Source organism: Ictidomys tridecemlineatus, chromosome 1, assembly GCF_052094955.1.
Source record: "Ictidomys tridecemlineatus isolate mIctTri1 chromosome 1, mIctTri1.hap1, whole genome shotgun sequence".
NCBI lineage: Eukaryota > Metazoa > Chordata > Mammalia > Rodentia > Sciuridae > Ictidomys > Ictidomys tridecemlineatus.
Genome location: NC_135477.1, coordinates 189604479 through 189675472, shown reverse-complemented (window position 1 = coordinate 189675472; position 70994 = coordinate 189604479). Strand labels below are relative to the sequence as shown.

General features: G+C 48.2%; 1 protein-coding gene and 2 non-coding genes across 7 annotated transcripts; 2 read left to right on the top strand and 1 right to left on the bottom strand.

Moving 5' to 3' along the window:
• Nucleotides 1–21340: 21340 nt before the first annotated feature.
• Znf496 (zinc finger protein 496) lies at nt 21341–45384 on the bottom strand. Of its 5 annotated transcripts, none has more exons than XM_040272654.2 (9): nt 44945–45384; nt 43588–43707; nt 42829–43255; nt 42304–42487; nt 38865–38941; nt 30478–30610; nt 29846–29956; nt 29037–29150; nt 21341–23813 (listed from the first exon to the last, which is right to left on the bottom strand). In XM_040272654.2, exons 3-9 carry the CDS (start codon nt 43216–43218, stop codon nt 23071–23073), a joined length of 1752 nt encoding a protein of 583 aa, XP_040128588.2. In that variant the 5' UTR covers nt 43219–43255; nt 43588–43707; nt 44945–45384; the 3' UTR covers nt 21341–23070. The 5 variants fall into 5 exon arrangements, with proteins under 5 accessions (XP_040128588.2, XP_040128587.2, XP_040128589.2 ...); XM_040272653.2 differs by having other exon boundaries at nt 21341–23816; nt 44945–45383; XM_040272655.2 differs by having other exon boundaries at nt 21341–23816; nt 42829–43208; nt 44945–45383.
• Nucleotides 45385–54696: 9312 nt separating this feature from the next.
• Nucleotides 54697–54825, top strand: LOC144367823 (small nucleolar RNA SNORA70). The gene has a single exon (XR_013427317.1). It is a non-coding gene; the product is annotated as a small nucleolar RNA SNORA70 (small nucleolar RNA).
• Nucleotides 54826–59351: 4526 nt separating this feature from the next.
• On the top strand, nt 59352–59429 carry Trnas-cga (transfer RNA serine (anticodon CGA)). Its single transcript has one exon. It is a non-coding gene; the product is annotated as a tRNA-Ser (tRNA).
• Nucleotides 59430–70994: the final 11565 nt, after the last annotated feature.

The following is a 70994-nucleotide window of genomic DNA, read 5'->3' as shown; positions in this document are numbered from 1 at the left end:
TGTGGTTATATATAAAAGACACAAATTACCGTGTTATGGCTCTGCCTTGAAACAGCGCAATGAAGTGTATCCATATATTCTATGATTCTTATGAAACCTTCATAACTGTGTTGGTTTTGTATCTGCTGTTGCCTGTCTTTGGGGCCAGATATAGTACAGTTAAATGCAGTTACCATCTCATTAAATGCAGATACAGATAAACTGTCTTTTAGTGTTGTAACATTTTACCTGACTTCTAACTTTTTGTATTTTTTTTTTGTCTGTGTGTTATTTTCCAAAACTGTTCCTACCTCACCAGGAGGCTTTATGGATTGTTACATATTATAAATGTTCTATATGAGACAGACTACTGTGTATCTTCCCATTTATTAAAAGCTAAGTAGAAAATAAACTATATCTAAAAATAAATAGATAGATAGATAGATAGATAAATAGATAGAGGTGTTTTCTAATGTGACCATGATTGAACTTTAGTTTGAGAGAATGGAAATATTGATTGAATTTTCAAGAGAATTAGATTTAAGAAAGTAAAAGAGAAATTCTGTTGTCAATAACTTTCAGTGATTTTTTTTTAGTAAGAGATCAAATTCTAGTAAACCCATCTTTCCTTAGTGAAAATTTCCTAGTTTACAGTCTGTCTCTTGGTATGCAAACAACCTTGTGCTTGATAATGAACAGAGAGAGATTTTTAAATAAAGCTTCAAAATATGTTTTGTCATTTAATAACATATAGTTTTGTCACTTTTCAAGTACTTTCTGATTCCCACACAATAAATCACTTTTTATTCTGTTCCCATTTTTCACTGGCATAGGGTGGATACAGGGCACAGGATTACTTGTTTTAGGAGCTTTTATAGAACTTATCAATGCCTATTTTAAAACCTGTGTTCTCTACACATTGAAGCTATATTGTTAAATGTTTATCTTTGCTGTTTTGTTTATCAGTGTAAACCTGTCAAACCACAGTATGCCACACATCTGTATAAAGTAATTTTGCATATTTGGAAAAATCCATTCGTTTTCATCCTCATGTTTTTCATTGGCTCCAGAACTAATATTTCACTGTGGTCCCCTGGCAACTGGTCTCTGAAGTCTGAAGATTACCTATCTCTTTTTTAAATTTGTTTTTTAGTTTTAGGTGGACACAATATCTTTATTTTATTTTTTAATGTGGTGCTGAGGCTCAAACCCAGTGCCTCACATGTGCTAGGCAATCGCTCTGCTGCTGAGCCATAACCCCAGACCCAAGGTTACCTATCTCTTGACTGCAGTAGGTATTCCTTAACTCTACCCAAAATATCCAAAAGTTACTGGAGTTCTTATCCACTATAAGGAAATTTTGCTGCACTTTGTCAAAGGCTGCTGGGATTCTACCAACTAAACAAATTTTTGTATTGCCATTGATTTCTTGTGAGTCAGCTTGAAAGTCAACCGATTTGAGTATGCTGAAAGACTTACAGTACCTACAAGAATGGTTTTAGATTACCCAATAAAAATAAATGCTTTTCTTATAAAACAATTATATATCTAATATGCAGAGTAATTCCACAATTTAAAAAACCAAGCAGAAATTTTCTAAGCCAAATGCAGCCTTAGTGATGAGAAATTTAATTTTCTTTTTTTTTTTTTTTTAACTTTTAGCTTGTATGATTGTTTATTTTTTTTCTGGAATGTAACTACATTATAAAAGATAGATACATGGGCTGCGGATGTGGCTCAAGCGGTAGGGTGCTCGCCTGGCATGAGCGGGGCGCTGGGTTTGATCCTCAGCACCACACAAAAATAAAATAAAGATGTTGTGTCCACCGGAAAAAAAATTCTCTCTCTCTCTCTCTCTCTCTCTCTCTCTCTCTCTCTCTCTCTCTCTCTCTCTCTCAAAAAAAAGGTAGATACATTATAAAATGTATCTACAACTATATATAAAGGATGGACCTTTATATATATGTAGATACATTTTTTGCACTTTGTACATGCTCATCTCCTCCAGCGTGAGTATGGCCTGCACACTCGGGTGTACGTGCCCATGCAAGTGTGCTCCTCCCTCTCTCCCTCCCCCGCCCTGCAACGCCCTCTGGCTGGTCTTGGGAACCCCACTTCAGTCGTTTCCACCCAGCACATCTCCACGTGGAAAGAAGAAGCGGATCTGACCTCCTTTCCCAGTGCTGTCAGAGCGCTGCTGTCAGGTTCCGCACTGACCAGGGGCTAGGAAAGCTTATACTGAGATAAGAAGATATCTAAAGAATGTGATAAGGAGACCGGGCTGGGAGGAACCCGGACTTGGGGAGCACGAACTTAGGGGCAGCCGCTCGGAAACGTGGCCCCGGCGGCCTGCGCTGGGATACCAGCGAGAGGGGACGCTGTGGGCCAGCAGCGGGTGGCGCTCAGCAAATGGGACCTCGGTTGGGCCTCCACCCGTGCCGTGCCGCGCGCTGGGACCGCGCTGTGTCCCGCCTCGGCGGGACCACACGGAGGCACTGGGCGCGCAGTGCCCGCAGGAGCAGAAGCAGCGGCGGCGGTTGGATAGCGCAGCAGCCACAGCAGCTCAAGTACCTGGAGTCCTTCTACGAAAAACCTCCTCCTGGGCTTACGGGGAGGATGAGACTAGGCCAGAAGATGATTCCTGATATACCAGGCAACGAGCATGCAAGGGAATTTCTGGCTCACGGGCCAACTAAAGGACTTTGGATGCCATTGGGGAAAGAAGTCAAAGTTATGCAGTGTTGGCGTTGCAGGCGATATGGTCACCGAGAGGGTGACAAAGAATGCCCTTTATTTATCAAAGGCAACCAGAAGTTAAAAGTTCAGAGTACTACTGAAGATCCCATGTATGACATCATTCAGGAGAATAAAAGGAAACAACAATTAAAGCAGTTACTGAAGGATTCCACCTCAGATAAGGATGGGAGCAGCTCCACTTCCTCAGAATGTAAAGAGAAACATAAGGAAAAAAGAAAGAAGGGGACTGGGTTGTGGCTTAGTGGTAGTGTGCTTGCCTTGCACGTGCAGGGCTGGGTTTGATCCTCAGCGCCACATAAATAAATAAAATAATAAAATAAAGATATTGTGTCCATCTACAACTAAAAAAATTTTTAAAGAAAGAAGGAAAAGAAAAAGAAGAAAAAACAGAAGCATAAGTCTTCCAAGTCAAGTGAGAGTTCAGACTCAGACTGACAAGGATGAGTTGTTCAGCATTCTCTTCAGAAAAAAATGGGACACTGTGGCCAAAGAACAGAGGGAGGTGTGACCCAAGAGTAACAGGACACACACAGGACACCTGGTGGCACAGCTGTGGATTGTTACCACATTGCCATGATGAGTTGTCTCCACTCAGATCCTGGGTCTGGACAAAGCTGGTTCCCCCAGGAGAGCTCATTCATCGGCCCCTCCCTGCCCTTCACTTAAGTCTCTAATTCCCTAGAAAGGCCTCCTGCAGCATCACAGGACAGCTGGGTGTCTCTGGGGAGGTGCTTTGGGTGCTAGCATGGCTTTTGTCCTTTGTGAGCAACTCAGCTTCCACAGACTTTATGCTGGACTCTTCTATGTTGTTGAGTATAATAAAAGCTTCTGATTCATTTTAGAAAGAAAAAAAAAATGTTATAATGAGGAAGATGGAGAGGGAGCCACCCACTTCCCTCATCCTCAGTCCTTACAAAAGGATTTGAGCAGAGCCAGCTGGCTGTGAAGTAGATGCAATTCCTCATGAACATCCGAGGAGATCCACCTACTTCAAAGTGGGCAGCAACCTCTTCTACAAGTCCACCCCCTAACCCCCACTGTACCCCAGCTCACCACCACCAAGGTGTGAGCGAGTCAGAATGTCCAAAACCTCTGTGTTGTTCCTCCAGGGGATTGGAAAGCCGCCCTGGGGTTGAACAGCTGGTTACTTGCTCATCTCAGGCAGGCTGTGAAGGAGAGTATGTCCATGCTCACAGTGACATGAGGACTAGGGCCACTGCAGCTCCAACCACTGCACCATTGATACACATTCCAGGCAGGGCCCTGTCCAATGTGCAAGGGAACTTGGAATTACAGGGATTGGGTGAAAGAGTTATGGCCTTGTTCTAACACACAGACCAGGGACGCTGCCCTGTTATGGGCATTTAAAAAAAGAATGTGAGAGAACAGAAGGGTATTCCAGACACAAGTAGATCCAGGAATTTGAAAAAGAAGTTAGATGGGGGTGGTCCATGTGCGATCTGTGCCCACAGACCATAGAAGGCAGGGACCTATCTTCAAGTGTTCTCTGAAACAGGAGAGCCTTTCACAGCCTTCAGTTGCTCAGGTGGATATGTTCAGGGGTGGCAGGATTTGTTGTTGTTAGATTCTTGAGCTGTTAGACACTGTGGTAGAATCTTATTAAAGTTTTCAAGGACCAAGGTTGAGACCTGTTCCAGAAGTGGGCTTGAAGGAGCCAGACTCGAGTTTAGTGAAGATCTTTGTCTCTCACAGGACAGATGACAAGTACCCAATTTGTGCACACAGTAGCAGGAGCAGTTCCCTAGTTATAAATAGACACTCTTACAGAAAAGTGCCTTCTTTGAATTCAGTGGTACACAGGGAGTTCTAAGCTGCTTTGTTGCCACTTCTTCCTGTCTGGTTGCTAACCCCTCTACTCTGCCCTCAGGTGATGGTCAGCTCTTCGTCCACCATCCCAAGGGTCACATAATGAGGAGGAGCAGGAACTGAGTGTGGTGATGAAGCAGATGAGAAAACAGGCAAGAACCCAAAGCAAAGAGAAAGAGCCAGTGATGGGTGATGAGTTGACCTGAGGGGTGTGGATCCTGCCTATGCTGGTTGGAGCCCAGCCTCTTGTGAGTGGAGAGTGGTTGAGGCAGGAGGGAGGGAGTTCTTGAGAAGTTGGGGTGAGGGTTATAGAAGAAGCTAAGAAGGGAGTCCGATTTGAACACTTGAGCTTGCTGTAGCACCCCTGCCCACCCAGGCACCTGAGACCCACTCTCAATCTGCCTCATTCCAGCATTTACTTGTGGTAAACCTACTCCCCAAGTTCTACTGGAGGATTATGTGCAGGTGCATCTGAGCCAGAAGCTTTATTCCATTCTTTGTTCTTTTGTTCTTTATTTTATTGATGCGATGTATTACTGATTTGTGTGTTTTGAATTATCTTTCTATCTTTGGGATAAATCCTACCTGATCATGGTGAATTCAGTGTACCAGTATTGAGAATGTCTGCATCCAGATTCCTCAGGATTTGTTGTTTCTTTGCTTGTTGGTGTAAGGAGTCTTCTAAGAAGCAAGCACACAGCAGGAGCTGCTAACTTGGACACTCCGCTGTCTTATCCCTCTCTGGTTCTGTAAGTAGCAGAAGGTCCTAACAATAAGGATGGCAGCCAGGTAATGCAGACTTCCAGGGGGCCTGTGTAAGTCCTCACAGAAGCTCAGCACCCCAAGAGAGGCCCTCAGGGAGGCCAACACTCAGACTCCCTGACGCCTGTTACCATAGCAGAAGCACTCTCCCTTCCACGCGGTCTGCGCGGTCAGCCAGGTCGCAGAGAATCCCCCGAGCAGCGCTGCCCACCAGCTCCTCTGTTCTCGCAGCCCTCCGGGTCTCAGAGCACCGCCCCCCAGCTCCTCTGTCCCCACAGCCCTTCAGGACACAGATCACCCGCCCCCCAACGTCTCTGTCACGCAGCCCTCCGGGACACAGAACACCCGCCCCCCAGTCCCTCTGTCCTCCCAGCCCTCCGGGACACAAAGCAACGTCCCTCAGCTCCTCTATCCCCGCAGCCCTCAGGGACACAGAGCACCCGGCCTCCAGCGTCTCAGTCCCCGCAGCCCTCCAGGTCGCAGAGCACAGAGCACTCAGCACTCGCTCCCCAGAGCCTCTGTCCTTGCAGCCCTCTCGCCCCCCCCCCGCCCCCCCCCTGCCCCAGTCCCTCTGTCCTCACAGCAGAGCACCCGCCCCCCAGCTCCTCTGTCCTGGCAGCCCTCCGGGTTGCAGAGCACCTGCCCCTAGCACCTCTATCCCTGCAGCCGCCCCCCACCCCAGTGCGGCTGTCCCAGAGAGCTGGGGGGTGCTCTGTGACCTGTTCAACTTACTGTAAATGCTTAAGCCTATTTCTAGGTTTCTATTCTGTTGCACTGGTTCATACATCTGATTTTATGTTAGTACTATGCTGTCTTAGGTGCAGGGGCTTTATGATATATTTTGAAGTCAGGGAATTTGATGTCTCTAGCTTTGTTCTAAAAGCATTTACAGTGGGCTTAAGCATTTACAGTAAATTGAATTTTGAAAAGATATTAAGAAGATACAGTTGGGAAAGAACAGACTTCATTCATTGGTGCTGAGAAAAAAAAAAAAAACTCTTGTTGCAGAAAAACAAAATTAAACTCTCCATCACAACACACATAAAAATCAATAGGAAGCTAGGTGTGGTGGCACACTCCCGTAATTCCAGGGACTCAGGAGGCAGAGATAGGAGGATTGCAAGGTTTTTTGGAGGCCAGCCTCAACAATGTAGCAAGGTCCTAAGCAATTTAGTGAGGCCCTAAGCAACTTAACAATACTCTGTCTCAAAATAAAAAGGACTAGGGATTATCGATGTGGTTAAGTGCCTCTGGGTACAATGCAAAAAAAAAAAAATTAACTGGAAATGGATAGAAGATTTCCACATAAGACCTGCAACCCTATGCTACTAGAAAAACACACCTTGCCATTGCTGAGGCTGGCTTTGAATTTGAGATCCTCTTGTCTCAGGCACTCCAGCAGCTGAGATTATAGGTGTGCATATGGCCCAATAACAGAAATTCTTTATGTAAATATTTCTACCTAGGAATTGATGAGTTTGGCTGACACTTTCAATGCCACCTGCACCTCACATTTCTATGCAGGGTCCTTTGGCTCTAACATCAGTCTGTGGGAACCAACAGAATGGCTGCTGGGGACTTGGTCATGGGGGTGATATTCTTACCTCAGGTTATAGCTGCAAGTCCAGGAAGCCTCTGTCTGTTTTACCATTATCTCCTCTTGGGTGTCACTGGGTGCAGCCACAAGTCCACAGATGTGACTGCCGAGCACTGTAGCCAAGGCCTTTCCCCTCCTCAAAGCGGCTCTAGCGCAGACAGCTTTCAGGCTTAGACTCACTCCAGGGATCTGGGATGCAAACTTGTTTCTGCATCTAAAGGGTGGCACCAGCTGCCTCCAAGGTACTGCCATCAGTCCACAGTCTGCTAGGTACCTCAGCTTCTCCGTGTTCCTGCACTGCATCAACCAACTTCTGATAAACAGCATTTTTGTTATGGGGGCAGGGTAGAACTCAGCCACTGAGCCACATCCCCAGCCCTATCTTGTATTTTGTTTAGAGACAGTCTCACTGAGTTGCTTAGAGCTTAGATTTTGCTGAGGCTGGCTCTGAACTTGTGATCCTCCTGCCTCAGCCTCCCAGGCTTCTGGGATTATAGGCGTGCACCACCAAGCCTGGAAGACTATTGTTTTTCTTTCTATTGATTTATGTCACTGTGGTCACTGACGGTTTATATCTTTAAAAACATCCAACTGAATATAGTCAAATTATATTCTTAAAAGGAACAGTTTATTTTGTTGAAATGTAATAAGAAGTATATTTAGAAGTGTATTTCTAGATAGAATCTCTTCATGACACCTGCTTTATTTTTTTCTTTTTAAATTTAAATTAATTGGAAACAAATACCGATGTATCTATGACAGGGATACAAGGTGATGTTTTGATTCACGTATATACTGTATTTTTTCTCTCCTTTTTTGATATTGCCGATTAGATCTGGGGGAGGGGGATATGTAACCACTGAGCCATATCCTCAACTCTTTTTATTTGTATTTTAAGACAGGGTCTCCCTAAATTGCTTAGAGGCTTGTTCAACTGCTGAGGCTGGCTACAATTTGTGTTCCTCCTGCCTCAGCCTCCCAAGTCATTGGGATTACAAGTACAGCATGCTTGACACATTGAGTCATCTGAAAACCAGGGTTAAACCATAATTCTCTCTTTAGTTTTGATCTTTTATTACTAGGGACTGAACCCGGGACGCTTTCCCACTAAACAACATCCCCAGCCCTCTTTAGTTTTATTTTGAGAAAAGTTCTCTTTGGGTTGCAGATGCTGGTTCCCTTGAGATCCTCCTGCCTCAGCCCCTGGAGCAGCTGAGATTGCAGCCGCTGTGGCCAGTGTCCAGCTTGTCTCCTTGGTCATGTCCATTTCTTCATGGTGAACACAGCTCAAAACCCTCCTTTGAGCTCCTTGAGAGGCACATGCACTGCTGTTCTCTCTTTTCACACAAGACCTGTGCAGTGTCACAAAAGACCTGCTTATTCTTCTCTTCTCCTTTTTAATTTATTTTTAACATGTCTACATTTTTATTCTTTGTTGTTGTTGTTGGATGTTGTGTATTTATCATCTCCTAGTTTTTAACTTAGAAATGATGGCGTCATGTAGATACGTGTGTGTGTGTATGTGTGTGTGTGTGTGTGTACATATATATGCTGTAGATGGATACAATGCCTTTACTTATTTTTATGTGTTTTTGAGGATCAAACCCACTGCCTCACTGGTGCCAGGCAGGCTCTACCACTGAGAGAAATAACGTGATGGCAAAACCAGACCTGCTTGTGAAATGAAATTATAAAAGCATCATGATAACAAACCAAGGCCTGGAGAAAGGATCAGTCCCCTCCCCTCTCAGCCTCTCTCCGGGGAAACCTCATTCACCTGGGTCCCTGCTTTGGGATCTGAAATACCTGCCTGCTCCCTCTTTCAACTGCAACAGCTGCCGGTGAAAAGAGCCCCTTCTTCCCTGTTTCTGTGAGCATGCCCTAAGTTAAAGATCCTGCACAAGGCCTTCAGCCCCGAAAATTAGGAATTTTTTTTTTTAAGAGAAAAAAGCCCCAGTGATAGGATGGATCTAAGATGATGCCAAATAACCTATAAATATTGTGAGAAACTGGATCCGGGCTCAGGATTGGAGTTTGTTTTCCTCTGGGCCTGCAGCGAGGCCTGTCTTGTGTGTGTGTAGGGGGGGGGCTCCTGCTGCTCCTGGGCCAGGATGTTTCCCCAACAAAGACAGCTCACTTTTAAACACTCATCACGACATCAAGTGGTCAACACCTACATCTTGTGGACAGTAGTACATTGATCAATTTATCCTCCTTCAACTTAAAGTATGTAAAATATTCAAAGATCCACGCACAGGTGGTAAGTCGGTAGCACACTGCAGCTTGTAAAACAGACCCAGCTTTCTCAGGCCTCCAGGGGGAAGAGGAAGCGGTTGGTCCACTCTCTGGCTGGTGCCCGCCAGCCACGGCCCTGTGCTGCCATCTAGTGGCAAAGCCATGGCTCTGGTTTCTTTTTCTTTCTCTTCTTTCTTTCTTTTGGGGGGGTGGGGAGGAGTTACTGGTGATTGAACTCAGGGCACTCACCCACTGAGATACATCCCAGCCCTACTTTGTATTTTATTAGAGACAGGGTCTCATTGAGTTGCTTAGCGCCTCGCCATTGCTGAGGCTGGCTCTCAACTCGTGAGCAGCTGGGATCCCAGGCGTGGCCACCGAGGCGGCTCACCCGGCTCTCCCTGGTTCCTTTTATGCTCACGTAAGTGCTGTGCAGCAGGGTCTCCCTTGCACGTAGTTTTTCAACTGCCACAGGCGGGACTGCGGGTGGCCGAGGGCTGGAGCCTTGCCCGGTGCTCTCCAAGCCCTGGGTTCCACATTCAGCACCACACGCAGGAGGAGAAGTCAGCCTGCAGAGCTTGCGCGCCTCTGTACCGCCCCTGCGGCGACCCGCGCTTAACCCCGAACCTGCCGTCGACTGCCATTCCATCTGAGGCTGGGGCGGTTGGGCACAGTGCCCAGTGCAAGTTCCAGCGCTCCTCCTGGTGACGTCTGACCACCCGGGTGGCTCTGCAGCCCCAGTGCCATCGAGGCCTTGACGGTTCCCTAGCTTCACTGGCACTGCCGTTTCCACAGGCGCTGGCCGCGCGTCGGTGCCCAGCCCTGCCCTTCCCCACAGAGGCCTTGGTCCGCGGTCTCCGGTCCTCCTAAGCGGGGATCGGGCTTGGCCCACCTTCTGCCACGGTTTCCACACATCCAGCCACTGCTGGCCGCTCTTGAAGAGCCTGTTACTTTTACCGTCGGTTCCCTGCTATTGTATCCTTCACTTACTGATTTGTGGGCAAATTGTACACACATCAGGTAGGAGTTCAGGGACTTCAAATTGACAGAGACAGGGCCTAAGAAAGAAGCTGGCAGAAGACTGACCCTGCTTACTGTAAATCCCATCACCATAACAACTCCCACCACTGAGGACTCAGGACCATGATGACTCCAGCCATAGATGTGGATTTTAAAATGACCAATGGGGATAAAAAGTAGGCAGTATTCTAATTAGGTTTTCTAAAGTAACCAATGGAGTCAGAGAAGTTGAAAAATATTCTAATCCCATATTGTAAGGTAACCAATGGGAGTAAATGGGGTAAGGTCATCAATTAGGTCCATGTAGGGAAGAGAAAGCTCCACAGCTCAGGACATAAGACCCTAACTTCCAGACACTGAGGCCTTCAGAGCCTGTCCTCAGTTCATTCCCCCCGCCACTCTCCTGTAACTATGGGGTGCTATCTTCACCTTCAAGAAATCTGTACTTTGCCTGCTACCTCTGTGTCTTGCTCAATTCTATGATCATCAGGACATAAAGGACCTGCCTGAACCCCAACTAGCACCCTGATGGTTACATACGTGTATATATGTTGGATGGGAATTCTCAACGCCCCCCCTCTCTCCTTTAATAAAATTTCTCAACTTCAGTGTCATCTCATCGGTTATTTCCCCCTAGTGTACAAATGACTTCTGTTTCATTTAAGGAATCCTTTCCCACTTTAAGCCACAGAGATGTCTTGTTTGTTCTTTTGGAGACAATTTAATTTACATTTATAATTTGGTTCCACAATGAAAGGAAAGCCAGGAACCAGGAGATGGGCAGCAAGAAATGAAAGATAGAAACCAGGCAGAGACCCATACAAGAGAATTTACTTGTCAGAGCTGACAAATAAAGGCCATCTCTCCATAGACAGAGAGAGGCAATACCGGCTTGGTTTCCATGACTTTTATGGGGCAGGTTCAATGTGGGTGGTTAAGTGTGGAGTCGGTATGAGGGAGTGCTGAGCCTTTCTCGCGTGGGAAAGTGAAACTTTTTCTTAAAATGGCAGCTGTCACACAAGATGGCCATCCAGATGCTAAGAAAGGACCTTACATACAATCTCCCCAGAATCAACTTGTTCTGTGGTTAGTCATGTATTTTTTTTTCCATTAAACTAATGAAATTTTAATGTTTTCTGAGAATGTTGCTCTACAGTTTCTTTACATTTGCTCTTACTTGTTATCTTCTCATCCAAGTTACTCTCAACTTGCCTTCAGAGCTGTCTTTTCTGTGTAGACTGTGATTCTGTCTATTCCTTTCTGCATCTTTAAGGTTTCAGCAACCCCATATTTACTCTTTTTACTTTTAAAACATGCATGGTCAAGCAAATATTGAGTATATTCAAGGTGTACATGAATGGATGTGTATACACTCTATAATAACTATCTCAATCAAGTTCATGAACACATCTGCTGCTGTTGAAGTTTGTGCTCTTCCAAACTTCACACCAGGTGTGCTCCCCATGGCTGCAATATGAAGAGGTGGCCCTAAGAGGGGTCAGGTCCTGAGGGCTCTGTCTCACCAATGGGATTAACACTTATCAAAGTGCTCCGTGGAGGCCATTGGCTCTGTTTGCACCTTCGTGAGGACACATCGAAGCTGAATCCACACCCTGCTTTCTCAGGATGCTGGCTGGAAATAAGGCCACATCCATTGTTAACAAAAGCTCAGTCCTTATCCCTGATGCCAATCCAATAATGAGGACACAGTTTTGAGAAAAAGGAAAAAAAAAACTTATCCCTTTGCCAGCTAAGGAGAAGAAGCACAGGGGCTCCTGTCCCAGAGCCTGTGAATCTGTCCATCAGGGGAAAGAGAGGGTTATTTATTTATTTATTTATTTATTTATTTATTTATTTATTTATTATAATATTTTTTAGTTTTCGGTGGATACAACATCTTTATTTGTATGTAGTGCTGAGGATCGAATCCAGTACTGCGTGCATGCCAGACGAGCACGCCACTACTTGAGCCATATCCCCAGTCTGAAAGAGAGGGGTTTTATGTTTTTTTAAATTTTTTTTTAGAGAAAGAATTTTTTTTTAATATTTATTTTTTAGTTTTTGGCGGACACAATATCTTTGTTTGTATGTGGTGCTGAGGATCGAACACGGGCCTCACGCATGCCAGGCGAACGAGCTACCGCTTGAGCCACATCCCCAGTCCCAAGAGAGGGATTTTAAAGAGGCGAGTCAAAGGCTGCATTCCAGGTGTTCTCTGTCTGAAGTTGTAATTCACTTTGTAATTTGGGAGATGGTTAAAGGATATGGACAATAGGCCCCAGGGAACTTCTCTGTGTCTCTATTGCCCTACTGTCCAGCCCTAAATGAATATCCACCAAAACTCCCACGACCTGCCCCCCCCACAATAAAACCCAGACCCCAATTGCAGCCTGCCACCATTTTCCCCTTGAAAATGTGCCCCTCTGTTGTTTAATAAAACACTGCTGATCCATTGAGTTCTGTCTCCATTTCTTTTTATTTTTGGGTTGTCTTTCATTTGCTGTCAATGGTCGTTTCTGAGATCTTCTTCATTCCCAATCTGAATCCCTCCTTCCTGTGGTGAGTGAGTATGTGCTCCTGGACAGAAAACTGCCTGGGATGGAGGCAGGTAATCCTGTCCCCTATCTCTGCGGTTAGGGAGGAGAGATTAGGGACCTGGAAGGGAGAGAAAGATAAAGAAGCTGGTCCTTTTGAAACTGAAGCCCCAGCAGCAGAGCCACAAGGGCTATATTCAAAGCACAGGATGGATATAGTTACATACACACACACACACACACACACACACACACACACACACACCTGGCTGCACAAGAGCTCAACTCTCATTCATCTCACAGCTGAAAGTCTGGACTTTGGGTCAACACCTCCCCATTTCTCCTACCAACAAGCCCCTGTGTACTTGTTCAATGTTTTAAGCTCCAACTATAAGTGAGTTCAAATAGTGTACTTGCACCCCCTCCTCCACAGAAAATTTTAATTAAGCTTCTCCAGAATCTTCACCATAATTGATCTTAGGACTATCAGCAAAAGAATCTCTACAAAAGAGTTCAATGTAGTTAAGTTTCCTATTTCCTATATCTCTCTTATAATAATTAAATTTGGCCACAGGCCTGAAAGAGATGAGCACTCCAGGTGCTGAACACCTCTTTATTAGTGTTTCACAGACATTTTGGACTATCTAGTATAGTAATAACTTACAGAATAGTTGGTAAAAGTTCTCAAGGGTGGTGGGTCTGCAAATGCAGAGTGTGATAAGAAAAACAGATTCTTTTAACTAGGTCCTTGGCCTTGGGCCCAACTTCACAGTTCAAGAATAGGAAAGGATGTTACCAAATGGGCTCCATGGTAACAGCTGGCAGGGGAAGGAAAGAAAGGGGAGAAGCAGCTCTCCCCTTCTCAGGTGCTGTCCTTGAAGAGTTAACTTGCCCAGAACAGTGAAGGAAAAGCTGCTTTTGCGTGAACTTCTGCAGACTGTGAACTTCTGAACCCCTCCCCTTACACTCTGGGTATAAAGTTCTGAAATTACCTGAACCCAGGGTTTAGGGACATTAATTGATTACCACAAAAAAGCTGTACCCTCTGAACCTGGCTGCAGCCAAATGTCTCCAGTGTCTCCAGTGTCTTGCCTGGTCTGTCCCTAAAACAACAGTACTTGGGCCAAGGACAGAGTTCTTGGTAACAGGCTAGGGACCAAGCTGTCAACTCTTGGGACTTTTCAGCCATTTAGGATCCAACCTATAACAGGTTTCCCCCTCCAGTTCAGAAGTGTCCTGTGTCTGTTTCCCTGCTTGTCCATCCATCATCTTCTAGAGGCAGGGCATGCTGAGACACAGGAGCAGCTCTACAGATGAGTGTCCCCTGGCCAGGCTAGGACCCTGGAGCTCAGGTTACACCTCTGCCCATGTAGCTCAGGGCATGCTGTCCCCATGCTGAGGCTGGGAGAGGTAAAGTGGCTCCAGGAATTCAGCGCCATGCAAAAGTGCTGAGACCAGGATACAGAAAAGAAATTTGCTTCCCCCTACTTCTCAAAACATGGCTAGGAAGAACTTTTCACTTCTCACCAAGAAGAGAAAAAAGACAACAAACAAAACTAATGTTTAGTGTTGTCGAATCACGTCTTTTACATTGTTTCCTGTCCAGGGTCAAGGTGCAGAGAGTGTGATGGCAAGAAGCAGGGCTTTGGGGCCACCTCACAGCTTCGCATGGCTTCCGAAGCAGCCCGGAAACAGTGCTTTACAGTCCAGGCGACTGACTGCTCACTCACCAGGAGACAGCCAGCAGGAACGAGGTCTCCTCTACAAGCTTGGTCAGGTTGGGCTCTGAGTACACGCTGGATAGATGCAAGCAGAGACTTGGATGAATAAAAGTACACTGGCTGCTATATGGTCAAGAGAAAGAGCAAAATGTCCTTGAGCCTCTGATGCTGCATTTGACAGGCTGTGATTACCTCATAGACAAAAGTCTCTCGGTTCTTAACACCAGACAAAGAATGCTGTGTAGAAAGAATGGGCTCTTAAGACTCCAGATCTCTAATCTTGGAACTTCTGCCAACTTGCTGACTATCTCAAAAGACCTACTTACCTTATTTTCTATCGGCCCTGTCAGGTAGACAAGTTGTCTTTTTTTTTTTTTTTCTTTTGCAGTGCTGGGATTGACCCCTAGGTCCTGTGTGAGCTGGACCAGTGCTCTAGCACTGAGCAGGCCCTCAGCCCTCAAACACTTTTAAAAGCAAGTTATTTGACTTCACCCGTTGTTGTCCTTTCCCCTTTAGAAGTTCAGTCCCTCCCATCCTTGACAGAATCTGTGTCTCCTGATTTGCAAATCTATTCTGAGTGTGAATAAAGACCATCTTTGCTTTATTGTAACCTGTTTGTGATTTCTTGGCCCACATGCATGCAGAGATCTGGGCTTCGAGGTAGCGGCCATAGACACAGAGTTGTTGGGATAGATTGCCCAGAGCCTGGAGCTTCTCCCCTCCCGGGAGGGGGCCAAGGCATCCAGGGGCATTGCCGTGGCTGGGAGCCAAGATTGGGTTCTGCACAGGAGGTGGTCGATGGTATGAGCCTCACACTGCCTACCATGGCTCTGGCTCTAGGTGCTGGACCCTGGCTGAGTGGCTTGCTCCTCTGGGCTTGGCTTCCTTAACAGAGGAATGGGTGAAGCCATACTACTTTGTTTTTCTCACTCATTTTTCTTTTTTAATTATGAAAAAAAGGGGCCCAGTTCAATGGCTGGGCACTTGCCTGTCATGCATGAGTCATTGGGTTTATTCCCCAGCACTGAGAAAGCACACATGTGTTGGGGAACAGACCCCGAGACCCTCTCTGCCTGCTCCCTCCCTAGCACCTGTAGTGGTTCAGGTCTTAAATCCCCCCTCCCAGGCCCATCCTGGGAGGTGGACCTTTGGGAAGATGCTGGGCCAACAGGGGGATGCTCTTGAGGGGATGCTGGACACATCCTTCCCCTCTTTCCTGGCTTCCTGGCCTCCGGGAGGTGAGTAGCCTTGGTCCACCACAGGCTCCTCTGGTGATATGCTGCCTCACCATGGGCCCAGAAGCTGGGGAGCCAACTGACCAGGGACCAAAATGAAAATTCCACATTGTTTACCTCAGGTCTCATGTCACAGTAATAGAAAGGTGACAGTGCACATTTGTTTTCTTGTTTTTGTTTTGTGGTGCTGGGAGCTGAACTCTGGGTGGGCCTTGGGCATTCGAAGCATGTGCTTCACCAATAGCAGCCCCAGGTTTTCACAGATCCGCGTGCGTACCAGGACCTTCAGAAGGCAAGTTGGAAGACATGACCAGAACAAGATGCTTCTCTACGTTTCAGATGAGGAGAGATGCATGTGGGACGGAGCAGCAGGCCAACTGGTCCTCTGAGCCAGCAAACTCTAAAAGACACAGGGGAGTGGAGAAGGGGATGGGAGGCCAGAGGTGTCCAGCAAGCTTTGGTAGAGCTTCACTTCGGCCCAATTAGCAGTCTCCATTTACCTGCCTTGGTGTGAGGAGGACAGCCTTCCCTGAAGAATCTCCACAGCTTGTCCCCGGCAGGTAGAGGCCATTCCTCAGGAGATTTTGGCCTGAAGGAGGTGGCATGCTGATTCAGAGGCCCTTCACTCCTCAGAGCAAAGTGCACCCAGGATCTAGTGGTCTCAACCACATGTAAGGGTATACAGTGCATGATGCCAAGCAGCTTCAGGTTCATGGCAAAACTGAGCCCGAGGTTTGGAGCCACTGTCCATACTACTGTCCCTCCCCTCCTTTGTAGCACCCCTGCTCCCTCCCCCTTCCCCCCACAGGCAGCACATCTTGGCTGCTGAGGCTGCATAGCACCTCTCCACCACCCAAGCCCTGGTGTGTGGAGGGCTCCCTCTTGGTGTGCACACTACAAAACCAGTTATCACTGACCCTGTAAAACTGTAATCACTAACCCTGAGCTGGGGACACAGCCAGTGAGGCTTGGGAGCAACTCACCCTCTTGTGAGAAGGTGGAGGATACTTGCTGAAGCTTCCTTCCCACCCGCCCTCCCTCTCTCTCCTGTGTGTGGTAGAAAGGATTGACCCAGTGGTGCTCTCCCACTGAGCTACACCCCCAGACCTTATATTTTATTTTGAGACAGGGTTTTGCTAGTTGCCCTGCCTGGTCTTGAACTTGAGATTCTCCTAACACAGCCTGTCAAGTGACTGGAAGTAAAAGCATGCACCGTTGTGCCCTGCTTTTTTTTTTTTTCTTTTAATTTTTTAAATATATTTTTTGTGATGCTAAGGATTGAAGCCAGAGCCTTGAGCATGCTAGACAAGTGCCTGTTACTCAGTCCCTGGATATCTTTCATAAGAATGCTAACACCATTACTCATGACCTAATCACCTCCTAAAGACCATCCCCTAATACTGTTAACTTGGGGATTTGGAATTTCAACAGGAGGATTTTGGGAGGGACACACAGTATAAGCACCACCTATTCTCCCTGGACCTACCTCTCTGGGGTGTTCCTTGCTGGGGTCTTAGTTCTACTGGTGCCTGGGAACAGCAGCATTTCTGTGAACCCAGCACGCGGATGTCCCTGAGTGAACGGCCCTGGGCTGAAGCCAACACAGGATGGTTGGTACAGTGGAGGCGGATGGCACAGCTTTGACGACCAAAGAGAACAGTGCAGACCTGAGGAGAATCTGCTGGATACAGCTCTCTTGTGGAACAAGTCTCCCCCTCCACCCCTGTGGCAGTTTATGATGAAAAATGAGACTAGTTCCTGGCACAGAGCTTCAGCAACCCTTGAGTTTCCCTGGTGTAAAAGGGTCTGTTATGCAGAGGTGGTGACTACTGAGAACTCTGGGTATTTTCAGGGCTGGGGTTGATACCAGAAAGAGCAACTGCAGGGACAGAGGTTTGGGGCTCCGGGCAGACTGACTCGGGGAAGGCTGGGGCTGGAGCTAGTGTTCAGCCTCGTGGCCTGTGATCTAGTCTCTCCTGCCTGATGGGCAGATGTGGGAGGGTGGGGTGCCCTGACTCCGCAGGGCTGGACGGAGCACAGAGGCCTCCCCCTGGGCAGCTGGCAAGGGCTCTCTCTAAATTGCATCCATCATAACAACATCTCAGCAGCCCTCTGTTCTGAGCTCCAGGAGTTGTTCTGTGAAGAAGCCAACCTGACAGGGGAGTGACACGCCTGGGTTACAGAGGGACCTGGAGTGTTCCCAAAGGCCCAGTGTGATGGGTGTGGTCCTCAGCATATCTCTACCAGAAGCTTGAAGATGAGGGGCCTTTGGGAGTTAGGTCCCTGGGGTGTGCCCTGGAAAGGGGCTAGGGGTCTGCAGTCCCTCCCCTCACCGAGAGGTGAGCTGCTGCCTCCACCACACACCCTCTCCACAACATCCTGCTCCACATGGGAATCAGCAACAGGGCCGAGACTGCAGCTGCACCTGCTCAAAGTGTGAGCCAAACAAGCCTCTCTTTCTCCTGAGGGGTGGGGTACTCACCTACTGATCCATCCCCAGCCCTATTCTGCACTTTATTGAGAGACAAGGACTCACTGAGTTGCTTAGCACCCCACCATTGCTGAGGCTGGCTTTGAACTCACTGTCCTCCTGACTCTGCCTTCCGAGCCGCTGGGATTACAGGTGTGTGCCACCATGCCCAGCTCCTTTTATTTATTTATTTTTAAACAACAGATTTATCTGATATTTGTTGAGTAATGGGAAGCTGACCAACAGATGGTCAGAGATGTGGGTGATCCCTGAGACATGTAGCTCACAGGAAAATCTTGTGGGGGACATTGCCTTTGACCAGTGGACTAGACCCTAGCTCTGCGTGTTCGGACGTCTGGCTGGTGTCGCAGCAGGGGCCCGTGTGCCTCACCCCTGGGCCAGGTGCTTTCCACACACCTGTTCAGACAGGAGTCCATTCTCTTGGAGACAGAAGTAGTGGCATGTGGATTTTTGCAACACATTGAAATTTGTTGCAGACATTGAGCTAGAAGATGTAACAAAACATGGTGCGGCCCAAGCGCTTGGTGGTCAGTGGCAGAGAAAGTGTCCACAGCAGTGCATGGGATCTGTCTGTTTGCATCTTCCCGACCCTGCATGCCCAAGACTGCACCTTCCTCACACTTCCTCCCAAGAAGGACCAAGGGCACTTGTTAGCCAGCATCCTCTGCTGTCACCAATGGCAGCTAAATGAATATCTCCACAGGGACCGAAGTCCAGCCTGAGGCTGTTAGAACTCTGCTGTTCCTCTCTGGGTCGTCTTTACTGAACCACCAGGTTTTGCTTCTGTAAATTGCATATCTGGTTGGACTTTTGGTTCCTGGGCACAGATTGTTAGAGAAAATTGATAGAAAACATCTCAGAACATGCAACTGGAGACATAATTCAGTGGTAGAGCACTTGCCTAGCCCTGGGTTTCCCCCAGCCACTACTTCTGCCTCCAAGATCGTGAACTCCCATCTGAACAGGTGTGTAGAAAGCACCTGGCCCAGAGGTGAGGCATGCCGGGCCCCGGCCTGACACTAGATAGACATCTGAACACCCAGAGCTGGGGTCTGGTCCACTGGTCAAAGGCAGTGTCCTCCATGAGACTAATGAAACCATGCAAAAGAAAAAAAAAAAAAAGGAAAAGGTTTCAGATAGTTTAGATCATATACACACAGACTGTCATCTTGACATCAGTTCAGCCATTCTGTACAAGTCTTGGTGGCCAAAAAGAAACACGTGTCTGGTCTCCAAGCTGATAACCTGCAGCTGGCTAGGTGGGTGTTGATTACACTGCTCAGGCTCAGTGCTGCTGTGATCCATTCTAGATGCTTTTCTGAGGCCCATAAAAACACCAGAGAGGAGACTTAAAAATGCTTCTATTGGTGGGCAGGTCCCATCTTCCTCAATTGCAAAGGGTTCCAGCTGGATTCCAGAGGGGAGGATTTGCCCTAGCTACTATTAGATGTGGCTTTCCTCTCATTCTCCCTGAACACAGCACCATCCTCTTTTTTGGTACTGGGAATTGAACCTAGGGACTTATACCTCTGAACTACATACATCTCTAGTCTTCTTAATTTTTTTTTTTTTTAATTGTGAGACAATGGCAAGGGTCTCACTAAGTTGCCCAGGCTGGCCTTGAACTTGCATTCTTCTGCCTCAGCCTCCTGACTCATGGGATTACAGGCATGCCCCCAACTTTTTAGGTGTTGTGCTGAAAACCTGACATCAGCATGTAAGACCTACTCTACCATGGAGCGCTACCCTTAGCCTTAGGTGTGCTTTCTCTGACTAGTAGCATTTCAGGGCAGGTATATTGTTAATTTCTCCCCAATTTTTCTGTACATTTTGGCATCTTAAAAAATCTTTAAGGCTGGGGAGAGATTGCCTCTCCCAAGGTCAGCCAGTTCTTAGCTCTAGGACAAGGCTCCACTGACCAATCCTGAGATAATGGACAAAGCACACCTGACCAACATCACCTGCTTTGGAGTCATGCAAAATCCCAGCCCTCGTCCTCCTCTGCGTGTCCTTGCCAGCCCCTGAAGACAGGGTTAAGGACAGGGTTTCCTCATCTTCCTGGTGCAGCTGCACTGGTCAATGTGCCTTTCCTGCTTTTCATCATGACTTTTCATTTAGTTTTGGGGTGAACAGCTGACCTGACCTGTGGGATCCCAGAGTCAGGCATCTACCTGGGTCAGGATGCCGTAGGCCTGAAATGGGATCCTCCCCCCACTTGTTCTTCCCAACTGGGCAGGAAGCACAATGGGAAAGGGCAGAGAATCAATGTGTAGGAGCCAGGACGGTAACCACCTCTTCACCCGGACAGGACCAGATCTAACCACTGGAGGGGCCAGATCAGGTGACCATAATCAGCTAAGGCCTGAAAGCCTAACAGGACACCTGACACCCACCGCTCTGGCTGCACTGCACATGTATTCTGTAATGAAAGTCTAACACAAACACTAAGTCAGCGAGTCTTTATTATGCACCTGTGCATCTGAGTCCGTTATGCCAAGCAACTGCAGGAACATGGCAAGAATGTGCATCTCAGATGTGGGGTCTCAACTATAGCAAGGTGGAGGAGCTCACCTGTGGGCTCAGCCCCCATGAAGAGATGGGGAGGGATGGAAGGCACCAAGTGGACTAGCTGCTCTCAGAGGCCACAAGTACCAGGAGCCAAAAAAGTGACAAAGATGCACCTGGCCCAAGTCCCCCTGCCCCTACCCACAGAGCAGGGCCTGTTGGCTTGGAGGACTGGTGGACACGTCCTCAGAGCAGGTGGCTCCACTTGTGTCTCCTGCCAGGACTCAAGCTGGGACTGGCACTCCTTCACCCAGGAAGGTTTCTGAATCCTCAGAGAGTGTGACCCTACAGTGACTGAACTGCCTTGCTGGGCTGTGGATGAGCAATAGGGGTCTCTGACAACACCTGTGGGGATGCAGAGCCTCCTCATGGTCCAGCTCCACAGCCTTACTAGTGATCTGATTCTGTATTGGAGCACACCAGTAAGCTGAGCATTGCTCCCCTTTTCGACACAGTCTGAAGGTGGGGAGGCCCTTCCTGAGGCAATGGGGCCTGATGAAACCTCCTGCGGGAACACAGATGGGGAGAAACATGCACAAAGACAGCCTGCTTCTGTCCGCATACTCCTGACCCTCGGCCTTAAAGATGTGAGGCAGGTCAATACAAAAGACAAACTATTTAGAAACTAGGACCCTCAATAGTTTATTTCTGATTTAAGGTATGACCAGATGTTTTATTGCATTTACTATTCCAGGTTAACATGGGTGCATCTACCCAAGAATAGAAATCTGGTTGTAAAATTATCACCCTTATTGGGTTTAGGGTGGAAGTGTCTTGATGTGAGCAGCAAGGGGCACCAGGCACCAGAAGCACCCGGCTGGGGGTCAACCGAGTCCCAAGAGGAGCTCTGACAAACCCAGCCTGGTGTGGCCCTGAGGCTGGCTGCAGCTGCACTGAATCAAGGCTCTTCCCCACCTCGCCCGCCCGCACAACCTGTCTTACAGAACAGTGAGACCAAGCTTTGGATTGTTCAACTTTGCACTACCAACAGCCAGTCACCAACAATTGAGAATCCCAGATATTGAACTTTAAGACTCTTCCTCACAAAGGACAGCCGCCTGGGAGTGCACAGCTGGTTGGCCTGCCTAGTGGAAGGACAAGCTCCTCTGCATCGGGAAAGACAGCAGCACCACAAGATTATCTGCAGTTTGGGGGTAAACTGCGTCCCCGCAAAATCCCCATGTTGGAGTCTTTCCCCCATTATCTTAGAATGTGACTATTTGGAAATGGTCTCTGCAGAGGCAGATGAGATTACAGTGGGGTAGATAGGATGGGTAACCCAACGACTGGTGTCCTCAGACACAGGAGGCAGACACACGTGGGGAGCACCACACAAAGAAGGCAGTGATAGACTGCTACTCCTACAAGCCAAGAACAATCATCTGCTAGCAGACCCTGGCTCCAGTCCTCAGGAAGGACCAACCCTGCTGATGCCTGGACCCTGCAATCGCAGCTCCTGCACTGATGGAGTACCTCCCCTGGCTAGAAGCTTGGGGATTTGCTACTTTGTTACTGCAGTCCTAGGAAACCAATACCACTGGTAGTGAAGTGAATGCACATGAAGAAGTCCACCCACTTCATGTGAGGCTGTCCTGGGGTTGGGCTCAATCAGGCAGAACAATCCCTCCTTGGGAACTGAGCTCCCCATATTCTTAGCCAGGGTCGGGGAGAAATATAAGTGCCTTTTAAATGATGACATCTCAGTTTCCATCCCAAGAATATTTACCAAAGACCTTCAGGGTACAAAGACAAGACGTTGGGGTGGGGGTGCAACGTGGTTTAAAATATGTGCTTTGCTGAGACCCCCTCTCCACCCCCAACCCCTCCAGGGCAGAGGGAAAGCATGATGGACCTGGGCCCCACCAAGACTCCAGGCCCCAACACGGTTCCTGAAGAGTTCAGGCTCTCTGGGGGCTCCTGAGATGTTAAGGAACCTGGGCTGACTTGGATGACATGGCACTGATCTGTGTTGGGCCCTGACTAGGCCTTCCTCCTGGCCCATCATCCATCTGCCCAGCATCTCACTATGGGATGGGACGTGTAACCACCCTGGACACTTTCTGTGCTCTGGCAGGAGAGGAAGGGATGTGCCATCAAGGGGTCACCGAGGTGGGGGCAGCCCAATCTTCCTGAGGACCTGGAGAGCATCCCCGTGAGGGTGCCTAAGGCAGATGCCAAGGGCGAGTTGCACAGCAGAAACAGAAGAGGGGCTCGTTATCTGGGGAGGAGGGGGCCACCGAGGCACCTGGAGAAGTGGACACTACCTGAGAGCAGGGGACAGGAGGAGGGTCTCTGTGGGCGGTGCCGGGGCAGGGCTTAGTACCAAGGGGGCGGGAGGCACCCGGGCTCAGTAGGAGTTCAGGGCCTGCTTGGAGCGCCGCTTCATGTGCAGCCGCTCATGGCGGAGGAGGTCGCAGTTCTGCCGGAAGCTCTTGACGCAGTAGCGGCACTGGAAGGACTGGCCCTCGTGCTTCAGGTGGATGTCACTGCGGTGCCGCACCAGCTGGTCGTGCCGCTGGAACAGCTTCCCACAGTCCCGGCACTGCTCGCCCAGCTTGGCCTTGCTCTTCTGCAGCAGGGCGTGTGTGTCCCCGCCCTGGGCCTCAGGCGAGCCTGGCTCCTCCTGTGTGCGTGGCAGAGTGTCTGGCTGCAGGTGTATCCGCCGGTGCGAGAGGAGGTGTGAGTTAAGCCGGAAACTCTTCCCGCAGGCGCCGCAGCGGTAGGGCTTCTGGGCCTCATGGGCCTCCAGGTGCCCATCCAGGTCCTCGCTGTCACTGAAAAGCTCCCCGCACACCGAGCACTCATGCGGCTTCTCTTGCTCCCTGCGGCTCCTCAGATGCCGGATGAAGTTGACCCTCCAGCGGAAGATCTTCCCGCAGTTTGGGCACACATAGGACTTCCTGGAGGTCTGCACCTGGCCCCCCACCTCGTTGCTGTCGTGGCGGGAGGTGGAGAGGCTGCGCGGCTTCTCTGGGGAGCTCTGTGCCTCCTCTGTGCAGTACGGGCCGTGCTGTGTGTCCTCCTCCCCTGAGCTGGACAGGACGATCTCGATGGTCACCTCCTCATCCAGGCCAGTGGGTGGATCGCCTCCTGCTACAGGAAACCCAGGTGGGGTCAGTGGCACTACCCAGGCTACACCCCAGTCCCCCTGAGCCTTACCCAGGAAGTTTCAGGGGAGTCCATAAACCCCAGACCCTGACCTCACCCTGGGTCCATTGTGAAGCCTGAGAAGGAAAAGAAGCATTCTGCCTATCTTTCCCCTCTCTCCCTCTTCCCTGCCATGCTCCCCTAACCCTCACCTTCAACCCACTTTTCCCTAGCCACAGAGACTTCTGTTCTGAGAAGGGGCACTGATCTGTGCCAAGCCTGGCCAACACACCATGTCCCGTAACCAGACACAAGGACATTCTGCCCAGACATGACACAGGACCCTTTATGCCATAGCTGGAGTTGCCACATACTGGGAACTGGAGAGCTACGGGAACTGCAGACTCCCCCACCCCCACCCCCACAGCCTGGTTTGCTCTTGGACACCATGCAGCACACTTCACTTGCCCTGTTATACATGTCAACTAAGGGGACCTGTCTAAGGGAGAGGGCTGAAGTGGGACCTGAGCCTGGCAGTGCCATCCCAGGGTAAGGCTATGTAATGGTCCCAGCCATTCAGGGACCTCTTCCGGCTCCTCTTCTCTGCTGCCTGGACCCCATGAACTGCACAGGAAGCCAACAGGTTTTTGAGAATTTCACAGGAGCACAAACACTGCCGGCTTGGACTATGTGATGGAGAGGAAGGAGCAGTCAGGCCTCGGGGCTGCACACACCAGGCCAGGACACTATCATGCTCTTCGGAGTGTCGTTGACAAGAAGGAAGAGGACCATGACCACATTGGAGGTACTGCCACCAAGGGCCCCAAGGGCATGGGCCAGACTTGGGTCAGCCTCCCCTTTTCCTGAACCAGGCCTTGGTCCAGGGCATGAAGGACAAAGTACTAAACCAGAGACTGTCATCCAGCCTGGAAATCCACGGGAATTTGTCTGGGCATGGTGGCACATGCCTGTAGTCCCAGCTACTCAGAAGATTGAGGCAGGAGAGTCTCTTGAGCCCAGGATTCAAGATCAGCCTGGGCAACATGTTGAGACCCCGTCTAAAATAAAAAAGAGAAATCTACTGGAATTTGCTAGGTTGGACTCCCTTGGATCCTAGGACCCATCACCCTTTCTCCCTTCCCCTCCTGGGAGGAGGATGTGCATCCCATGCCTGTCCTCCACAAAGCTCTGGAGGTATACCACGTGCCTGGTTGCAGCCCCATAGCTGATAAGGAATTCTGCCTTAGGATGAATTTTACCATCCCCTCCATGCCTGATTTAGGTGTGCGTACAGACGAGACTTCGAAGGTGGGGTCGATGCTGTGGGTTAAGACTGGTGTTGTCACAGGGAAAATGTATGTTGTGTGTTGAGAATTAGCCCAACTGGTTTAGAACTCCTGGGCTCTCATGACTCATGACACAGCCTGCACAGTGCCTGGGTTGGGGTGGCTGTATGCTGCATGTACGAGGGGCACAGCTAGGAGGGGCTGTGGCAGGTGGCGGGGGCTGACCGTGCACCCTCACACTCCTGGTGTCAAAACCTTGACCCTGCTAGCTCAGATGTGACTGTGTTGGGAGACAGTCTGCCAGGAGGTGCTTAAGCTAAAAGGAAGTGTTCTGGTAGCCTGACCGGTGTGACTGGTGCCCTTGAAACAGAAGAGAAGACATGGACAGCCTGGCATCCACAGGCCAGGGAGAGGCCAAGAGTGGGAAACCAAGCCAAGCCCCAGCCTATACCTTGGTCACGCACTTCCCAACTCCAGAATTTGGAGAAAATCAGTTTGAAATCAGGCAGTCAGTGAGACTTGGTTAAGGAAGTCCTGGCAGATTAATATCATGCATATAGGAGGACATTGCCTAAAACCAGCGGAAATGACCTCAGAGTGACCCACCAATGCAAGTCAGAAAGCCCCTCGAACAGGGAAGGCAGGTGACAGGAGACTGTGACGGGAGCTTACACGACACCAGAGGGGTGTGTATGTGTGTGCACACACATACATGTATATGGCTCTGTGTTTGCTGGGTGTGTCTATGTGTGTGCCGGGTAGTGTGTGTGTATGTGTGTGTTAGGTGTGTGTGTATGTGTGCTGGTTGGTGTGTGTGTGTGTCTATGTGTATGCTGTTTGGTGTGTGTATGTTTGTGTGTGGCTGTGTGGGCATGAATCTGGTATGCATGGCTGTGTGTGTGACTGTGTGTGCTGGGTGATATGTGTGTGTGTGGCTGTGTGTGCTGGGTGGTGTGTGTATATGTGTGTGACTGTGTGAGCATGTATGTGGTGTGTGTATGTGCTGGGTGGCTGTATATGTGTGGCTGTGGGCAAATGTGTGTGTGTGTGTGTGTGCATAGGGTAGTGTGTGTGTTTATGTGTGTACTGGGTGGTGTGTGTGTGTGTGTGTGGCTATGTGGGATGTATGTGGTGTGTGTGCTGGGTAATGTGTGTGCATGTGTGTGTGCTGGGTGGTGTGTATGGGGGCTGCGTGGGCATGTATGTGGTGTGTGTTCTGGGTGGTGTGTGTGTGCTGAGTGGTATGTGTGTGGGGGGGCTGTGTGGGCATGTATGTGCATGTGTGTGTGCTGGCTGGTGTGCAGGTGACTCAGTGGTCCAGTGCCCTGAATTCAATCCCTGGAAACCACTCCCCCCAAAAAACAAAACAAAACACTTGCCCAGGCTAAGGTACTGTGCCATTAGCCACAGGAATCATACCAAGAGAGCAAAACAAACATGAATGAGTGGAAAAGTGCAAAACACAACACACCACTGAGTACCAGGCAGGCAACTCACAGAAAATGCAAAAGAGAAGAGAGAGTGCTGGGCACCTGGCACATATCTATGATCCCGGTGACTCTGGGGGCTGAGAGTCATAAGTTCCAGGTCAGCCTTAGTAACTTAGGGAGACCCTTGTCCAAAAATAAAAAATAAAACGGACTGAGGATATAGCTCAGAGGTAGAGCACCCCTGGGTTAACTTCCAGTACTGTACAAAAATAAAATATTCTGCTTTGGTGACAGGAAGGTGACCATTCAGTGGCACAGTGAGTAGTAGAGAATCCCATGTGGTCCCAGACCAGAGGGGCAGACCTCACCAGTGTCAGGGGTGTGGGGTGGCAGGAAAAGTCATGCTGGAAGGAGAGTTGGCAGGATCCACCCAAATGAAAACAGGACCTGCTCTGAAACTTTCCTCTCCTTCTCCAAGAAAGCCACACCTAGTGTCACCACAGGAGAGCCACACCTAGTGTCACCTAGTGTCTGCATCAGAGCATCCTCAGGAAGAGCAGCACAGACTCCTGTTCAAAGACGCCTGTCCACCTCCCACCAGCACCCAAGGACCATGAGAAGGGCTGTGGTCAGAGGAAGCCAGGAAGGGTCAAGGAAGCCCGTCTACCTCCCATCAACACCCCAAGGACCACGAGAAGGGCTGTGGCCAGGGGAAGCCAAGAAGGGTCAAGGAAGCCTGTCCACCTCCCACCAGCACCCCAAGGACAAGATGGACTGTGGTCAGGGAAAGCAGGAGGGGTCAGGATCAGGCACACACTGCCCTGGGCAGCACTCACCCATGCAGAGGCAGGCCCCTCAGGAAACAAGGAGAAACCACTCTCCTTGTTTCCTGAGGTGGGGAGGGCTCACCCTTCCAGTCCCACCTGCTGTAAAATCCCCTTTGTGCACGTGACAGTGAACCCAGCACAATGGTCACATGCCCTGCACAGAGCTGAGTGCTAATCACACCATTAACACACCTGCCCCTTGATGATGGAACTGTCCCGCACTCAGGGAGGAAGACCATTCCACACCCACCAGCAGTGCTCCACTGGCAACCTGCCTCAACCACCCAGGGAAGGCCATAGGAAGGCCTAGAGTCAGTGGTCAGCGGGAGAGACCTGAGCAAACGGAACTAGGGCCAGAGGCTGACAGAATGAGACTGTGAGAGTTTAGTTCCATAGCCCTGCCAATGCACGCATGCACACACAGCTCACACTCATATGATCCACGTGTGCATACACATCTTCTAACAAACCTCACACGCATATGCCCCACGTGTGCACATACATAACACCTCACATGCATATGCCCCATGTGTGCACATACACCTTCTAACATACCTCACATATATGCTTCACGTGTGCACACACATCTCCGAACACAGCTCACACACATATGCCCCATGTATGCGCACACACACCTATTAACACAGTTCATATGCATATGCCCCACTTGTGCACACACCTTCTAACACCTGACATGCATATGCCCCACGTGTGCACACACACCTTCTAGCACACCTCCCATGCATATGCCCACATGTACACACACCTTCTAACACTTCGCATGCATATGCCTCATGTGTGCACACACATCTCCTAACACACCTCATATGCATATATGCCCCATGTGTGCACACATCTTCTAACACACCTCACACGCATATGCCCCACATGTGCACACACATCTTCTAACAAACCTCACACATATATGCCCCACGTGTGCACACACCTTCTAACACACCTCACATGCATATGCCCCCACGTGCACACACCTAACACCTCGCACGCATATGCCCCATGTGTGCATACACATCTTCTAACAAACCTCACACACATATGCCCCACGTGTGCACACACCTTCTAACACACCTCACATGTATATGACCCATGTGTGCACACATCTTCTAACACACCTCACACGCATATGCCCCACGTGTGCACACACACCTTCTAATAAAGCTCACATGCATATACCTGTGTACACACACCTTCTAACACACCTCACATGCCCCACTGTGCACACACATCTCCTAATACACCTCACTCGTTTATGCCCCATGTGTGCACAAACATCTCCTAACACACCTCACACATATATGCCCCATGTGTGCACACACTTCTCTGAACACACCTCACATATATGCCTCACATGTGCACACACGCATTCTAACATATCTCACATGCATATGCCCCAAATGTGCACACCTGCATTCTAACATACCTCACGTGCATATGCCCCACATGTGCACACCCGCATTCTAACACACCTCACACTTATATGCCCCATGTGTGCACACACATCTCTTAACACACCTAACATATATGCCCACGTGTGCACAGCTGCATTCAAACACATCTCACATGTGTATGTTCCATGTGTGCACACACATCTCCTAACACACCTCATACATGTGCACCACGTGTACACACACCAGTGCAGTAGCATGTGCCCATGTGCTCCCTCACCTGGGCAGGTGCTCTGGGTGAGCACCATCTGCTGGCAGGTCTGGAGCTCGGGCACCTGCAGCTCCTCCCACTTCCTTCTTTCTTCCATGGGGAATGGCTGCAGGCTGGGAAAGTCTTTCCAGAGAAGAAAAGGAAAAGGAGATTCACCAGGCACTGTACCCCCTGGAGGAGGCACCTGAGCAGACATAGGCTACGGCCCTCCTGGGCCAGCCCCTATAGCCACAAGGCAAGGGGTGACACCAAAACCTGGTTCTGAAGCTGGACGGAACCAGTGTGGATCCTGGTCCTGCTTGCTCATTTCTGTGGTCAGAGACAAGTGACTTAGGTCACTTCCATGTCCTGTGCTGGGTTTGCCGCAGACCTGCAGACCCCACCATGCCGGGGTGGGATGGGGCGTACTTGTTCCTGGTGCACACATCCACACTGGCTCAGTGCCAGTGCTAGGTCCCAAGAGGGAAAGAGGCCAGGGGACGCTGCGGATTCTGTGCAAGTCTGGCTTCACAGTGTGAAGGCAGAGGAGGCAAACCCAGCATGTGCAGAACTCCAGCCTCTCCCTCCCCCTGGGTGCCCTCACACCCCTGCAGGAGGAGGGCAGTAGCAGGATGGGACAGGCAAGTGTCCAGAAGGTCCTATCCAGAGAACTCCCTGCCAACCTGGCCTGCTATGGACACCTGACCCTCCACAAAGGCCTGAAATTATCAGCAAAACCAGGAGATACTTACAGGCTGGGCAGGGCTTGGGCTGCAGCCGATCAGAGCTGGGAAAGGCCCAGCTCTGGCCTTCCACCTACTTCTGGAATGGTCACTCACCTAAGTAGGAGATCTGTGGCTCCTCTTTCCCCTGGAGGTCCTGCAGCTCTGGAACCCGGGGCCCATTCTCCTCTCCCTGGAGCAGATCTGGCTGGGCTGCTGGGTCGTCTGCTCAAAAGAGGGCAGGATAGGCCTGCATCAGCCATCTGCTCCTGCAGACAACCAGGGCAGGCTGCACAGGGGACTCCCCTTCAGGCCCAGAGGGAGGAAGTGGAGGGAGGCCGTTGGGAGAGCAGTCAGGGATGTGCAGGGTGCACACATGCAAAGGCCAGAGCAAGCAGGGCAGCAGGGGGCATGCAGCCAAGGCGGGCTTGTGGCTAGGGCATGGCTCTGAGGTGAAGGAGGTTGGAGGAGACGACAGGGTGAGAATGGCCGGAGAGCCGAACACTGAGATCACGTCCTGTAGGGCTCTGTGGGAGGGAAAGCCAGGAGAGCCTGAGCAGCAGGGGCAAGACGGCAGAGCAGCCATCAGACAACAGTCTGTGGAGTCGCTGCACAGGTGACCCCGTGAGGCTGGAGGGTGAACAGGGTGCTCTGATGCAGACCTGCCGCCTGATCCTCTGGGAGGAGGCTGGCCTTAGGGAGAGAGACCTCAGGTTGCCTGGCCTCGGTGGGGAGGGGTTAAGCCTTACTCGCAGGCATGGAGACCCCGTAGTCCTCCCCAATGATGAACTCTCCGTAGAAGCCCGTCTGGGCGGGGTCGAGAAGGGACCAGTCCTCTTCTGAGAAGCATAAAATCATGTCCTTGAATGGAGAAACCCGGTTCTGAAACCACAGGAGAGCAGGGGTGGCTCAGGGGGTGGCTGGTGCCCTAGTCCATCAGGCCGCTGGGGCGCGACACCACAAGCAGTGGAAGTGGTCTAACAGGTCTGGGGCCGGATGCCAAGGCCTCAGCAAGGCCTTCATTCTGGGGCACGGGGTGCGCGGGCTGGAGGGTGGGGAGCTTCCCGGGGCCCCTCAGGTGTGTGCTATTTGTGTTCCCAGGGTGCAGACCTCCTCCGAACAGAGCCACTCCAACTCGGCTAAACTGACAAGATCTTGGAATTCCTCAGGCAAAGGCCTCGCCTACAGTGCTCTTGACCTCAGAACCCTCCGCTTGAGAAGGCCAGGCTTCCCCTTTTGGAGCCATGACAGAAAGGCCTATATCTTTCCCTTGTGGTCCAATTGACTCCAGCTGCTGAGGGGGCAGTTCTTACATGTCCTCTAAGCTTCCTAAGGTTGTTACACAGAACTCACTGTAATAAAACCCACTCTCTGCAGCAGCAGTAAGGAGAGCCAACTTCCACCTTGGGATCCAGCCTGGGGACTGGTACCCGAGGAGACATCTCCCTTAAGAATTCCCGTCATTGGCTGGGATAGCTCAGTTGGTAGAGTGCTTGCCTTCATGCACAAGGCCCTGGGTTCCATCCCCAGCCTCTGGAAAGGCCCCTTCTGGTACCCTACCTAGGCTGGGATGCTCAGTGGCACAGTGTCTGCTTACCATGTGAAAAGCCCTGGGTTCCATCCCCAGCACTGCAGAGAACAATATGCAGACAGGTACTTCTTCAACTGTCCCCTGTGCAGATCAAGTCAAGGGGACTGACCACAAAGACATGAAAGGCAGCCTGGGACTGTGGTCTCAGCTTGTTCCTGTCTGCAGAGGAGCAAGCAGCACCGTGGGCCATCGATGCACTGAAGGGTGGCTCAGGAATGGCCAGCCCCGGGAACCTACTCACACCTGCCTCTGTCTGATTCTGACTGAGTCTCCCACCCAACACTGGTGAGTTCCTTCAAACTTTCCTCTGGACCCAAACAACGCATTTTGGATAGGGACTGTTGGGCTGCAATATTCCATGGTCACCAGGGAAGGAGGAGGGCTCTCCTCCTCAGGGATAGCCCTTTACCATGGTGCTGGGTAAGAACTCTTTCCACCACCTTGGCAGCATTGCCAAGGACACTGCCAGTCCCCGTTCAGGAACTGGGGACTCCTGACCCAAAGCTGCCTTAGTAACTGAATCACTCACTTACATATGGCGATTAACACGCCTTCCCTACGTAACTGTGTATGCATCAGTGCCTCTGATGACGCAGAAACCCATTAAGAAAATATTAGAAGCCCTCTCCTCGGGCGCATCTCTAAGGAGGAAGAAGAGGAAGAAGGAGGAAGCAGGAGGTGCCTGTTTGGTGATCTTTTTAGTTGGTTATCAGACAGTTCCTGTTCAGAAGACAGCACGTTGGCAGAACAGTTCCACTCTGCCTTCTTTCAACTGTTCTAATCTCTAAATGCTGTACCTTGACAAAAGCCTGGACTGACCCCAAGAAACCTCTGGAAAAGTAGGAGCCTGTCAGGAACTTACTGGGTGTACTCGGTCTCTGCCCTCTTGTGGTCCTAACTGGACTAAAAGACACCTTACTGTTGTAATCTACAAATTTCCCCAAACCATAAAAATAAAGTGCTTCATACAATTTATTGGAAAATATTTCAAAATAGGAATTTTGTGGAAGAAAACACGTATGAGGGAGAAACCAAAAAGTAACAGCAGATCATGCTTCAAAAGTCTGCCCTTGCCCTGTTCTCCCACCCTGTTCTGAGCACACTGCCACCTGCCACTGCCTACTGCCACCTGGGCCACCATCCCATGTTTGTTGGCCAATCATGTTTCAGTTTCATCTTTTTGTGATGCCTGTTTACCTTCTTGGTGTACATTTCTATTTTTCTCTTCTTCTTTTCCTGTGGAGTTGTGGTGGACCCAGGACCTATCCTGAGTTCCACAGGTGCTCCATATCTCAACCACACCTCCTATTAAGCTTCTATTTTCTAATGGGTTGCTTTTGTCTCCCTTTTTTTTCAAACTGGCTTATAATTTTGTGGCTATATTTCACTATTGCAACAGAAAGGATAAAACTATTTTAATTTTAAAATTCAAAAAATATTTAAATGTATTTCAATCATTTCACAGTCACATAAGTAATCGGTACTACTAGTGACACAGAATAATTGCCAGCAAGTGTTTAAGAGATTAGTGTGGGATTGGGATGCAGCTCAGTGGTAAAGCCCAGGCTTAGTGTGTGAGAGGCCCCTATTCAATTCCCAACACCAGAAAAAGAAAAAAGAAAAAAATTAACATGGTAATTGGTAATAATTTTGATAAAAGCTCCAAAATCGGAAATGTAATTTTGAAACAAAAATAGACTAATGGGGGCCAGGGTTGTGGCTCAGTGTAGAATGCTTGCCTAGCATGTGTGAGGCCCTGAGTTCGATCCCTGGCACCACATAAAAATAAAAACAAATAAAGGTATTGTGTCCATCTACAACTAAAAAAAATATTTTAAAAAAAATTGACTGATGAAGAAAAGAAGAAAAAGTCCAGAAACAAATTTGGTGCAGCCCTCTCTGAGCAGTGAAATGGCAGCCCGGGTGGGCTGGAGCATAGGCTGTAGCTGCACAGAACCCCCACACCGGTGTGGACCCAAAGGTGGCAAGCCAGGACGGCGGGGAGCCAGAGCATGCCAACCTGTTGCACTTGGCACATGGCTTGTCCCAGGGCAGGGGCCCGCTCCACAGAGCACCACAGCCAGAGTCCCCTGCTCCACTTCAACCTCTGGTTTCCTGACCAACAGGAGAAAACAAGTGGCAGTTCAGGCTCAAAAGTTCACCAACAGTGTTGGTGCTTTTCCAAACCAGGATCAGCATGAGTCTGGACCAACAGCACTGACCCAAGTGCTATATAAACCCCAGACTAAAACATCAGGTGGCAAGCAGATACTAGGACCCCTCTCACCCTGTGGGAGTGCTGTCTCTATTCTTCACACAACACTGAGAGCTGAAACAGAGTGGCCATGGAGAAGGAACTGGCTTTGAGCTGATGCCAGCAGGCCTCCCCTGCTGTGATTAGCTGCTAACAACATTTAAAATGGGCCTTCTTGCTGCAGAGGCCTGCAGCTTGCACAGAGCACCCTCAAGCAGAAGTGGTGAACCTGGCTCCAGCTCAAACCCTGGTTTCATTGGTTCACGTAAATAAGTCAACCAAAGGGCATGGAGGTGCACATTTGCAATCCCAGTAACTTGGGAGTCTGAGGCAGGAGAATTGCAAGTATAAACCCAGCCTAAGCCACTTAGCCAGACCCTGTCTCTAAATAAAAAACAAAAAATAAAAAGCGCTGAGAAAGAAAAGAAGAGAAAAGAAAAAGAAGAAAAGAAACAGCACTGAGCACAGACAACATAAATTAATTTTAAAAGCTCGGAGAAAGCCCACTTTCTCAGCCATAGGGCCAGGAGGGGCAGCTTATCAAGACAGACAATAACCAGAACATTCCAGCTACACAACCCAGAATAACACAGTGGCCTCCCCTCACCTGCACCCACACAGCAGAAAGAGTCAGACACACACTCCATCAGGGCCCTGCCTGGTGGCCCTGAGGCCCAGCAGGGAATGGGACGTCCATCCCTGTAGGTTGTTAACAGTCCCTAGCCCAGTCTAGCATCAAGCTGCACTGCCACTTTAGCACTGCAGAGCCCAACAAGAACCAACTGTCCCTCAATGGCATTAGCACATGGGGCACCCTCCCCTTCCATGATGTCACAAAAACAAACCAGATGGCTTATTGATGGTGTGAATGGGACCCAGAGTCTCCTGAGACATGTGTAGAGGTGTCAACAGAAAATCCCTCTCCACTTCAAGAACCAAGCTCTCAATGAGAAAAGAACTGGCAGGAGCCACCCTGAGATGACAGAGGTGCCGGAATATCTGCAGACATTGGAGTTGGGATATGTGCGGAATGGGGGCAAAATGGCACTTCCCAGAGGGAATTGAGGCGGAGGCCCCCTGTAGGACTGCTGGGGAGCACAGCAGCCAACCTGAGGACAGACAGGCAGACACTGGGAGCTGAGAGGCCTTCCATCAGGAGATGGTGGGACTGGAAAGCACCTGGAGAAGGTTGCCACACGAGGCTTTCAGAGGACTTGGGACAGAGCCATAAACCTACAGATGCCAAAAAGCTGAGCAAACCCTAACCGGCCGACCTGAAGAGATGCACAGGACAAGACACGAGGCTTCCGAGTGACCACAGAGCAGGGGGGCCCTGCCCAAGGCAGAGCCCCTCAATAGAAGCCACCTTCTCATAAGAGGCCACGCAGGCCAGAGGGAGGTGGCAGAGCTTCCCAGTGCCAAGAAACTGCCAATGACGAATCTGTGTGTGTGTGTGTGTGTGTGTGTGTGTGTGTGTGTGCGCGCGCGCACGCGAGAGAGAGTCGACACGCGAATCAAGACACAGCAAGAGGGGCTGGGGATGTGGCTCAAGCGGCAGAGCGCTTGTCTGGCATGCATGCGGCCCGGGTTCGATCCTTAGCACCACATACCAACAAAGATGTTATGTCCGCCGAGAACTAAAAAATAAATATTAAAAATTCTCTCTCTCTCTCTCCTCTCTCACTCTCTCTTTAAAAAAAAAAAAGACACAGCAAGACACCCAAGTGCATACCCATAGTGCTGAGGTCTAAACACAGGGGCGCACTACCACTGAGCCACATCCTCAGCCCTTTTTACTTTTTATTTGAAATAGGGCTTCACTAAGTTGCTGAGGCTGACCTTGAACTTGGCCATCTTCCTGCCTCAGCCTGGGAATTGCTGGGGTTACAGGTCTCGCCTAGTTCAACTATGAATCCTGCATCTGATGAAAATGTCCTTCAGGCATGAAGGGGAAATTAGGACATTCCCAGATGAAGAAGCAGTAGGTAAGCTGGTCACCTGCAGATCTGCCCTAAAGAAACCATTAAGGAAACAATGTAGGAGTAGACCATGGGACACAGCAAGGAAGAGTGTCCACGAAACCGTGAGCAGACACCACAGGTTTCTTCCTCCCATCTGTGGAGAACATTTGCTGTATGGAGGCAGGCCCTCTCTGCAGTGCTCGCCTGAGCACAGAGGGCACATCTCGGACAGCCCTGTTGGCCGAGGGGCAGTAGAGGACGCGAAGGGAGGGAAGCCTCATGCTTCTGTCAAGCTTGTGAACAAGGACCAGCAGGCTCCAGCATGCTGCGAGGGAGCTGCAGACACACTAGACCACACGCCAAGATGTCAGAAGAGGTCCACGAGAGGGCCCAACAGCCCACAGGAAGGCAGGAGAGGGAGAGCAGAACAAAAACAAGTCTGGAAATAATAATGTAACAAAGTCTCAACATGTGGATGAAGATACAGCAAGCGGGCTGGAGTAGGCTCTGCCCCTGGAGCGCTTGCTTAGGTGCATGAGGTCCGGGGTTGGATCCCCAGCAGCACAAACCAAAAGAAGCCAAAGAAATAAAATAAAAAGGTCCCCCAAAAGAGAGCAGCTGACAGAGTGGATTAAAAAAAAAAAACATGATTCCACAGCACGATGTCAAAAAAAAAAAAAAAAGAAAAAAAAAACACTTTAAATTCAAGGATAGAGCAAGAAACAGCAGATTCATGGGAAAAGGATAGAAAAATTACATTGTGGGATCATTTATTAAAAGAAGAAAAGCTTCATAAACACCAGATAGGGTAGGCTTCAGACTAAAAAAAGATTACCAGGGAAAGAGGGACGTCATATTGTAATAACTGGGCCAGTCCCAGAAAGCACGGTGTCCATGTGCCAACAAGAGCTGATATGACACTCGAGGAGAGCCTGACTGAGAAGCCACAGGGCCCCAGCCTGCACACCTGGAACCCCACTTCTCTGTCAAGAGTGAGGGGCCAGCCAGGTGCGGTGCACACCTTAACTCCAGTGGCTCAGGGGGCTGAGGCAGGAGGACCACGAGTTTGAGGCTGGCCTCAGGAACTTCACAAGACCCTGTCTCAAAAATAAAAATATAAAGGGCTGGGGATGCGGTTCAGTGGTAAAGAGCCCCAGTTCGGTCCCCAGTAGCCAGGTTACAAAAGGCAGGGCATCCAGCAATGGTTTGCCCACACTGACAGAGCACATCACCCACCACGACCAGAACATTCTTCCAAACGCTCCAGAACGTACGCCAAGGAACCGAACTCTTGGAGAGAGGGAGTAGGGATCTCGAAAGTTTGAAAAGAAGTGAAAGAAGTAAGAGCATCCAGCAAGTGTGAACTAATTAGCAGAAGCCACAGCAGAAAGATATCAGGAGAGTCACCACGTCCTTGGGATTAAACAACACATCCCAGAGTCCTTGAGTTACAGGAAGGCATAGGGAAGTGAGAGAAATGAAGGAAATGGGAACTCCAAAATGCAGTTTGTGGGACAGTTAAAACAGTGCTGCAGGGGCTGGGGATGTGGCTCAAGTGGTAGCGCGCTTGCCTGGCATGCGAGCGGCCCAGGTTCGATCCTCAGCACCACTTACAAATAAAGATGTTGTGTCCGCCGAAAACTAGAAAATAAATATTAAAAAAACCAAACAAACAAACAAAAAAACAGTGCTGCATCCCCAGCCAGACGGGGTAGTGCACACCTGCAATCTCAGTGACTCAGGAGGCTGAGGCAGGAGGATGGCAAGTGAGAGGTCAGCCTGGGCAACTTAGCAAGGCCCTAAGCTGCTAAGTGAGGCCCCATCTCTAAATTAATAAAAATTAAAATGGGGGAAGAGAGGGGAGATGAGAATGAGAAAGATAGTAGAATGAACCGGACATTACTTTCCCATGTTCACATAATAACGCACGACAGTGAAACTCCACATCAGGTACAACCACAAGAATGGGAAGTTATACTCCATGTACATATGGTATGTCAAAATACACTCTCCAGTCATGTGTAATGAAAAAGAACAAATTAAAAAATAATAGAATAGGGCTAGGGACATGGCTCGGTGGCAGAGCACCCTGGGTGTTCAGACCCCAAGACACAAGACACACAACACACACCTTGCTCTGCTAAAGACCCTGACCTCAGTAAGGGGATGCAAGACCAGCCACAGAGTAGAGAGACCATTCACAAAATGCACATCCAAAGGAGGATGAGTACTGGAATATGTAAAGAGCTTTGAGAACTCAAAAATAGGAAACTAAAGGATATAACTTGAGATAAGCAAAGTCAGACAGAGGTGACACCAGTACAGCCAGCTAGCATCCTGAATGTCCATCCTTTCCTCTCAGAATGGCTCAGACAGCAACAGGGACAGCACCAAGTGCTGGCAGGGCATAAAGGACCAGGCTACCTGGACACAGAAGTGGGTAGGCAGCCCTCTGGGAAGGATGTGGTGGCTTCTCATAAAACCCAGTGTGCACTACCACGCCCAATAACTGCCGAACACCAAAGTCCACACGCAGGCCATGCACAACTGTGCGTTGTGGCTTCACACCAGAGGCTCCTGGACAGGTGGACGCTAAAGGAACCCTGGGGCTTCCACGCATGAAGACGACCACTCAGTAAGGGCAGGAACACAGTGAAGGTCACTCACCATAGGAATCCATTTCCATAACACTCCTGAGACTAAGTGTCTTCCCGAACACAGGACCCTGGTGGGAATGGGGGTGGGCAAAGCAAGTGGCCCTGGGGCAACAGGAGGCTCCTGGGTGAGGTGAGTGTTCAGTACCTTGCATGTATCCTAGTTTGTTCCTGGACTGTCCCCACTGCTCCTGTGCTGAAGGCAGGTCCCCAGCTGGTGGTGCTATTGGGAGGTAGTGGACACCTTGGCAGGTGGGGCGCAGTGGGAACAGGTGAGTCACCAGTATGGCCTTGAAGGGTGGACCGTGTCCCCAGCCCCTTCCCTCTCTGCCTCCTGGCCACCATGAGTGCAGCAGTGGTGCTCCATCATACCCTCCCAGCTGTGACCACCAGGCTGCAGGGAGCCCAGTGACCTTGGGCTAAGACCTCCTTCCATGGCATCTACCCAATGCTTCCTACAGGTGGCCTGGCAGTCAGCATGGCACTCAGGACCTCAGGGACAGGGGAGGAGTGGGGCACTCTAAGCCCAACCCTGCCCACTCTGGTTTTCCTGGGCTCAGGCTAAATGTCCTGTGTAGCAGGCAGTGAGCTGGCTAGGGCCCTGGGAAGCTGCCCTGGAGTGTGGCTTAGACAGAGCAACATAGGATTCTCAAGGACTCCTGCAGAAATCACTTACCGGGGGCAGCTGGAGGGTGGTCATCTGCTCTGCATCCCCCATGCTCTCCTCCTGAAGAAGGGAGGTGTCTTGCGGAACTGAAAGAGACAGGGCAGGCAGGGTGTCCTGAATGTGGCCAGGTCAGGCACTGCCACCTCTGGAGCTCCCTGGGACTCCTCTGCTTCAGTTGCGGTAAGCAAAGAAAATCCTAAGAGAAACACCAACAGGGCGCCGCTTCACGGTGTTTTTCTAAACCTCAGTCTTGCTCTGTCTTCAAAACGAGGGTCCCAAGATGATGCGCATGAAAGGTACTTTCCACCACACCGACTTTGCTTTCTGATATGACAACAGGGGCTGGAACTCAGCACCACCAACGATTAGCTGTCCGACCTCTGGAGGTCCAGGGACCTCAGTTCTGCGTCTATGATATGGGAAGCAAAGGTTAAAGCTCCTTGGAGTGACGGCATCAGAGAGGACTGATACCATCATAGGCTCTGCGGAGGCTTAGGCGAGGGATCACTTGAACTCTATGGCGCGCATGCGCGAGGGCTGTGGGCAAGGAGGACTGCCGTGCAGCCCTGGTGTCACATAAACTACTGTATTTAAAAGTCTGTAAACTGCCACACTCCTTAAGACCAGCAAGCTGAGGGCTGGTGAGCATGGGGAAGAAGAACTGCAGAGCGGCCACGGGGCAGGCAGTGCAAGGGTCCTCAAAAATTTAAAAATGACCACTGAACCATGCAGCAATCCCTCTTATGCACGCCGAGGGGAACGGAGCAGGCGCCATCAAGAGAGAAGGCTCTCAAGTGGACTGCAGCAGGGTTCGCCAGCCCGGTCAGCACCCACTAACATGACGGACACAGAAAATGTGGTTCCCACACAGTGGGATACTTTTCACCCTTAATGTAAGCAACTCCTGTAGCTGTGTCATAGATGAACTGGAGGACATCACACCAACTGAAATAAGCCAGGCACTGGAAAGAGCTGCAAGACCTTGTTTAAAGTCACCCAAGCAGTCCCACTCACAGAAGCAGAGGATATAAAAGGGTCATCAGAGGCTGCAGGAGGGGTGGGGCTGCAGGGGTCAAAGGGTACAGGCTTCAGTTAGCCAGAGGAACTCCAGGAGACTGGTGTATAATTAGTACAATGTATCACATCTGAAAGCTGCCACAAGAGAAGTTACAAAGTGTTTGGACCAAGGAAAAGAGGTAAGTATATGAGGCAATGCAAATGTTGATCAGCTTAATTATTTTACAATGTATCAAGGTGTCACCTTATACCCCATGAGTTTAATATGTGCAGTTCCTGTCAATTTAAAAACAGAAATCAGGAGCTGGGGGTGTGGCTTAGTGGGAAATTTAATAGACATGTTGGTTGTTTTTATTGGAAAAGCTTATTAAAATGCCACTTATTATAAAGCCACTTGCACACATCACACGATTGCACACCTGGTTTTCCACTATGACCACAGAGCAATGTGGCAAGTCCACCCAGACAAACCCATACACCAGCCATCCTTCAGCTCAAAGCTGCCACACCTCCCTTGGTAATCAGCCCCACAACCAGCTGAGGACTGAATGTGCAGTGGTGGGGGGGGCGGAAGGGCACAACAAAAGCACATCTTATTGAACTGGTCAGGGTGTTTTCTGCCATTATTCTCTAGACCATGCAGTGTCCCGATAATCCATATAGCCTTTGCATTTCATTAGACATTATAAACAACCCAGAGAGGATTTAAAGTACAGGAGGACATGGCTAAGATACATGCAAATCTGCTGTTCTTGCCAAGCATGGAGGAGCTCGCCTATAATCTCAGAGACTTGGGGGCTGAGGCAGAGGACAGAAAGTTCAAACCTAGTCTTAGCAATCTAGCAAGGTCCTCAGCAATTTAGCAAGATCTTGTTTCAAAATAAAAGATAAAGGGAGGGCTGGGGTTGTGGTTTAGTGGTAGAATGCTTGCCTGGCATGTGTGGCACTGGATTCAATCCTCAGCGCCACATTAAAATAAATAAACAAAATAAAGGCATTGTATATATCTACAACTAAAAATATTTTTTAAATTTTAAAAAATAAACATAAATAAATTAATGGGGCTGAGGATGTGGCTCAGTGATTAAGCACCCATGGGTTCAATCCCTGATACAAAAAAATAAATAAAAAATAAAAATGGTGCAACCAATCTGGAAAGCAGTATAGAGAATCCTTACAAAACTTTAAATGGAACCACCATTTGACCCAGCTATTCCACTCCTTGGTTTATACCCAAAGGACTTAAAATTAGCATAATGTAGTGATGCAGCCACATCAATGTTGTTTATAACAACTCGATTCACAATAGCTAAACTGTGAAACCAATCTAGAATGCCCTTCAATAGGTGAATGGATAAAGAAACTGTCATGCAAATACACAATGGAATATTACTCAGCATTAAAAGGAAATAAAAGTATGGCATTTGCAGGAAAATGGATGGAATTGGGAATATCATAATAAGCGAAGTAAGCCAATCTCAAAAAACCAAAGACTGAATGCTTTGATAAATGTCTGATAAATGGATGCTGATCCACAATGGGAGGGGGATGGGAAAAATAGAAGAACTTTGATTGGGTAAAGGGGAGGGAGAAGAGAGGAGGGAGCATGGGGGCAGGAAAGATGTTGGAATGAGATGGACATCATTACCCCAGGTACATGTATGACCGCACATATGGTGTGACGCTACATCAGGTACAACCAGAGAAATGAAAAGTTGTCCTACAGTTGTGTACAATGAATCAGAGTGCATTCTGCTATCACATATACCTAATTAAAATAAATAAATTAATTTAAAAAAATATATATATATATAATGCTGATCTGTATAAGAAACCTGAGCACCCCTGGGTTTTGGCAGCACAAAGGGGTTGTGGAACAGGAGCTACTTTGTCAAGGAAATAGTGGTTATGAGAGCCAAGAAGACATGGTCAGGCGGGCACTGTGATATAGTCCTGAAATCCCAGCATCTCAGGAGACAGGCAGGGGAATCACAAGTTCAAAGCCAACCTCAGCACTTTGGCAAGACCCTGTCTCAAAATAAAAAATAAAAAGTGCTGGGGATGCAGCTCATGTAGAGAACTCCTGGTTCAATCCAATGCCAACATAAAAGGTGCCATGGCCATGCTGAGTTCGGGCCACAGGCAGTTCCTGGTAGTCTGCAATGACAAAACCCACAGATAGGCACAGGTTCAAAGAGATGAGACAGCTCAACCTGGAGGATTGCTACCCTCTGAGACGGCCTAGAAGACACCTTATGAAATTGATTCAGTTGTTCTATAGAAGGACACAGACCTTATTAATAGTTCACAGCTCCTCAGGGACAGAAGAAAGCAGCTGTCATGAGAAACCATCACCTTAACAAAAACCCAAGCATACAGGACAGGGTTGCGTATCCCAGCTCATCCCTTCCGTGCCCCATGGGCTGCATACCTGGGTCCTCGCTGAGCTGGTTTGGTATTCTGCTGAGGATCCCCAGGCCCTGAGTTGGGGCCATGGGCTGGCTATCATGACTTTTAGTGAGGTCACTCTGGGGTTCTACTGGCCGCCGTTCTTGCTCCTGGTCCGGAGGGCCATCCCCATCGTCAATCACCACAGGGTCTTCACAGTGCTTGAGCTGCAATTCCAGAGGGAACTTTTCAGAGCCAGGTAGAGAGGACCCTGGCCTAGGTTAGGCTTGTGGGCTATGCAGAAGTTGGGGAAGACCCTGCCCCCTGTGCTGCTGACTGAGACCCCACAGCTAACCAGCAAAGGCTTACCCTGGGTTTTGACAGGACTGCATAGGACATTAGGAATTTTAGAGAGCAAAACTTACTTTCCTAGAAAACCAAACTGTATTCTGGGCCAACCAAAGTACATGACTTTAGATAGAACTCTTCAGCCCTGGTCAGGGGTACAGGACCCCAGCAAAAGCTTGAGCACAGGGCTGAGCTTTCCCTCCCCTGTGCCCCTGCTCACCCACTGCCAGGGTCTCCCCGGCTCGCGTTCCAGCGCCTCCACAGCAGCCACCGCCTGCTCACCACTCTCAGGTTCCTGTGCCCGCACCCAGCTCTGGATCTCCCGAGGCAGGATGGCCAGGAACTGCTCCAGCACCAGCAGCTCCAGGATCTGCTCTTTGGTGTGCCTCTCCAGCCGTAGCCAGCCCCGGCATAGGTCCCAGAGGCGGTGCAGGGCTTCCCGCGGGCCTGCAGCCTCCTGGTAGCGGAAACGGCGGAAGAGACGCCTGGAGGACTCAGGGCTGGGAAGCTCTCCCTGGGGGCCTGGGTTTTCTCCAGGAGGACTCTTCATTTTCCTGGGCTCCTCACTCTCCTTTGGAGCCAAGACTCTGGGGCACAGGGCTGTGGGCATGATGGGATTTGATGGGGGTCAGCAGCAGAAGACGACCCTATTTCCAAACAGAAATCACTGGCTTTAATGCTGTGGTCTCCTTTGGTTGTTTCTGGGGGTAATGAGAGGAAAGTGTGACAAAGCCCACAAAGATCAGCCCTTCAGAGAAACCCAAGGAGTGTCATCATGGCTGGTCCTCACCTATGGGGACAGAAAGAAAGGTACCATCTCCCATCAGTCTCAATACATGTGCTTTTCCCCTAAACAGACGATGACAGACAAGCCAAGAAACCTGAGAAAAGTGGTACATTTAAACAGGAACTGGTCTTCCAACCATCCCAGACCAAGGGACCATGCGTGGGATGGAATGTAATGAAGGCTGCCAGGTACCTTTGGTGGCCAGATCCTCCTGGAGAGGACCTGAGATGGATGGTGCGCCAAGCAGGTCACTGTCTTGAAGCTTAGGAGCTTAAGTTGCTCTCCTTGTTCTTGAGACCTTTACAAAATGACCTGGAAAAACAAGGAAACACATGCATTTGAAACACATCCAGGGATGGAAAACAGATTCTGTGGTACTGGAGGGCTGACCACCACTGCTGGTACTGGATGGACCCCAAGAGCCAGAATCGGCCTTGGTAGAGGCTTACACTGGGAGGTGGGGGAGGGAGCACAATAAGAAGGCACCCAGGCAAAGAAGGGAATGTCACAAGAGGAAGCCACACATCGTTTCCAAGACAAACCTTAGACAGTTTCCCAGAGAGACCTTGTGCTCAGTGGACAGGTGAGGTGGAACATTTACCTGAACATATCTTGACCTTCAACCCTGCCTCCATCCTTTTCTTTACCTTAGTCCTCTTCAAACCCTGCTCAGTCCATGGTACACCCTTCCTCCCTGGTCCTTCCACAGTCAGGATGAAAGAGGGGGACTCTCGGAGTGTGGCCCTAATCCCTCAAGGAACCCAATTCCACAGGCTGTCACACGAGTGCTCCCTACACCTCCTAGGCTGCTAAGCACACAACCCAGCTCACACACACAGGGGCAGTGGTCACTGATCCACACCTTGAAACATGCACATCTCCCCCCTGTGCCCTTGGGTCTCTGTGATCTCAGGCATGGTGGCTTCACCCCCATCTGGTGAAGTTCTCAGCTGGGCAGCACCCTCACCTGAGGGCATTCAAGGCAGGCAGAAAGACAAGCGAGTCCAGAACAGTAACAAATCAACTGAGTGCACCAGAGAAACCGGTCTCCGGTCTTCTTTGCTTTACAAAGTAAAAATACAGACGCGCCCTTGACCACAGAATTTGGCTGGAACCCATGACAGCTCTTCCCACCACCGGATTCCATTCAGCCACCGCTCCTTCCTTAGGAACCCCGTCTGAACCCTACTGGCTCCTCTCGGGCCACACATCACCTACCTGCTGGGTCCCTGATTACCAGGACAGCCCCTCTGCTGAGACCCTAGGGCCCACCCTCAGCCTCCAGTCCCTGCCCTCTCGGATCATCTCAGAGACGCCGTCTCTCTGTGGCCCGCACCTGACGCGCGGGAGGCTCGGGAGCAGAAGCCTGATGAATGAACCCACGTTAGTCGGGGGAGGGTTCCCGCGGGGGCGGGGCTTGCTTAAAGCAAGTTCTCGGAGGAGGGACGAACGGGGTCCGCAGAAAGCGAAGAGGAGGGCCTTTTAGGCCGAGGAAGCGGAGGCTTTCGCTGCTACACGCCTCCAGTACAGCCACCTCGGGGCCCCTCACCTGCAGCCCGGGACCCCGGGCCGCGGCTCCGTCCTTCCCGCCGGGTCTCCGGTGTCCTTGCCGAAGCGGGCTCAGTGCATGGGCCTGATGGTCCCCGGCCGTCCGAGACCAGCCTGTGGACCATCCAGAGCTCCACGCTAGACTGGAAGCCCAGGGAGGCGCCTGGAAGGCGACGCGCGGCCTCAGCCCCGTGCGCGCGCTGCGGGAGGCTCCGCGCGGGCCCTGCCGGGGCCGGCCGCTCTCACCGCCGCGGCGGGTCCCGCTGGCGGCCGCTCAGGCCCCTCCGCCGCCGAAAGGAAAGGCCGAGCCCTCCGGCTCCCTCCCCTGGGACACTTCCTGCTCCGCTCTAGGACCGAGGAGGTCTCCGCATCTCAGTGGTTCGCTCCCCCCGCCCCCCGGCCGAGGTGTGCGCGGGGGGTGACATCCGACACCCCCGGCCCAGCCGGCCCGCGCGCTCGGCCCCGCCCCGCGGCGCGCGCCCAGCCCCAGGCGCCGTCCGGATTCCGAGGGCCTGCTCGGGCGGGCGTGGGGCTCCGCGGCTCCCCGGCCGGCTGCGCTCGCCGGCCTCTCCTGGGCGGGCGCCTGGCGCACACAGCTGACACCGGGCAGGGGGCAGGGGGCGCGATGGGCAAGGGCCCGCGAGGGTGCGGTCCGCCCCGCTCCTCGCGCGCCCAGGCCGGGGCGCCGGCCGGGGGCTGTGGCCCTCCCTGGGCGGGAGCGGGGTAAGCAGAAGCTCGCGGGTCGGTGCGCGCGGCTAGTCCAGGGCGCGGTAGGCAGAGGACCCGCGCCGGTGTGCTGCGCCGCGGGCCGCCGCGGGTCTAGAAGAGCCCCTAGGGGTTCTTTCGGATGCTCTCTGACTGGGGCGTATGGACGCCTGGTAGAGCTGGCCGAAAGCCAGAATTCGGGTAGGGGGCGTGAGGCACTAGTCCTTGCCGATAGGCACAACCCCCTTCCAGCCAAAACCTTTAGTCCGAGCATGCCCCTCCCAGGCGAGGAGGGCTGGAGAAACTCAGGATCCCTCCCCTTGTCCACTGTGCGGCACGGAAGGTATCATCCCGCGCCTTCCATGCTGGCGCTGGTGTACAGTGGCACAGTTTAAGGACCGCTGTGCACGCGAGGACCTTTGCGAGCAGCGGAATGATCATGGGGAGTGCTTAGGCACTCCGTGAAGCTAGCCTGAGTGAAGGTTACTTGGTGCAAATGGCAGAGAGAGGATCAGTGAGGGGCAAGCAGAGCTAGGGCCTCAGACCCACAGACAAGGCACTATGCTGAATATAGTCTAGATTCTCAGATGGATCTTCCCGGAGTCATCCTTAATTATTCAGGCTCCAGAGTTTCGGAGAAGGCCTGTCCCCAGTTCCAAACAGTTCTCATGTCCATGACCCTTTTTCATCTGCCCAGCAATGGAGTTGAACTCTTCCACGGACGGAAGGCAGAGAAAATTCTTCCAGAGGATTGCTACTGTGGGTTACTCTGATTTTCTTCAGATGCTATTTCAAGGACACAGGTGTTATGGGACAGGCTATATGGACAATGACCAAACAGACTCCATTTTGCCCGGAGACTCCATGTCATGTAAGAAATGCTTCTCCCTTGAGAACACCCCAAGGAGTGTGAATAAAGGTCCCATCTTAAGCTTTAGGATCCACTCCGTGATTTATGGCAATCTCACCATAACACAGGGAAGGAAACAGTTCCTCCATTTTCTATGGTCTGGCTATGTAGAAGTAGGGGAGAAGGTTACTGGCCCGTACACTGGCTGCCTCTCTCCGGTCATTCCATGAGCCTTGGTGCCGCTACTTGCCAGAGTTGCTAGTCAAATGCCCAGATTCTGCTACTTTAGCAGGAGATGGACCAAGCAAAGGAGAGATGTTCCCTGAGGACAGCCAGATCTGGCAGGGCCATCTGGAGATCTTACTCCTTCTTGGACATGTGGACTCAGCATTTGCAGGGTTCAGGCACACCCACCTCAGAAGCATGGGCCAGGAATTTTGGCCTGGAGGAGAGGCACGCAGAGGAGTCAAGGATCATCAGCAAGAGCCGGCAGGCTTAGGTGCTTTAGCAAACAGCACAGCCTTTGATGCTCTGCTGAGGCCTGCTGGAGCTCCTGCCTGTGACTGGCCCAGGAACCGCTGTTGAGTGTTTGGGAATCTATGCATATAGCGATGCCCCCTAGAGCCCCAAAGCAAATAAAATGCTGGGCTCAGAGATGGCTGGCCCATAGCATTTGGTTAATCCTCACTACCCACTCAAGTCAGTTTCTTGCCCACCTGATATTTCCTTGCATAGGAGTCCCTTTCCCCATTAATCTTTTGTGGCTCTGAATATGCTCTTACTTCATGTTCTTGGTTTTTTTTTTTTTTTTTTTTTTTTTTTTGCATTTAACTCAGCATTTGAGTCAGGACTCACTCATCAAGTCCTAGCCAGCCAGGTGATTTGAGGCCTGCATCACCTCTCTGTGCTGCTGTTTCCTCATGCAGAAACAGGGATGGTGCTGATGCTGACTGCCTCATTTTGTGATTGTGTGGGACCTTCTGTCATTCAACACAGGTGTGCAGAGCACCTACTGGGCACTCCAGTGCAGGCCCTGGAGTGATGCTTTGCTGCAGCCTGCTGGATCTCCTGCCTGTGACTGGCAGGAACTGCTGGGCACAGTTAGCAACCCTGGAGTGGAGAACCAGCCCAGGGAAGGGAAATGTCAGCTCCAGCCTCTGGAGAGCCTGGGGAAGGGGAGAGGAAGGGACAGGTACTGTGGCCATGCTGTCATCCTAGCATCTGGGGAGGCTGAGGCAGGAGGATCACAAGTTTAGGGCCAGCCTGGCATCTTAACAAGACCTGTCTCAAAAAGGGTTGCAGATGGAGCTCAGGGGTAAAGCACCCCTGGATTCAATCCCCAGTATGGGGGGAAAAAAGAGAGATGATAAAAATGGAAAGAAAAGAGGGAAGAAGGGCAGGAGAGGGGAAAGGAGGGAGACAACCTCCCACCTTGAGGTAATCCTGTGCACAGAGCCCTGGAATCTTAAAGTCAGATACTTTTCAAGGAAGACGAGGAGTCATTGGAGGTAAATGCTGCTGTAAAATCAAACTAGTTGAGCAAAGAACACTGTCCCAGGGTTTGGGAGAAGCTGCTGGGTCACTGCTGGAGAGAGGGATGTGTCCAGACTACCCAGTGTGCTCCAGAACCCACCTTCCAGTAGAGGAAGAAATTGCAGCACTTGGCCTTGAGGAGGTCAGAGGCTCTGCAAATCCAGAGGGGTTCAGCAGGACCTGGCAGGCTGCTTCCACTTTCCTCAGCCCTCCAGTAAAATAAGTAGGAGGGCTGGGGAAAGAGCTCTTTTGGTAGAATGCTTGCCTCCAATGCACAAAGCCCTGGGTTCCATCCCCAACATCACACACACACACACCAAAAAAAGGAAAAGGGTGGATATGTTATTTTATTTAATATGCCAACATGGGTAGGCTATAGTAACCAGTTTTTGTTCAAATACCACCACTGTAGATGTTTCTATGAAGATGTTTTGAAGATGTGACTAACATTTAAAACCATAGACTTTGTTGTTGGTGTGTGGTGCTGGGGATTGAAACCAGGGTCTCACACATGCTAAGCAACTACTCTACCACTGACCTACACCTGTCCCATATCTGTAGACACTGAATAAAGCATATTTCCCTCTGTGATGTAGGAGGGGCATCCAATCCATTGAAGCCTTGAGAGCAAAGATTGGGGTCTCCCAAGAGGGAGCTCTGTCTGTAGTCAGCCTTCAGAGTCAGGCAGTAGCACTGATGCTCCCTGTGTCTCCTGCACATTTTAAAATTTGTTCTTTTTAGTTACAGACAGTAGAATGTATTTTGACATATACATACAGGGAATATAACTTTCCATTCTTGTGCTTAAACATGATGTGGAGTTACATTGGCCATGCATTCACATATGAACATAGAAAAGTTATGTCCATTAATTCTACTGTCTTTCCCATTCCCTTCCCTTCATTCGCCTTGGTTTAATCCACTAGACTTCTAGTCTCCCCTCCCCCTTATTGTGTATTAACATCTGCATTTCAGAGGGTTTTTTTCTTTTTCCTTCTGCCTGCACATCTTGGACTTGCAGACACCCACAATCTCATGGGCAATCCTTAAACTAATGCAGTCTCAATCTCTCTACTTTCCAATCCTCCTCCTCCCTTCATAGTCTATTCTGTTTCTTTGGAGAACCCTGACACACAAGGCCTTCAATTGACAGGGAAGAGAGAATGGAATTGGAGGAGCATGAAAGAGAAGGCTAGAGACTACATTTTGCAGAGAGTGGGGGTGAATGAACTGCAGCTGTGGAAATGATAAACCATGCCCAACATGGAAAGTGCACTACGTACAGGAAGATTGGATTTGCAACTTTTCTAACACCCAGTAAGTCATGGGAGGGCCACAATACATCTTGACATCTCCTCTGGGGAAGGGGGGCCAAGGTTGTCATTCTATAAATATGCTCATGGGTCAGTACAAATATAGGTGTGGAAAGAGGTGCAGTCTCGCCACCCCATCCCAGGCCAGCCATGTGGGCCTTCCCTCTGTGGAAGCAGTGCCCCCAGACCCCAGCCAGGGCCTGCATGGCCAGCAGTCCTGGTAGGTTTGTATGATCTCGGCAGCAGGGGAAGACTGCAGCCTAGATCCTGGGCACAGCAGAGGCTGTAGCTTGGTGGACTGTCCTGGGAATAGCAGCACTAGTTCTTACTGTGACTGTCACCCTCAGCCTTTCTGGAGGAAGGCACTAATCTAACTCCATTGTCCACAGGAGTGTGGCCTGTGGAAGGGCTCAGTGAGAAGCCAGTGGAAGGAAAGTTCACTTGTTATGTGGCTTGCATGCTGGCTCTCTCACAGAGGCTGCTAATTTTTGTTGTTTTCTTTGCTTATCTCCAGGCAGGCTGCCTTAGCTGGACTGTTCACAGCACCTCTGAAATGCCCACCTTTCCCCACAGAGTGAGGTGACACCTTGAAATCCCATTAGCTATGTGTTCAGGAAGAGGACAAGGACTTAAATATCAGCCTTCAGGAACTGTTCTTTTTGTTGTTGTTTGCTTATTCAAGTACTAGAGATTAAACCCAGTGCCACTCAACCACGGAGGAGCTGCAGCCCCAGGCCTTTTTATTTGTTTATTTTTGAGACAGGGTCTCCCTAAGTTGCTGAATTTGGCCTGGAAGTCACCATGTTCCTGCCTCAGCCCCCCATGTTGCTGGGACTATAGATGTATACCGCTGCACCCAGCTTGGGTCACCTGTGGCCACTCTGCACCCCCGCCCTCATATCTAGCTTGTTTCAATTGAAATGAAATTTGAAGCCTCAATCTCTCTCACATTGGTTTTCTCCCCTGTGTTCCCTGTGAGAATGGATGACACGTTCTGATTCCATCTCAGAGCACAGACTGGTCCTAGATTCCAGTCTAACATGCACCCCAACTTCGCCTCCCAGGTCCCACCCCAGGGTCCCTCACCTTGGGATATGGTATTTCCATGAGTACCTCCTGCCTGTGGTTTTCATCCATTCAGCCTGCTCATTCAGCAGTTTGCCACAGGACTGTGCTGTTTTCCATCTGACAAAGAGAGTCTCATGTCTATGAGTTTGGCCTGGAACTCACTTGCTTTCTGAGTCATTTGGTGGTGGGAGATGGTGGATTCATTTCTCTGTTCATAACTGTTGCTATAACACCTGGCTCATATGGATAACACCGAACTAGAGATCATTAAGATCCTTCCTTATCCATTAGATCTGCATACCTACCATATTTTCTAACGTTTGGCATCTCTTATTTCAGTTTATCTGTTGCCCTTTCTGCTGCTGAACACTGTCATATTTAATTATAGGTGTCACTTTTTTTTTTTTTTGCTGAGATTAAACCCAGGGCCTCATGCATGCTGGGCAATTGCTGTATCACTGAGCTATATCCAGCCTTTTTTATTTTATTATGAGATAGAGTCTCACTAAGTTGCCCACTCTGACCTTGTACTTGTATTCCTCCTGCCTCCCCAGTAGCTGGGGTTAAAGGTGGGTGCTACTGCAGCTGGCTCTAGGTGTCCACTGGACTGGGCTAAGGGACACACAGATACCTGGAAAAACACTTTTTTTCTGGCTGGGTGCAGTGGCACACGCCTGTAATCCCAGTGGCTCAGGGGTCTGAGACAGGAGGACTTCAAGTTCAAGGCCAGCCTCAGCAACAAGGAGGTGCTAAGCAACTCAGTGAGAACCTGTCTCTAAATAAAATACAAAAAGGGGCTGGGAATGTGGCTCAGTGGTTGAGATCAAATGCCCCTAGGTAACTGACCCCACCACCCCACCAGCACCCAAAAAACAAAACAAAATTAAAAAAAACTCACTTTTTCTACGTGTGTCCATCAGGTGTTTCCTGAGGAGATTGGCATCTGTGGCAGGAGACTGAGCAGTGAAGATCTGCTCTCACCAGGACAGATGTTGTTCGGCCCGGGGCTGCTAACCCTGTGAACACACTGTTAACAGTGAGCCCCAGTGCACTGCTTACTGATCACTGGGAAAGAACTTGGAGGATGCAAGGAAACATTTTGGACATTTTTTAAAAATTTTTTAATATTTATTTTTCAGTTCTCGTCGGACACAACATCTTTGTTTGTATGTGGTGCTGAGGATCGAACCCAGGCTGCACACATGTCAGGCGAGCGCGCTACTGCTTGAGCCACATCCCCAGCCCCATTTTGGACATTTTTGTTTGTATGTTTTTGCACTGGGGATTGAACCCAGGGGCACTCAACCACGGAGCCATATTCCCAGCCCTTTTTTGCATTTTATTCAGAGACTTGAGTCTTTCACAGTACCTTGTTGTTGCTGAGCCTGGCTTTGAACTTGGGATCCTTCTGCCTCAGCCTCCCTATTGCTGAAATTACAGATGTGTGCCACCATGCTGTCCTTATCACATTCTTTAGAGACCTTCTTATCTAACTGCAAATTTTCCTAGGCAGGGATGAATAGTGGTCATTATCAATCTCTGAAAGTTCAGCTAGAGTAAAAAGGCAAGTGAAGCTGAGTGTGGTGGCTAAGAGGCTGACTCAGGAGGATGCTAAACTCAAGGCTAGCCTCAGCAGTTTAGTGAGATCCTGCCTCAAAATACAAAAAGGGCTGTGGATGTGGCTCAGTGGTAAAGAAAAAGGCAAATGATGGGGGAATTCCTGTCTCCTCCTGAGCTAGAACATTCACCTTCTGATTGTGGACTTTGGAGCTCCAAGACTTTAGGCCTTTGGACTCTGGCCTTATACTAGTGGCTTCCCCAATCTCTCGAGCTTTGGACCTCAAGATGAGTTTAGCACTGGCTTTCCCAGTCCCACAGATGCAGGCAGCATGTGGTGGGACTTCTCGGCAGCCTGAGCACCTAAACCAATTCCCAGAATTTCCTCATAGCTATATCTATCCATATTCATGTCTACACCTTGTCTATCACATTCTAATTGTTTCTCTGCAGAGCCAGAAATAATAACGGTGGTGTTTTTTCCCTCATTATGAGGCATTCTGAATTGCATCTAAGTCCTCCGGTATTCCGAGTAATTTGCTTAATCGTTTGAACACAGGTAATCTGTCCCAGGAGTCCCTGACACTGACTCACTACTGATTCTTGTAATTTTGTGGTGTCCTCCACTCTCATTTCCTCTGACCCGATTTGTAGCATGTGCAAAAAGCATTGGTGAGGAGAGTCTCAATGATGGGTAGAACCATGTCACTTACCAAGATATATTTAAATTATAACTTAGGGTTTCTGTGACCGTGACCTTAATGAAAAGCTCAATCGTCATCCTCGACACCAATCCAAAAAGGAAGACAAGGTCTTGAGGAAAAAAAAAAAAAAGATTTGTTGCTTTGCTAGCAAAGGAGAAACACAGGGGACTCCTGTTGTAAAGGCTGAGATTAGGGAAGAAAGATTAGGAAGAAGTTAGGGAAATGAAGATCAGGAAGTATAGGGAATAGAAGATTGGGGAAAAGAAAAAAAAACATGCAAATTTCAAAGCCACAAGGGATATAGTCAAACCATCAAGTGAACCCCTGTTACTATTCCTCAATATCAATTTCTACATTCTATTTCTATGGAAAGTGGGCAACAAAGTCTCCAAGCTACTTCCTGCTGAAAGGGGGTAAGGTTGGGCGATGGGTGGCTGACAGTCTCTAAAAGCTGGAGAAGGCAACAGAGGACTCTTTCCTACAGGCTTCAGAGGGAGTATGGTCCTTGTCATGATGGGCAAAGATGTGACATATTTAGTCAAGGTGAGAAATAAAGAATGTCCACTGCTAATGCTCTTTTCAATGCTTTATTCACTCAGCTCACTCAATACAATTTCACTCTATAGGTTCTTAATCAAGAAATGACAGTGCTTAAAGCTAGGCATTGCAAATATGATAATTCAGACTGATAAAAGCACTAAACACAACATTCTAAGTTAACTCTAAGCACTTTAAACACAATCATGACAGACCTAATACAGACATTCCCTCTGCATGCTAAGCTTAAGTGAAAATTTAAAGTCTTAAGTCTCAGGTCTCAAGTCCAGCAGATCCACATTCACTCAGACCACAGTGACCAGGTCAGGAACCTATGACTCTTCTCCTGGGGTGGAGTTGAAGGCTGGCTGAGGAGATGGTTGTAAGGAGAAGTTACCTTTCTCACCAGGGTCAGGAGGCTGCTGTAGAGTTGGAAAGCAGTGAGAAGGATGCAGAGGATCAGGCAGATGATAAGAGCTGGGTGTCAGTCCAGGTCCTCATCAGGCTCTCAGGCTTGTGGGCATCAGTTCCCACTGGCTGAATGTCTGTCCTTTTGCTCTATTATTTATATAGAATTTGGGGGCTTGTGCATCCCTTTTGGCCCCTATCAGCTGTTACCAGTTTTGTTAGTGACATCTTAGAGAGGACATATGGTCTGGTGGATTCCACCGTGATATTACCCTTCTAGCTCTTATCAGGGATAAGGCAAATGACATGTTTATATCAAGTGAGTTCACTGGCTCTTATCAGGGTTGTGGAAAGTGATTTGTTTTATTAGGCTATGCCTAATGACATATTGGAGGGCCCTGTTGGCTTGCCTGGTAAGACTTCAGGTTTATTTTAAAATGGAGTTGCTTAGACTAAGGCCAACCTTACAGTCCTGCAAATACCTTGGTTCAAATACCAGAACCCTGAGAAAGTAAATTATTACTGTCTACACTTCATGGTTTCTGGCGATTTGTTATGTAGCCCTAAGAAACTAACCCTTGCAGCCAGGTATGAAGACACATGTCTATAATCCCAGCTACTTAGGAGGTGAGGCAATAGGATCAAAAGTTTGAGGCAACTTAATGAGACAATAAACAAATTATGAGATCCTGTCTCACATTGAAAAATAACAAGAAAGGGGGCTGGGGTTGTGGCTCAGAGGTAGAGTGCTTGCCTAGCATGTGTGAGGCACTGGGTTCAATCCTCAGCACCATATAAAAAGATAAAATAAAGACAATGTGCCCACCTATAACTAAAAAAATAAATATTCTTAAAAAATTACAAGAGGGCTGGGGATGTGGCTCAAGTGGTAGCACGCTCGTCTGTCATGCGTGTGGCCCGGGTTCGATCCTCAGCACCACATACAAACAAAGATGTTGTGCCTGCCGAAAAAAAAAATAAAGATTAAAAAATTATCTTCTAAAAAAAAAAAATTACAAGAAAGTCAGGCATGGTGTGCACGCCTATGGTCCCAGAGACAAGATGACTTGGGAAGGGTCTGCAGCTAGTTAAGTCAACCAGGTTCCTTTACCTGGAGGTCCCAGGGTACAATGGCTGCAAAGGGCAGTACTCTGGTAGAGTATGCATGTTTCTTTATGGGTGGTCTTAAGGGACTTGGGAGTGAGCAAAATAGACAAGCAGTTACAGAACTTTAATCAGCTTGGCCTTACTAGGAAGACTCAGTATCTCAGCCTCACCTTGGGATGCTGATGGGAGCTTTAGGTTGAGGTACATGGTGGCCTGGGGCAGGGACAGGGGCTCTGTGGAGCAGTCAGTTCTGGTTCTGAGAAGTGGCTCTGGAGAGGTCCTTAGCACTTGAGGGAGCACTTCCCAAATTTCCAGTTGTGGCTCAGGAGGTCTGTCTGTCGGACATGTGGTTCTGGAAGTCTCTAGGTACTCACAGGAGCTGAAACAGGATGCTGGAATGTCCTGAAAATCTGGCCTCAGTCTTGAAGGAGTGATACAGTTACATGTCCCGTCTGGCAGGACACATCAACGTGGGCAGCGAACCTAGATGGGGAGGAATGAAGGGACAAGAGACACGAAAGGTGACAGCAAGACAAAAGTTCTGATCAAGCTGCAAACTTTTATTGTTCACACAGGGGTATTTATATGCTGGGGATGGGGAAGGTCTCCAATCAGCAATTGCTGGATGTGGGTGGTAAAACTGCCAGCTGCAAGATGTCTGATGATACTGATAACCGCAGGATGTTCCAGGGAGATAGGTAGCTGCAGGATGTCTCCCAGGCAGGATGTTTCCCAGGGGGCTGTCAGGCTAATCTTTGAAGGAGAATTTCCTTCTAGTCCCCGACACCCACATGTTGAAGACTGAACATTAGAGAAGCAGCCAAGGCAAACACAAAACAGGTTTTATCTAAAAAGGGGTAACCTAGAGTTCTCCCAGGAGGGAGAAGGGGGGCCATCGCTGGTATCCTGGATCCCCCAAAGCAGGTGTTCTGCCCTTTTTATATGCCCTAGGCTTCCTCTGTTCTCCTGCCTCTTCCCCTTATCTTTCTCCTTCCTGCACATGTGACTAGGGGTGGGATAGCCCAAAGGTGGGACACAGGTGGGCTGAAGAGGGAAGGGCAGGATAGTGCAGCCTAGGACACATTAACAACCTTATAGCTCCCTGTAGGGAGGGGCAATTCCTGGGACAGGTTACCTAGGCAACAGGTTGGAGCAGGGGCAGGTTCTTGATAAGGGTGGAGGAAGGGCTCTGAAGGAATTAACATTTCAATCCCTCTGGACAGCCTCCAGCTTCCCAGACTCACTCAAAATTGGCCTCCTTGATCGGACCTGACTCAATTTTCCTCTCTACACCAACTGCTTGTCTAATTCTGGCTTCAGGGGGACAGGGTAGTTTAGGTACATTTAGGACCAATAAACCTCGTAGTACTAGTTTCTCAATGAACACTCCTTAAATGAGTCATATGTCCTTTGCAGAGCTGAGCAGGGGAATGAAGGGGACAAGTACAAAGGAGGCAGAGGTATCGAGAGCTTTATCCTGTGTCATGTTACTCATAGGACTCCCGCAGGCTTCAGAGATCAATGCTTTTAGCAAAAATATTATAACTGTTAACAGTTTTACTAATGACAGGCTGTCCTAATACTGACATCTTCTGTCCCTTTATTTATTTATTTATTTTTGTCTCTCTGAATGTGTCAGATCTGTAGAAAAACCCAAAGGTGACTGGCATGGCTGAGGCCCCTGGCAGGCCTGGGACTGAAAAACCAGCCTCTACCTCAGAGCAAAGCCTGTCCAAGGAACTGACATGACTTTTGTCCTTGGAAAGACCCACAGAGCACTCCTAGGCACATTCCCACCCTGCTAAGTTGTTTATCTACAAATAACAGGAGAGGTCTGCTGTAGCAGGTGTCCCTGACTCAGTCAGGTTAGGTGGGGACCCATAGCAATCCCCTAGCAACCTCAAATCAGCATGAGACAGGGAAAATACCTGGATTGCCAAATGACCCCCAAGTAGTTTATGGTGGTTGATAACATGTTGGGAAACCATGTAGTTTAGCATGTAGTAGTTGATAACATGTTGGGAAACCATGTAGTATACCCCTCATAGCTTAAACCAATCAGTTCAAAGGAATCCCTCTATTGTACTAACAAATCACCCCTACCCAACTTGTTCCAGCCAGTGAATGTGCTAATCAATGTTAAGAGTTGTTTGACATTCCCGAGATATGGAATGATTTGCTGTGTGATGTTGTGACACATAGAGTATCCCCCAAAAATCTATAAAATCTCACTGAACAAAGGACCAGGACTCACTCCCTGGGACCACTGCATTGGAAATGGTTGTGAGTCCAGGCTCGAGCTTGCAATAAAGACTCTTGTGTGATTGCATCGGATTCGGCTCCTGGAGGTCTATTGGGGTCCTACGAATCTGGTATAACATGGACTGGAGTGTCCATCTAAGCTGTGGGCCTCACTCAGTGTGGAACAGCATCCACTCAGCTTTTTTTTTTTTTCTTATATTTATTTTTTAGTTCTTAGTGGACACAACATGTTTGTTTGTATGTGGTGCTGAGGATCGAACCCGGGCCGCACGAATGCCAGGCAAGCACACTACCGCTTGAGCCACATCCTCAGCCCCTTCACTCAGCTTTAACCCCCTCTTTCTTTTATGTCTAGGAGAACTGGGACCCTCTGTGCCCAGTGGGTGTGCTAATTCTAACTGGGTAGAATCCCCTCCAGCTGACCATCTCCCATTGGCTGAATAAACTCTTTCTCCTCCTTCTGGGAGCTCCCCCATCTTTCCTTTTAAATAGACAATTCTCACTGGCATAATTTGTTTAAATTTTTTTAATTTTAATTTTTAAAATTTGCTGCTTCTGCCTAGTGACCAGCCACCGGAGATACTGAGGCAGAAGAATCTCAGAGGCCAGCCAGCCTGAGCAAATTAGAAAAACCATGTCTTTAAAAAAATAAGTTAATTAATTAAAGGACTGTGTTCCCAATCCTGGGGAGGCTGAAGCTGGGGGATGGTTACCAAAAGCTTGGTCCTCATCCCCAATGCCCATCTGATAAAGAGGACATGGTTTTGAGAATAAGGACAACTTTTTATTGCTCTCCTAACAAAAAAAGAGGCACAAGGGACTCCTGTCCCTGAGGCTGTGATTCTGCCCATCAGGGGAAATAGGGGGCTTTTTTTAAATTAAAATATTTTTTTAGTTATTTATGGACCTTTATTTTATTCATTTATTTATATGTGGTGCTGAGAATCGAACCCAGTGCCTCAAGCATACTAGGCAAGTGCTCTACCTCTGAGCCACAACTCCAGCCCCAATAGGGGGCTTTTTAAAAAAATTAAATAAATTTATTTCAAACTGATAATGCAAACATAAAGTTGTACATTTTGATGGGGGTACAATGATTTTCTTTCCCCCCACTTTCTTTTTAAAGCAATCACACAAGAGTCCCATATAGATTTCTCCAGCCTCAAACAATTTTTTTTTTAAAGAGGTGATTCAAAGGATACATTCCAGATGTTCCACGTCTGAAGAGGTAATTCATTTGTTAATTTGAGAGAGAGTAATTTCTGGGAACTTTTGCATCAGCAAGTCTGAATCTCTTAGTTCCCCTGGTGGGTGAGTGCTCAAGGATGGATAACACTGGTAGGATGGGAAGAAAGTAAACCTCTTTCCCCAAACCTGCAGATTAGGGAGGGGAGAGAATAGGAAGGGGCTGGGAGAGAGGAAGAGAAAGAAACACCTTCTTAAAAAAAATAAGTCACAATGGCAGAGCAGCAAGGGTTGTATTCACAGCATAAAGTGGACCACTGCTACAGGAAAGAGCACAATCCCAGGCCAGCCTCAGCCATTTAATGAGACCCTCAGCAACTTTGCCAGACCCATTCTCAAAATAAAAAATAAAATGAAATGCAGTGGTAAAATCCCCTTGGTTCAATCTCCCTCCTCCAACCAGATGCACAGTGGGAAGCCCTCTGGCTCTTGCAGCCCCTGGTAAGGCAGACCCCAGTCCTGGCCAACCATGGTGGTAGTGGTGGTGGGCAGGGGCAGGTGGCCTCCACCCTCATGCACAGAATTGCTGGGATTGGCCTGGAGGCGGAAATTTTAATTACCCCAAGGGCATTTGGATTAGTAATTACCAGAAAGTCATCTTCCAATTTCTAAGGCAGAATTATTATATTAATTTTGTACTGGGAATTAAATCCAAGGGTGCTTTACCACTGAGTACTTGTCCAGTCTTACTAAATTGCCAAGGCTGGCCTTGAATGGATTCTCTGGTCGCAGCATCTCAGTCCACCACATTGCAAGGGTGTGTCACAGGGTTGCCCTAGGGCAGAATTGCTTAAAACAAAGCAGCTGGACTGCAGCTCAGGGCTTGCTCAGTAGGCAGGGAAACTCTGGATTCCAGCCTCAGTACAGTCAGGAATAAGGAAACAAAAAGGAATTAGCATATTTATGTCACTCAATTTTTTGGAGACTTTGTTGATTATAGAAATTAAAAAGATTGAGTCCAGCACAATGGCGGACTCCTGTAATCCCAGAGGCTTGGGAGGCTGAGACAGGAGGATTGTGAGTTGAAAGCTAGCCTCAGCAAAAGCGAGGTGCTAAGCAACCCAGTGAAACCCTGCCTCTAAAAACAAACAAAAAATAAAACAAACAACAACAAAAATAGGTGTGGGGATATAGCTCAGTTGGTAGAGTGCTTGCCTCGAATGCACAAGGTCCTGGGTTCAATCCCCAGCAGTACCAAAAAAAAAAAAAAATATATATATATATATATATATAGTTGAGGATTGAAGGACACTCGCAGAGTCCACGCAAAGTCCAAAGACCACACCATACAAGAGATTTATTGTCAGAGCATGGAGCCAACTGACAAGGCTGTCCCTCAGAGGAGAGCAGCAGCCTGTGGGCACTCACAGACAGCTCTATAGCCTGAAAGAGGAATTTCACAACCAAGCTTAGGGGTTATGACACAGGCTGGGTGGGGTTGACCGTCTAGCAGGCAGGTGTTCTTATGGGAGGCTAAGCAGCATTGCCTCAGGATCTGTAGATAAAATGACTCCTAAATCTAAACCTAGCAGTCTCTAGATAAAAATGGCTCCCAACCTAAAATGGCAGATCTAAAGCCAATGTTGATCTGATGCCAATATTCCTCCCTTTTTGTTTTTATAGATACCTAGGGTGGGGATGATAAACTTTCTCCTGTAGCTTCTTTTTGCTAATTAGGAGTGAAGAATCTCATTCCTGTAAAAGGGGTCAGGGAGGGTTTTAGGTTAGGGCAGAGTCTCTGGAGCCAGAGGAGTTGGTCATGAGTCATAGGTCTCCATCTTGGGCATCAGGGGCTGGTAGTCTTAAAGAAGTGATTGATTGACTGGTTTGTGAATTTGTGTATCTGATCTTGCAGGAACTTCTATGGGCAAATTAACAGACATAGTCCTATTAGGAGAAACATAAAGAGGACTAACAGGGATCCTGCGAGGGGGAGGACCAAGGCTACATTTGACTGAACATTCCCTATGGAGCCTGTTGGCCTCATTGCTACCTCCTCTTTTCTAGCTGTTCTTGTAGTTGTTTGAACTTGTCCTTCACTACCCCTGACTGGTTGACAGAAAAACAACACTCCTCCTATAGGTACAGACAGAATCCACCTTTCTCTGCTGTTAATAGGTCCAGTCCACAGCAGTTTTGTAGGACCACAGAGGCTAAAGAGTCCAGTTGATTCTGGAGGGTTAGTATAGACTTGACTACCTGTTGGATGTCCCCTATTAGCTGATTGGAGAGCTGATGAAAATAGGTAATGGTGTGGTTATTCCTGCCCTTCCTGTGGCTAGTCCTGCCATAAATGAGGAGGGGGGGGCTACTAGGGGAACGAATTCCATAGCCCATTTGTGTTGAGGGCTCATATGAGTAGGGGCTTTCCAGTGAGCTGTTTAGGCCTAGAAGACCTGCTGTTAAATGACAGAAGCCCATAATCTCTTGCCAGAAGGTGTGAGGGCCAAGAAGTTGTCCCCATAACAAGATTGAGTGGATCTTTTATTTCATTTATTTATTCATATGCAGTGCTGAGGATCAAACCCCAGGGTTCACACATGCCAGGCAAGTGCTTCACCACTGAGCCGCAACTCCAGCCCTGGGAATATAATCTTTAACACAGCCAGAGTTATCAGGAACGTAAACACACTTAACCTTTAATGCCACAGATGTCTGTGAAAGGAGAGTGATTCACCTGAGATAGAGATTCAACCAAGAGATTTATTGGGGGGCTGCCAGAGGGGAAGAAAAGGAGAGGAGTAGGGCAGAGAGAGAAGAGGAAGAGGGCAGAGAGAGAGAGAGAGAGAAAGAGAAAGAGCATGGGGCTGGGGATGTGGCTCAAGCGGTAGCGCGATCCTCTGGCATGCGTGTGGCCCGGGTTCGATTCTCAGCACCACATACAAACAAAGATGTTGTGTCCACCGAGAACTAAAAAATAAATATTAAAATTCTCTCTCTCTCTTTCTCTCTCTCCCTCTCTCACTCTCTCTTTAAAAAAAAAAAAAGAGAAAGAGCAGAGAGGAGAGAAAGAAGAGGAAGAGGGCAGAGAGTGTGAGCTTACAAGCTTCGTCTTAAGAAAGGTTGTGTAGGCGACATGGAGGGTAAAGTGACTGGCAAGGTGACTCAGGAACAGTGAGTAGACACTGTGTCCAGTGGCAGTTTCTCTTGATCCTTATTAGGCTTTCTTGCCTAAGAATCTCTCTTTTGTAGCCTCCAGTCTTACTTATTCTTGAGGGCTAACACAAGTGTACATCTTAAGTTATACTTAACAATCATTATTATTATTATTTTAAATGCCCAGGTATGACTGTGTTTTGGTTTGACTGTTTTTGGTAGGTGTTTAAGATCAAGCTGGACAAAATGGACTTTGTTTCTATGTATTGTTAAGAGTCAGCCAAGTACTCATAGGGGTCGCTCATGGGGGGGGGGACTTGAGAGCAGCTTCTTAGTTCTGCTAGTGCCATTTGCACTAGGATGGGTCCAGGTCTTGCTTGACCATGTGGCTTCCCTTGGAAGCATCAGGGATGTCTCCTGTCTCCAATGACCCTCCTATTCACAGCAAGTGCACTGATTGGCTTTCTGTTCTCCAGTGGTCTCATTAATTTCTCTGATCAGGAGGTTATGTGGCCCAGAGTTGCAAAGCTCTTTAGAGAAGTTCCCTGTTCCCTGAATTCAGACTGACTCAGAGAGCCAGAGCCAAATATTGGCTTTCTTGGCCCTTTTAATTTAACTTTAATTTTAAATATTGATCTTAAATATCTAGCAAATCAGTCTCACTAGTCTTAAATTAAAAATACTAGGCTTTAACTTTAATGTCTATAACCCTACAGTCATTTATCCTTTTTATTAATTGGAGTCTGTATGTTCTTATCTGTCCTGTAGGTGATGGCTTATTATCTTAAATTAACCCAGGTTGTGTGTTCTTAAAGCAGTACCTCTGCAAAACATTAACAGGCAATCTGGAGGCCATTTATAAGGAAAATACAAAATAAAATTAACAAGAATAAAAACATATTTAGTTTTGTTAGGGTCCGGCGGAGCGTCGGAGAAAGAGACCACACACAAGAGACTGACTTCATGCAATTGGCAAAAGGGAGTTTATTGGGGATCCATTCCAGCGCACTGGGACTCTGTGCTCACTCAAGACGGGAGAGCAGCCCAGAGCCCAGAGCAGAGTTCCAGCGGAGCTTAAGTAAACTTTTTGGAGAGGATGGGGGGCTTTGCATACATCAGAACAAATCATCATGAGGCGCGGGAAAATTGAACAACATCTCTGAGACCACATTAGTACATTCATTGGTGGGAACAGATTGGACAGGGGTGATTGGTGCTCCTAAGTGGGGTACACATTCAAACTGATTGGTTTAGGTCCTGCAATGCCTATGTGCCAAGCAACTCGGAACCCTTAGCTATTAAACAACCAGAAAGTCAGTGGAAATATTTACTGGGCAGTTCCAGTATTGTCCTAACAGCTACAGGGATTACAGGTTTTGGGGGTAGCAGAGGGACTCTAACAATACCCAGTCTTTTACTTTTTAACCCAATTCCTGCACTTTGGAAACTTTAGGATGCTTGGTCTTTTACACTTTAACTCAGGCTCTGCGGCTTAGAATCAGCTTGGAAATTTTACCTTTACAGTTTATGTAATAACTATCTTAAATTCTGACTTAGTTATATATTATACCCCTTGTTTGAGATTCTTCTAATCTTAACAAAAAATTAATCTTTTGAACACAACTCTAAATGAGCTGAAGTCTGGCCTACATTGGAGTCATTCTGACATGTAGTAAAATGGGAGGCAGAGCCTTACCTCAGGTAAGGTGGGGCTCTTCAGAAATCTGTATAAATCTTAAGTGTTCTAGATTTGAACCTGATCTTTGCTTCTTAAATATTATTTTACAAAGTTGACATATATCATTGCTTGAGGTCATATGAATATTAGTTAATACAATATGATATTACATTTAAAAGATGAATTAAAGAAAGGCTGAGAGCTTTTAACCTTTAGTGGAAAAGGAGCAAAATACTTGTGTTTTACTATATTAACCTTTACATAGATTAGGCTCACATTAACTTAAAAACACATATAAATTTTATCCCAGTGTAAAAAGTAACATAAAACTTTTTGTTAATGTTATTGATAACAGGTCCAGTTATAGAGCATTAAATAATATAAATAAATCTCCAATATGTTATTCTTATAAGCCTAAAATTACCATACAACTTTATTTTGGAGAACACCATCTTGATATAATGCCCTTTTAAAGCTTCTATCTTAAAGAACTTGTATACCTGGAAAATATGAACACATTTAATATACAAAGAAGAGTAGTAGTGAAAAACCAGCCTCTACCTCAGAACAAAGCCTGTCCAAGGCAGGGGGCATGACCCTTGTCCTTGGAAAGACCCACAGAGCACTCCTAGGCACATATCCACCCTGCTGAGTTGTTTATCTACAAATAACTGGAGAGATCTGCTGTGCCAGGTGTCCCTGACTCAGTCAGGCTAGGTGAGGACCCATAGCAACCCCCTAGCATGAGATAGGGAAAATACCTGGGATGCCAGATGACCCCTCAGTAGTTTATGGTGGATGATAACATGTTGGGAAATCATGTAGTTCAGCATGTACTCCCCTCATGGCTTAAACCAATCAGTTCAAATAAATCCCCCTATTGTACTAACCAATCATCCTTACCCAACTTGTTCCCACCAGTGAATGTGCTAATCATGTTTTAAGTTGTTTTATGATCTTCTTGCAGTGTGTGATGATTTGCTAAGAGATGCTATGATGTATGTGAAGTCCCTGCCTTCCCCAAAGAGTGTATAAAATTGCTGCAAACCCTGGGCTTGGGGCTCTCAGCATCACCAGTTGCTGTGTGTGTGTGGAGGACCCAGGTAGCTTGCAATAAATACCTCTTTGCTGTTTACATTGATCTTGGTCTCGGGTGATCTTTTGGGGGTCCCAAATTTGAGCATAACAGTAGCACCACAATTAAATTGATGTTTTTATATTAATGAAGTTTAGCTCTTAAAGAAATAACATTACAATATTGCAAAATAACAGTTGTTGTTTAAACACAGTTGTATAATCCTTAATTCCTTCAAGATTGCAAGCTTAAAAATCTTAATAAACACAATGTTATGTTTTAAGAATTCTTGTTCTTAACTTTGGTTTATATCATTGACCATAGGGAAAAATACCTTACATATATAACCAACTTACACAGACCTTCTTTATCACTTACTTAAACCCTCTTTTTTACTTAATCACATAGACATTTTTATCCAGAAAACTTTTTTCCCCTTTTATTAAATATGGTTTCCATACCTAGAACCTTCTAATTTCTCTTTCCTACCTGTTAACCCTTTTTTAATTCACATTTTGAAATAATCCTTGTAAATTTCTGAATTTAGTCAGATTATTCCATTTTAATAAGAAATATTTTGTTATTTACAGTACACAGTTAATCACATCTATTTATCTAAACTTGTTTTCAGTGATGACAAAGCAACTTTAACTACCCCCCCCTTTTTAAATTTACCAATTTATGAAAACATCAATGTTACCCTATGGAATTCAAGGAGTTAAGAGTACCTGAAGGTATATTTAACAATTAGCATTTTAACCTTGTAAATTAATCAGATGTCTAAGAAACACATTGATGAGTAATCCCATGTCAAATGTACTTTACTTATTTTTACCAAGATATCACATAAGTGTATTGAACAGTATTAACCACTTCTTCTTTGTTGAAGAAAAGTCCTAGAACCATGGGATATTAGACATTTTACAGACATCAACATTTTCTTAGTTCTTTGACCACCTAGAGACTTGTGAATTAAGTAAGAAATCTTTACTTTTGTTTTTTTTTACCCAATCTAAATTGAACAATTTTAAATCACATGAAATAAGGGTATTTGGATCCATTTTTAATTTATGAGCACTCATTATCTGCCAATCTTGATATTCTGTACATGATATATGGACACACACACACATGGACAGACAACACACAATACCAGTGTGCACACATAACACAATAGCAAAGGCCTTGTAGCTTTTTTGTAATGCCAGATTTGTGGGACCCCAGTAGACCTCCAGGAGCTGAATCTGATGCAATCACACAAGAGTCTTTATTGCAAGCTCGAGCCTGGAATCACAACTATTTCCAATGCAGTGGTCCTGAGGAGCGAGTCTTGACCCTTAATTCAGTGAGGATTTATAGGTTTTTTGGGGATACTCTATGCATCACAACATCACACAGCAAATCACTTCACACTGCAGGGGAAACCAAACCACAACTCTTAACATTGAGTAGCATTGGCAGGAACAAGTCCGGTAAGGGTGATTGGTCAGTTCAAGTGGTGGATACATTTTTTTTTTTTTTAAAGAGAGAGTGAGAGAAGAAATGGAGAAAGAGAGAGAATTTTAATATTTATTTTTTAGTTTTCGGCGGACACAACATCTTTGTTTGTATGTGGTGCTGAGGATCGAACCCGGGCCGCACACATACCAGGTGAGTGCGCTACTGCTTGAGCCACATCCCCAGCCCTGGTGGATACATTTGAACTGATTGGTTTAGGCCATGAGGGGTTGCAAGAGTGTATATGCTAAACTTTCAGAGTGGCCTGTATCAATCAGAAAACTACTGGGAGGGCCATTTGGTATTTCAGGTATCTTCCCTGTCTCCACTCTGATTGGTTGTTGCTATGGTCCAAATTAGGCCTCAAGCATCTTTTGGTCTTTCCAGGAACTTGCATTGCTGAGTCAAGGACATCTGATCACTGTAGTTAAGGATATGTGGCTCCACAGGCCTTTCCTGTTATTTAAGGACAAATGACTCAGCAGGGTGCCTAGGAACACTCTGTGGGTGTTTCAAGGACAAGGGTCCCCCCAACCCCCTTGGACAGGCTGTGCTCTGAAGTAAAGGCTGGTTTTTCAAAAATGGAGTCACATGAGTTTCTCATTTTGTAGGTGAATCTCCATTGCAGTGTTACAGAGTTTTTTGTTTTTTTTTTTTTTTTAACTTTATAGTTGAATAAAAGTTTTGGGAAAGGTAGAGGGGTCCTTTGTGAGAATGAAAGTAAGTAATGGGTGGACTGAAAGTCCTGACACAGGTCTGGAAGAACTGGGGAAAACTGCTGTTCCCTAACCCTGCTCCCAAACCCACCTGAATTCCTTAGATAGAAGTGTGTAGGATAGGATCATGGAAAGTTAAATCGTATGTTTGAGTTAGGTATTGAAATTCCTTAGTGTAGCCTGAAGGATTGGAGGGGAAGGACCCTCACCTACTTTGGATTTGGGAGAGGTCACTATGGAGAAAGGGATGTGTACCAGGCGACTCCCTCCAACCCTGCTACTTCCTGAGAGGCAAGCAGAGGTCTGGGGTGGGTAGAGGGGCCAAGCAAGAGGGAACCAAGTGGGTGGACTTAAAGTGGGTGAGGGTGGTCCCAGAGGAGTCAGAGCAGAAGGTGGATAATGGTAGGCAGAGGGTTCATCAGCAGGTTCAAATTCTGGGATTTTGGGAGGGTTGTGAGGTCATGAAGAGAGGGTTTAAGAGCCAGCAGAACCTGGGCCAGAGAGCCGAAGAGCAGAAGGACAGTTTTATTTATTTTTTATTTTATTTTTTATTTATATTTTTAAAGAGAGAGTGAAAGAGAGAGAGAGAGAAGAGAGAGAGAGAGAGAGAGAGAGAGAGAGAGAGAATTTTTAATATTTATTTATTTTTTTTTAGTTCTTGGCGGACACAACATCTTTGTTGGTATGTGGTGCTGAGGATCGAACCTGGGCAGCACGCATGCCAGGCGAGCACGCTACCGCTTGAGCCACATCCCCAGCCCCAGAAGGACAGTTTTAAAGGAAGGCAGAGAAGGCCCGGATACAGGAGGGCTCTTTCCATTTCCCCGAGTGATCATAAAAGTTAAAAAATCCCTCAAAATATTGGGATCTAGAGTGCCATTAATCAGCCATTTGGAATCATTGTCTAGGGTATAGAGGAGCCAAATTTGGTTGCAAAAGCAAATTAGTTTCTGCACCTTTAAGACAGGAGTAAGGTGGAATGAGTCTGAATTTGCTAAAAGGCAACCCAATTGGTGTCCAAGGTGATGGCAGAGGTGGCTGCACCCATGGCAAGAGATGGAGGAGCAGAGGTGTCCCTCTGTGTCTTCTCACACGGAATAAGGAAGAGTGGATGGCTTTGGGAGTCATCACTGCCTCAGGGTGGCAGCTGGGGCTAAGGCCCACACGGGTTTACTCTGATACCCTGAGAGAGAGAGAGAGAGAGAGATCTTTTGCCAGTGGTGAGACCTTCCAAGCTTAGGGACCAACCATAGCTTTGAAGCTGTGGTTGTAAGTGCCCCGACCAAACAGGAACCCTGGAATGCTGCATGTTCAAAGGTCACTTCCCCGACCCCCTAGGTCATTTGAGTTGTCTGATGGCAGGGGAACTTACTGGAATCAGTGGGTGGTGGATGAGATGTCAAGTGCTCCATGAAATGGAAAGTGGGTTCGCGTTGAGGGTGACCTAGGACCAGGTATAGGATCCCAAAGCAGCTCAGATCCCCAAAGGGAGAGCAAGGTCAATGGGAGAGCCTAATCTGAGTCATGCCACCAAGGAAAGGACACTAGCAGAGTCCACACAAAGTCCAAGAACCACACCACACACCGGAATCCCACTCGAGAGATTTATTGTCAGAGCATGGAGCCAACTGACAAGGCTGTGGGCAGTCATAGAGCAGCTCTATAGCCTGTAAGGAATTTCACAACCCTGTCTAGGGTTATGTCATGGGCTGGGTGGGGTGGACCCTCTAGCAGGGAGGCTAAGCAGCATTGCCTCAGGATCTCTAGATAAAATGGCTGCAAAATGGAAACCTAGAAGTCCCTAGATAAAAATGACTTCTGACCTAAAAGGGAGGATCTAATGCCAATATTGATCTGATGCCAATAGGAATATGTCTTAGTAGTCTAGTGTCCCTGAGTTTAATCCCCGGTACAAAAAATTAAAAAGAGTAAGGGAAAGGCTGGACCCCACTGGCTCCACTTTGTTGCCAGGGTGTACTGGAAGAGTACACTGGAAGAGGCTGCATATCCACCCCCCAGGCCAGTGGCCTCTTCAGCCCCTAGGTAACTACAGTGAATTTGAGGGCCCTGCCACCTTCTCTTTATTTCTCCTTTTTCCAGAAAAGTCACTGGTTCCTAGTGCCCTTAGAACAACTCTTTCCTACCTTGGGCTTTGAAAGCAACCTTAAGGTGTTCTTTTGATTGTTGTGAGCCCATCCCTTGCCATCCCCACAGGACCATAACAAGGAGCCACAGCAGTCACTCCATCTTTATCCTGGAACCTTCCAACATATTCTCTTCTCCAATCAGGCCTTAGACATGGCTTAGTCAATGTAGAGGGCCTACTCTGAGCTGTTGTTATTGTTGTTATTATTATTATATTTTAGGAAAGGGACAGGTGGAGATTTGTTGTGATGGGCAAAGGTGCAACTTATGCAGTTGAGGAGGAGAAATAAAGAATGTTCACATGCTTCTGCATTTTTCAATGTTTTATTCACTCAAATCAATCAATTCAATTTCACTCTATAGGTTCTTAATCAAGAAAATGATGATCCTTAATGCTGGGCTCTGCAACAGACATAATTGATTCAAAGCCCACAATTCTAAGTTAGCTCAAAATGTTGTAGGGGACAGACAAAGAAGGGCATGGAAGATAGCAGGAAACAGTTTTATTTGGCTGCAGCCAGATTCAGAGGGTACAGGTTTTGCTGTAATCAATTAATCTCCTGAACCCCAAGTTCAGGTAGTTTCAGAACTTTATACCTAGCATGTAAGGGGAGGGGCTCAGAAGTTCACAGTCTGCAGAAGTTCACATAAAAGCAGCTTTTCCTTTCACTGTTCTGGGTAAGTTAACCCTTCAAGGACAACATCTGAGAAGGAGCGAGCTGCTTCTCCCCCTTTCTTATATAAAATATTTGACCATACCTTACCGGCCATGTTTTTAGGGGGTGATAGAGGCTCTGTTCCTCTAGGAGGCCTTAGAATATCTCCTGATCCGAGCGAGCGTCTTCACTAGGAGATTTCATGATGGCCTTGGCATGTTTTTGGAGGAGACGGCTTTGAGGGGGGGAGCATGCCAACCGCCATCACCAGAGAGTGTCACTCAGAGGTCTTGGGTTTTGGGATCCGTGGATCCATCCTCCTGCAGTCCTTCCTGCACCCTCCGTTATTATGGCCTAACGTCTTCACTCCATGGGTGCGTCCTCCCCCAAGCAGAGGGGCCCATGGAGGAGCAAACCCTTATGGCAAGGGCAGAAGATGGTTGGTTAGAGCTGTTACTTATACTTTTATATAAGAAAGAGAGATCTGTGGGGATGTAAACTTAAGAAATAAGCCTGAGAGAAGGGTAGAACATCCTTTTAAATGTTGGCAGCACGGTCTTCCATCTCCAGATGATGATAGTGGACCTGTATGGGCGACAGTGCCTTGGCATCCAGCTGACTGTAACTTGGTGCATATGCCTTCTCCTCAACAACATGGGGGACATGAGTTCCCTTTTAGAAGTCAGTTCCATTTGAGGTCTGGCTGGGGGAAAACAGGTTGTCATCTGGGGATGGGTGCTTTTATGAGGGAAACAAAAACCATGAGTACTGAATAAGTGTTGTAGCAGCTGGAACATGTCACTGTACATAAGTTCCCTCACCAGGCTTTAACATCCTCAGTTACCAGACTATAACCATAACATTTAACTGTTAGGGTTACAGATGTCCTTCTCCTTAAGATACAGTTTAATAATTTAATGTCACCTGATCTTGCAAAATCCTTTTATTAGTATGACCTCTGTGTCTAATAGAGAAATCTTTAATTCTATTACTTAGGGCTGGATAACCATACTAGCAAACACTAAGCCTACCTGTGTAGGTTAGAAATAAAGGCCTTAAACTAAAAACTACTCTGGCAGTCCCTTTTGATAGTTATCAGGCATTTCTGTCTGAGAATCTCTTTTGCAGCCTCCAGTTTACTTATTCTTGGAAGTTACATTTAACTATTATTATCATTTAAAATGCCCAGGAATAGCAGTGTTTTGGCTTTGACTGTCTTTGCTAAGTGTTTAAGATGAAGCAAGTCAAACTGACTTTTGTTTCTATCTATTGTTAACAGTCAGCTGAGTTTCCTTGGGAGTCCTGGGGGAACTTTACAGCAGCTTCTCAGTTTTGCTAGTGCCATTTGCGCTGCTAGTGCCATTTGCGCTAGGATGGGTCCAGGCCTTGCTTGACCATGTGGCTTCCCTCAGAAGCATCAGGTTTGTCTCCTTTTTTTGATGACCCTCCTCTTCATAGCAAATGCACTGATTGGCTTTTTGTCCTCCAGCTGTCTCATTAATCTCCCTAATCGGGAAGTTATGTGGCCCAGAGTTGCAAAGCTCTTTGGAGAAGTCCCCTATTCCCTGATTCAGACTGACTCAGAGGGCAAGAGGCAAATATTGGTTTTCTTGGCCCTTTTAATTTAGCTTTAATTTTAAAACTTAGTCTTAAACATCCAGCAAATAAATTTCAACAGCCTTATATTAAGAGTACTGGGCTTTAATGTCTATCTCTCTATCCTGTAGGTGATAACTTCTTATCTTAAATTAACCCAGGTTGTGTGTTCTTAAATCAGTACCTCTGCAAAACATTAACAGGCAATTTTTAGATCATTTATAAGAAAACTACAAAATAAAATTATCAAGAGTAAAAACATTTAGTTCATATAATAGCTACCTTGAATTTTGGTGGAGTATA

Coding starts and splice junctions, on each gene's coding strand:
- Znf496 (XM_040272653.2), bottom strand. CDS start 43,218: ATGCCCACAGCCCTGTGCCCCAGAGTCTTGGCTCCAAAGGAGAGTGAG. Junction 42,488..42,828: donor CGGGGAGACCCTGGCAGTGG/GTGAGCAGGGGC, acceptor CTGGAATTGCAG/CTCAAGCACTGTGAAGACCC. Junction 30,611..38,864: donor CCACCCTCCAGCTGCCCCCG/GTAAGTGATTTC, acceptor CTGTGGTTTCAG/AACCGGGTTTCTCCATTCAA.